Source organism: Xenopus tropicalis, chromosome 5 (assembly GCF_000004195.4).
Source record: "Xenopus tropicalis strain Nigerian chromosome 5, UCB_Xtro_10.0, whole genome shotgun sequence".
Classification (NCBI taxonomy): Eukaryota; Metazoa; Chordata; class Amphibia; order Anura; family Pipidae; genus Xenopus; species Xenopus tropicalis.
Window position 1 is genome coordinate 92,666,985 of NC_030681.2, and position 72,089 is coordinate 92,739,073.

General features: G+C 42.2%; 1 long non-coding RNA gene across 1 annotated transcript; it reads left to right on the forward strand.

The window, feature by feature from the left end:
- Positions 1 to 14,808: 14,808 nt before the first annotated feature.
- Positions 14,809 to 21,764, forward strand: LOC101734007. Its single transcript, XR_004222775.1, has 2 exons — positions 14,809 to 14,997; positions 21,620 to 21,764. It is a non-coding gene; the product is annotated as an uncharacterized LOC101734007 (long non-coding RNA).
- Positions 21,765 to 72,089: the final 50,325 nt, after the last annotated feature.

A 72,089-nucleotide genomic window follows, 5' to 3' on the forward strand; every position in this document is an offset into this window, starting at 1 on the left:
CGGGCAACGCAAAATCGTTCCGCAAGGTGTAACTTCTCCCACTGGTGCTCTGTCAGGTACGGAAGCCTGCTGAGGCCAGAAGAATAGAGCGTTCCGGGTGGGACTCAGCAGTTGCTGATCACGAAGGGGAACCAGGTAGGGAAAGGAAAGAGCAGGCATGGGCGTCTGCAGAAAATTTTCCAAGGGGGGGCAAGTAAGCTAGCATCATCCTGCAACAGACAAATATATATATATATATATAAATATATATATATATATATATTTTTTTGCAGGATGATACTAGGGGAGGCTAAAGATGGCCCATACACAGACTGACCTACAGCTAATGTGACACTTAGTGGATTCGCTGCTGGCGTAAAAAGTTAACCTCCCAACTACCTCTTGCCGTTCCCACTGACTCCCAGGGATACTGTACAAAAGTGCGGGTGGGGGTGCTTTTTTTTTTACCCTAAAATGTTTAGTATGTAAAAGTATTCATACGCGCACTTCTGTTAGGGGATCTGCAAACATTTGTGTTTGTGATCAGTTAGCTTAAAGGGGTAGTTCGCATTCGAATTCACTTTTATTTTTAATGGTTTTTCAGTTATTTAGCTTTTTGTTCAGCAGCTCTCCATTTGGTATTTCAGCAGCTATCTGGTTGCTAGGGTCTTATTTACCCTAGCAACCAGGTAGTGGTTTAAACCAGTGTTTTTCAACCTTTTTTGGGCAAAGGCACACTTGTTTCATGAAAAAAATCACGAGGCACACCACCATTAGAGAATGTTAAAAAATTTAACTCTGTGCCCAGCAGCAGTGCCCCCCTAGTACACTGGTGCCCAGCAGCAGTGCCCCCCTAGTACATTGGTGCCCAGCAGCAGTGCCCCCCTAGTACATTGGTGCCAAGAGCAGTGCCCCCCTAGTACATTGGTGCCCAGCAGCAGTGCCCCCCTAGTACATTGGTGCCCAGCAGCAGTGCCCCCCTAGTACACTGGTGCCCAGCAGCAGTGCCCCCCTAGTACATTGGTGCCAAGAGCAGTGGCCCCCTAGAACATTGGTGCCCAGCAGCAGTGCCTCCCTAGTACATTGGTGCCAAGAGCAGTGCCCCCCTAGTACATTGGTGCCCAGCAGCAGTGCCCCCCAGTACATTGGTGCCAAGAGCAGTGCCCCCCTAGTACACTGGTGCCCAGCAGCAGTGCCCCCCTAGTACACTGGTGCCCAGCAGCAGTGCCCCCCCAGTACATTGGTGCCAAGAGCAGTGCCCCCCTAGTACATTGGTGCCCAGCAGCAGTGCCCCCCTAGTACTTTGGTGCCCAGCAGCAGTGCCCCCCTAGTACTTTGGTGCCAAGAGCAGTGCCCCCCTAGTACATTGGTGCCCAGCAGCAGTGCCCCCCAGTACATTGGTGCCCAGCAGCAGTGCCCCCCAGTACATTGGTGCCAAGAGCCAGCCCCCCTAGTACATTGGTGCCCAGCAGCAGTGCCCCCATAAGTCAGTGTGCCCCGTGGCCCCCCCTAATACATTGGTGCCCAGCAGCATTTTACTTCTGCTCTTCGGCGGCTTCAGCAGCATCTTCCCCTCACGCGCGCCGCCTCCGCACTTCTGCCTACACGCGACCGCACACAGGCCCTTTTATAACGTTGCGCCCCGTGCGTACTGACGTCACCCGTACACACGGGGCGCAACCAATGACAGGGCCCGGATTTTATTAAAGGGGGCCCGAGCTACTAAGAAAAACTGTAGCATCGCCGGGCCCCCTTTGAAAGTAAAAATTGCGGCCCTGCCTACGGCACACCAGGCAACATCTCGCGGCACACAAAACGCTGGTTTAAACAAGAGATGGGAATATGAATAGTTAAGGGGCCTACTTGGAAAAATAAGTAATACAAAATTATAATAATAATAAAATTGTAGCCTCACAGAGCAATATTTTTTGGCCCCCATTTGAAATCTGTATAGAGGCAGAAGAGAAAGGCAAATTATTAAAAAAAATTAATTAGGAAGACCAATTGCAAAGTTGGTAGGAATAGGCCATTTTATAACATACTAAAGGTTAACTTAAAAGTAAACCACCCCTTTAGATGTGTTTATGTTAGTTTTATAGCAAGAAAGGCAGTGGGTACTGACTCCGCATTATATACAGTGAGACACAGTCCGTATTTACAAAACCAGCACATTATATGCCATGAGGAGCAGTGGGTACAGATGGCAGATATTCAGGCCCTGGCACTATAACACTGGCACGGATACACAACATTGGCCCCACTGTAACTTACTATAAATCAGGGGGCTCAAACTCAATTTACCTGGGGGCCGCAGGAGGCAAAGTCAGGATGAGGCTGGGCCGCATAAGGGATTTCACAAAAAATTGGCTTTCAAGAGATAATGCAAGGCACGACGGGCGGGAGCTGCTGATTGCGGAAATGACGTTATGCCATCATAACAGTTATTATGGGAAGACGTTCTGTGTGCAGAAATTAGCTCCTTAGCAGCTAATTGTGCACACAGAACGTCTTCCCATAATAACTGTTATGATGGCATAACGTCATTTCCGCAATCAGCAGCTCTCGCCCGCCGTGCCTTGCATTATCCCTTGAATCGCAATAAAAATAGCGATCCATTCATTGCTTTTGAGAAGGCGTTGGTGCGGGCCACAAAATACTGTACCGAGGGCCGCAAATGGCCCGCGGGCCGCGAGTTTGAGACCCCTGCTATAAATGAACAAAACAATGACAAAAAAAAAAAAAATAGTAAGTGCAAAAAACAACAACAAATATATAAACACACAATGAGCTTTTTCAGAGGGAAAGAGTTAACTTACCCTCCATGTGTTAGGGTAGGGGATAGATTATAAATTATTATAGATGTCAGGTCAGGCAAAAAACAATTTAATGTCAGCTAGTGATTCTTTAGAACTGTATAGTACCTGGGTATACTACCTGTGGGATGAAAACTGCAGCAAAAGTTGAGAGTTGGTTCTTAGGTAAAGTTACAGCTGCAGATTCTTCTTTTCAGTCTTCATCTCTGTTTCCAGTTTGCAAAATCTCCCGATCCCTGTGTGCATCTGTGCTCTGATTGGTCAATTTTACTGTCTGTCAAGGAAGCTGTGCTCTGATTGGAGAATCCACAAGAAGAAAGATCCAATTCGGAGCACAGCAAAACGGGCTTGAGGGGACAGAAACGGAGTAAGGTAAGGACTGCACAAACCCACCTTATCCACAGGGAACCCCCGTGACTTCATATTTATTTGCACAACGAACTCCTAGATGCAGCACACGCCGCGTTGAGGTGCAGGATCGTGTGGCAGCATCTGGGTGACGTCACCTTTTGCACATGTAGGGGGCACTACAATTTGCTATTTTAGGACACAGGTATACTAGAGTATAAGCCGAGGGTTACTTTTTGAGCACATTTTTAGTGCTGAAAAAAACTCAGCTTATACTCGAGTATATACGGTAATTTTCTCTAAAATAGCAGACATTTTCTTAAAGCCATACATATTTTATTAAAATGACCTAATCTGCTAAAATAGCTTCATTTATGTAAAGGCGAACCACCCTTTAAAGCTCAGGGCTTTTGAACCACTTCTTTATTTAGCTCACACTTATGTATTTTCTGGGCTGCTAGTTCTCATGCTCTTTTCCCCCAGTACATGTCTGGATATGGCCATATGAACTGCTAACTTGTACCTTGGGGCATTTAACTTTAAAAAAAACATCTTGAAACTGGACAATTTACATGACTTAAGTTGGCAGTACACTGATTAATATTCCACGGCATACAGAAAACAGATACCCAATTAGTACATGACAGAAGATGCCACAAAAATATTAAAATTCACTTTTTCATTATGTCACATATTTACTACTTTAACTCTATTAAATGGCCTACTTCCAGAACTGACAAGTAGCTAGGGCAAATCATTTCTGATCTGGCAAGATCGCAGTATGGGCTGTCGAAACCAACTCTCGTGTTTTTCGTACATGCCAAAATGGTTGGGTGGCATTGTTCAAACTGGCCAAACTGCTTGAACAAATTTGGCCATGTATGGCCAGCTTTAAATATAAACCATTTAGAATGCAATAGATTATAATAAGATTCCTTGGATCCCTTGGATTTAGTGGGTTTATTGTCTAAAATATATCTTCATGACATTTTTTACCTTAATAAATTTCATGTTGCCAAAGATGTTAGAGACATCCTTATGACTGTGGCACATTGCTTGTGTGTTGTATCATATCTGCTTCAGTACAGACATAAACTATCTCTGGTTGGCAAACAGTCTACCTTGGATGGGAGCAATTTAAATAACAAGTCTCTTTCATTTAACACGGCTGCAGGCAGACACCTAATAAAATAAATTGCTTTGCATCAAAACTACTTCTTTCTGCCATGATTAATAGACCAGTGAGTAGGCCTGAATGCTTGCAAAAAAGAAGAGAAAACACTAAATTGAAGGAAATGAAACATGAATTGTACTTTGCTGTGACAGCTATTACTGTTGTAGAAACAAATTGTCTTTGTTTCCAAAAATATTCCATTGGTGGCTTTCTGTTTTAATACTAGATATCAGAGGTGTTTTATAGTATAAACTCACTTAACACCTGACACAGTTCTAGCACTTATAACCCACTGAAACCTGCAGCACTTATTTGTGTTACCCACCCACTTAGATTGTAAGCTCTATGGTGCAGGGACCTACTTCCTCTTGTCTCTTTGATACTTGATATTTAATGTAACTTTGCTTTAGTAGCACTATATAAATAAATAAAACTACAGCAAAAAAAATAAAGTAAAATAATGTATGCCAGGGTCTGATATTTGCACAAGGTCCCCCAAAAGGGGGAATAAGTACTGCAAGTGCAACACTGCATAAAAATTAACAAAAATATGGTTTAAAAAAGTATCCTGTCGTTCATTTTTGCGGTCCCCACAAAGCAGTCAAACTCCATGTACTAGGGCAGAGGAAGTAAAAGGACAGGAAAAGCTATACAGCCTAGTAACTAATTATTCACATACCTCATTCCAATTCTCAATAATACCACTATCATAAAGAGGTAATTGGCATTAACAGATAAAAAGATGCATAGTATAGCTTATAAATACAGTACTTATTCATCCTTGGATCCTAAAGTTCTAATGAATAGTCACCGACCAACAGTGTTATGTTTTAATATAGCTCAAATACTTTCTCAATCTTCCCAAACATCCACAGCTAGAAGACAGTGGAGGGTAATTTATCAACACTGGGAAGATTTGCCCACAGGCAGTAACCCATGGCAACTAATTAAACTGTTTCTTTTATTGTTCTACCTGCAGCTGGCTAAAAAAGTTAGTAACTGATTGGTTGCTATGGGTTACTGCCCACGGGAATATTTGCCCAGTGTTGATAAATGAGCCTCAATGTGGTTTATTTATTAAAACTGCCCAGATTTGCACCTGGGCAGTAACTGATGATAACCAGGCAGTAATTAACTTTGTTCAGCTAGCTGCATCAGTTAATATAGTCTCTTTTCTAAACTTGGTTCCGCCAAGCTGTTTGGACTATACGTGGGATAAATATGTGTTCTGCAGCAGACCTTGATATTGATATCATGCCTGAAACCTTTTACTTGGACCGAGGCGTGATTGGATGTCGTATCTATTTTTTGTTATTTAGTGCCACATTTCTCGATGGGAACCTGTTCCTTTCTTTATATAAATCCATTGTAGTAACTAATCACTTATTAAGGGTATATCTGGTCGCCGTGGAAACCTACATTACATATACAAATAATTGCACCACATCAGCAGTGCAAAATATTAGAATAACTACTACACTGCAACATAGTATAAGTCTTATGACACACAAGTGTAGACTGCTGGTGCTCATTGCAGGAGAAGGCCACACAGGGGACGCAGGGCGAAACACCTGTGTGTACGAGCCCCTAGAGAACAGAAGTAGTCAAAACACCCTGTTAACCTGTCTTGTAATATTAATCAATGAAAAGTGCCCTGTCTGCTACACATGGAGTGATGACAGGCAGGTGCTTGGTCAGAATTTTTGCATGGAGGTCTATCTGTCACTACTATGTGAGCATTGCACAGTGCGCATTTCATAACCTTGGAGACCCTAATTCATCTAATATGCACCTAGATCTGTAAAAAAAAACACAAAACAAATAAAAGAGACAACAGGAGAGTGAGGGGTTTGGAAGAAGCTAAAGGGTATGACTGGCTCAAACCACCCCAAGAAGGTATATTGTGGGAAGATAGGTAAAACCTTTAGTGCTGTCATGAAATATGTCAGGAACCTGAAAGTTATTTCTCAGAGGATAAAACAGAGCTCACAACTAGCAAGAGGAAATTTACAGATCTTAATTCCCTTGTACAGTACTTGCAGGGGAATATTTTTAATGGGTGAAAGTGAAAGATCACCCTTAGATAAAGATGCCTCTACATTTAGTGGTTGTCAGGAAAACAATACCACAGTGGTGAATACAGGAAGGCCTTGATCTTTTTCAGAAAAATCTGTTTCATGCTTTTCTAATGAAATAGATAGAGGCCTCTTTACAAAAGGAAACATACAAAATGGTAAAGTTATATTGATGCCTTGCCATTACATATTAAAACCCAAATCCACAATTGGATCGAATGGTGTTGAAAGATTCACCTAGCCATCTGGTTATAGATACGTGCATCCATTGTACAAGTTGATCCAGGGACTGGTCCGATTGCCATCTTGGAGTCAGGAAGGAATTTTTTCCCCTCTGAGGCAAATTAGAGAGGTTTCAGATGGGGTTTTTTGCCTTCCTCTGGATCAACTTGTAGTTAGGCAGGTTAGGTATAGGCATTATGGTTGAACTTGATGGACGTATGTCTTTTTTCAACCCAACTTACTATGTTACTATGTTACTATGTTACTCCACCATACATGTGACCCTATGAGGGAGCCTTGCTTTATTATTATTAGAAATATCATGAGAGATTCTCCAGAACAGAAGATACAGTATATATACAGGCAGCAAAGAGCCTTTTCCTAGGTCAGCAACTAAGGGTCTGCAGCCTATGGGTGCCTATATCTCCATTTTTAAGCACCCAGCCTGCTACTGGGTGTTTTTTTGCCAAATCCAACCATGGGGAATGAAGTACCCCTCTCTTATCTGACATATGGTGAGCTCTCTTTCAGTGTGTAAGAGAAATGCCCCCTCGTCATACTTGTGCAGATGGATCAGACCATGTGCTGTTTTTCCACACAAACTACCAGATTGCATGGTCTGATAGCTAGGCCCATGAACTTACTGCTTAGATAACAAAAGAAGAAAGATGTAGGTGCTGACCCTGTCACTACATGTGGACAGAGGCCCTTCCCTCAAGAGCCAATAGGTTGCATCAGCCATCCAGATTATTAGTTTGGAGGGAAAAATGATAGAGTGTTAGTCCATTTTAATTCAGGTCTAGGAAATTACTTATGTGTGGCAGTTTTATTAACAAATAACAGACTTTTACTCTTAATAACTAAATTGAACACCAAATAATTATTATTTTTAGCTACAGGGGGCTGCAAAAAAACAGTAACAACCAAAATGCATGTTTAAAGGCCTAGGTAAATTTAACCTTAAACAGAAAGCCTGTACAACTATATAGATACATACATATATAAGAATTAAAAAGTTTTATTGAAAAAATCAAAATCTTTATCTTTTAAGGACTAAATAAAGCACCAATCAATATCAGCTACAGGGGTCTGCAAACAACCTGTAACAATCAAAATGCATATTTAAAGGCCTAGGAAAATTTAACCTTAAACACAAAGTCAGTAAACACAAAGTATACACATACACAAAGTATACACATACATATGAAATAAATATAAAATATATTAAAATAAAAATTATTTAAAATTATTTTTATTAAAAAATAACAGATGTTATCTATTAATGACTAAATAGAGCACCAAACAATCAAAATCAGCTACAAGGGGCTAGTTAAATTTAACCTTAAACAGAAAGCCTGTACAACTCTATATATACATACATACATATAAAATAAACAGTTTTATTAACAAATAAAAAAAACTTTATCAATTAATGACTAAATAGAGCACTAAACAATCAATATCAGCTACAGGGGGCTGGAAATAAACTGTAATAATCAAAACGCATGTTTTATGGCCTAGGTAAATTTAATCTTAAACAGAAAGCCAAGACAATAAAGGGAACACTAAAACAACACAATGTAACTCCAAGTCAATCACACTTCTGTGAAATCAAACTGTCCACTTAGGTAGCAACACTGATTGACAATCAATTTCACATGCTGTTGTGCAAATGGAATAGACAACAGGTGGAAATTATAGGCAATTAGCAAGAAATCCCCAATAAAGGTATGGCTCTGCAGGTGGTGGCCACAGACCTCTTCTCAGTTGCTATGCTTTCTGGCTGATGTTTTGGTCACTTTCGAATGCTGGTGGTGCTTTCACTCTAATGGTAGCATGAGACGGAGTCTACAATCCACACAAATGCCTCAGGTAGTGCAGCTCATCCAGAATGGCACATCAGTGCAAGCTGTGGCAAGAAGGTTTGCTGTGTCTGTCAGCGTAGTGTCCAGAGCATGGAGATGCTACCAGTAGACCAGGCCAGTGCATCAGGAGACGTGGAGGAGGCTGTAGGAGGGCAACAACCCAGCAGCATGACCACTACCTACACCTTTGCGCAAGGAGGAACAGGAGGAGCACTGCCAGAGCCCTGCAAAATGACGTCCAGCGGGCCACAAATGTGCATGTGTCTGCTCAAATGGTCAGAAACAGACTCCATGAGGGTGGTATGAAATTGCACTATATTTAATCTGAAATATGTTCTGTATTTATAATGCTGTGTAGCTCACATGTATTGTCACCCAAGGGCCACAAACATTTCTATTCGGGCATACATTTTTAAAGGGTTAACATGGTAAAACCTTGGAAGTAATTTTAATGTGTGTTAAAAAGCTATGAATTTTTTTCTCTGTCCCTTTATTTTTATTACAATGCCTACATAACTCCCATAGGAATAGCTACTGATGAAGAGAAATACTAGTATTTTATTTAAACCATAAGTAACACATGAATATATCTCCAATCATTCATTTCAGCTAACACTTATCCTCTGTAATATCATTCTCCAAAGTATTTTTTTTTTCTCAAAACCCAATTAGTATGTAAGTCATTCTGTAAGACATAACCTATAGTGTTCTTTAGATCTATGAATAAATGCAATGCCCCATCTAGTGGTTACATATATTATTTCTAGTAAAACATTAGTCTACAACTAGTCCAATGTGATGCAAAGGAGTACATATTCACGCACCTGGGTTTATTATATTGTGGCATGTTTTTTTATTGCATAAAAAAACATTTATAGTATTTGAACCAAAGATCAAAGAGATCCAGTCAAGTTTAAGTTCTACTGGTGCCCAAGGCCATGTACACAGTCATCTCGTGCTTCCACACCCTGCTCCCCTTTCTTCCCTCTCCATGCTGCCTTTTACCTGATTGTTTGCAACCCACTGCTCTCCCACTGGTAGTGCCCTTTATCACATTCTGATGACAAACTTTTCACCTCTTTCAAGTTGTGGCCCCATCTCAATGCTTCCTAGCCACTTACTCTGCCTATCCCTTGTTCTGGCCCTTGCTCAGCATTTAGCCTATTTTAGGCCCTAGTATTATTATAGTGTCTGGGTTAATTAGTGAAGAAATAGTAATTGTATAGTGCTTAAAATACTGTATCTCTGACATTTGCATTTGGTTGCTACGTGTACTGTCCAAATGGGTTTTACATTGGTAAAATATATTTACTGGACTTAAAATGCATCTGACATTTCTACAATATAGTAACTACAGCCCCACCTTTGGGGAGGTTTTCAAAGGGTTCTTGTGTAATATATGTAGCTTTGGGTGTTTTGTATATCACAAAAAATGATCATAATCACAGTGGCTATGAACTGCGTTCTTCAAGTCCGTTCAGGACTGGGCATGCTTCAAAATAGATTTATGTGTAAAATTCCCACTTTGATCTGTTCTATACAACTTCCTTTGTCTATCAGTAAATAGTTTCCAATTTACACTTTATTCATATCAATTTTTTTTATCTCTCTTAAACTTAGTTATTTACCTGTCCATGATCTCTTTTTCTGCTGAATGTCCCCTTAGATCAACATGACCTTCTTTTAAGCTCAAAATATCTAGTTTATGTTTCTCATATACCTGTTGCTTTTTTTCAACTAAGAAAGTCATCAGTCGTAGGGAGCATTCAGATAATATTTTGTTCCACTGTTCCATAAAATCCAGGTCATAGGTAAGTAATCCTAAGACCCCTAGGTCTGTGTGTAATGTTATGTACTTTTCAAAGGTTGCTATTTCCCACCGTAATCATAATTCTTTTCGAGACAATTTTTCTAAAGAGTTAAAGGAGAAGGAAAGGTAAAAACTAAGTACTGTATATACTCGAGTATAAGCCGATCTGAATATAAGCCGACGTACCTAATTTTACCTAAGAAAACTGGAAAAACTTATTGACTCGAGTATAAGCCTAGGGTGGGAAATGCAGCAGCTACTTCTAAGTTTCAATAATCAAATAAATAACAGATAAATAAATAGATAACTTTAGGGAAAGAAAAATGCTACAGCAGCAGATAAAAGCAAGTTTAGGAAGGCTAAGGAAGCTGCCATACTAATTATCAAGTACTTGGACCCCAGTGTACAAGTCCCACCACAGTACTACAAAGTAGTTACAAGGTGTCAGGAACTGCAGGGAATCGAACCCTGGACTTGGTGCTGGACTGCTGGTGCACTAACTTAATGAGCCATAGGAGGCTCTTACTACGTGGGGTCTGTTGCCTTCATTTGCTTTTGACGTTGCTGTCCGTTTTCCTCCAGTTTCAGCCAATCCTCTTTATCCCATGTGTTGCTGTTTTACTGATTACCTGCCTTTATAAACCCTCTCCGGGCAACACCCACTGCTTGAACATCTTCGCTACAGAGCCTGGTCTTGCCATCTTGGATTCCGTATTTCCTGTCCTTGCCCTGCCTGATCCCTGTTTTGTTTCCTTGACTTCTGCCTGGACTGACCCCTGCCTGATCATCATATTGCTTGAACTCTGCCTGGACTGACCCCTGCCTGATCATCATATTGCTTGAACTCTGCCTGGACTGACCCCTGCCTGATCATCATATTGCTTGAACTCTGCCTGGACTGACCCCTGCCTGATCATCATATTGCTTGAACTCTGCCTGGACCGACCCCTGCCTGATTATCGTATTGCTCGAACTCTGCCTGGACCGACCCCTGCCTGATTATCGTATTGCTAGAACTCTGCCTGGACTGACCCTTGCCTGTCTCTCGGATTTGCCCATTGCCGGACTCCACCTCACCCTATCACAGGCTTGTACTTATTCTTGTTTGGTTTGGTTTTCATTAAATTACCTTTTTGCATTGCATCTTGGCTATCTGGCCCTTAAAGGGAGTTCGGAGGGGGGTATTTGCATACAGGCTCCTACCTGTTGGTCTCTCGCCTGAGGCCAGGCGTGACACAAGGGCAAAATAATTCTTGATGTTGGACTTATTTTTGCTATTTTCTCACCCCCAGTGGATTTCATTACAGAAGGCTGGATGTTCATCTTTTCTCCAATAAATCTTTATGAACCAGTAGGGAGTTAATATCAAGACACAGAATAGTGAAAAGAGCGGTGAGAATGTCAATTACCCAGAGTTGGAAATATTGCCCAAAGCAAAGTGTGCTGTTTACCAAACCTTGGGGTAATGTGAATGTGAATGATATCACATACTGTAGTTATGGGTAATACATTCTTGCCCCAGGTACTGCCTTGCAAAGCCCTCTCCTGCTGCATCTTCTGCTATGTCATCCTAACCACTTTCAAGGGTAACATCTCCAATAATAAAATGCCTAAGTAATATTTATTTGCATTACTTGTGTAACGCGCTCGGCACACCCATCTCCCCCTGTGGACGGACGTGTGTCCTTCCTCCCTCCCTCCACTTGTTTCTGTCCTGCCCAAGCACGACAACGAACTGCCTCCTCTTAAATGTTGCTCATCCATTCAGTGTAGCTGAATGTAAGCCCAGTCTGCGATATACGTAAGGGCCTGTGTGTCCTTAAGCGTGTGCGCATGCTTGTGCGTCCGTGCGCGCGCCCCCATATCCCCAGTGTCTGTGAATGTCTGTAAGCGCACGGACGCACGGGCGCATGTCCGCCCCCGGGGGGGGTGGGGGGCGCGCGAGTTACATCTTCGGGGATCAAGAGGCGACAGGACGGCCACAAGTGGAGGGAGGTAGGTAGTGGGGAGGTATACTCGAGTATAAGTCGAGGGTTACTTTATGAGCACATTTTTTGTGCTAAAAAAACTCGGCTTATACTCGAGTATATACGGTAAGCTTTATCAGAAAGGTCTGAATAAGCACACTGAGTCCTCTATCAAAAGAAACAAGGGATTTCTTGTCTCCTTTTTTGTAAACATGTTCTTGGGTAATCTGACTTCCTCTCTCAGAAAAATCCTTCATTCCTGGGGCCAGAGTCTGCACAGCTCTCTCCCCTCTTCTGCTCCCCCTCCCATAAGAATTCATAAAACTCACTCCCCCCACCCTTAGGAATGTGTAATCTGAGCTACTAATGGCTAGAGCTGCAAGCAGGAAGCTACTTAAAATGGCAGCTGCAATCTTAAACAAACAAGACAAAAGCTTCTAGGGCTCTTTACTATGGTAATGCTTTCTACAGGATAAATATAGTGTTCAAGGGGCACTAATGTGGAGTAGCTATTGGCAGTAAAATTACAAAATGACTTTCCTTTTTCTTTAAAGTATTCTTTTACAGAAGATAATGACTCATTGTTCTCTTGTGAGAACATTCTCACAAATTTTTGTTTTCTAGTATCCAAGCATCCATCGTTTTGTACTCTAAATGACAGGAAAACAAATAAGAAAATTGTTTTAGATCCCTGGGTAAGGGAGTTTCTCGGGCACTGATTTTGACAGTTTTGAACGTTACAGATACTGGTGGCTGCTCCTCCTTTCCTCTGTCTTCTCAGGCTATAAGGGAAACTTATATTAAAGATGTTTTCTCTTAGAAAGAAAATCAATAAACATTGTTTTCCTCTGCAAAAAATGAGAAAAGCAGTTGGCCAGTCAAGTGAATCCAGCCAGTATTTCAGCGAGGCTTTACATTCTGTCCATTAAAGAACTTTGTTCTACACACAATTATTAACATAAATCGGTTTGTGCATAAGTTATTGTTAAGAAAACATTTTTTGAACAAGTAAGGCAATGAGAAAATAGCAGAGGGTAATAAGGTAACGCCTGTGTTTTTACACATATTTCCAATTTTAAAGAAATGAACATGGTATTGCAATTAGAACAATTACAGAGGTAAACTGCTCCAAATATAGGAAAAGTATGTGTTCATAATGATAAAATCAAAAATACATTTTAATTAAAATCAAATTTTTACCCAGTTCATCTTAGAGACCATTTTGATGAAATCTGATTGGCTGGTAGTGGCCCAACCCACAGTGAACCCCCAGCAACCTATTCTGTAAAGTTTGGGCGCAAAAATTGTGGGACTGACAGCATGACAAAAATTGATGACCCAAAAATTGCCGTTTTTCACCATCTGCCCACAAAAGTTCACAAAGTAGATAGACCTCCTCTAGGGCATCCTAGATTTGCATTTGAAGTGAATCCCAATTCTGTTAATTATCTTGATATTACTTTATATATTAAAAATGCCACAATAGTTACTACTATTTTTCGGAAAGATTGCTCGGCTAACACTATAGTAAATGCCAGAACTTAGCAAACTCAAAGAAAGAATTAGAGAACATATTTTGAATATTACAGAGGAGGAGTCTTAATTAGGGTACCGGAAGGACTGAATTATGAGTATGATGTTTCCTGTTATGTGTAGCATTTAATACAGGAGATTGCCAAATATCCAGGATATTAACTTTATTTGCTTTGTATTTCTTACACAATTATTGTTGCTGTTGATTGTAAACTGTGTGATAAAAGTACCTATCAGTCGAGTTTACTTGAGTTCTGATCGGTTAATTCTTGCTTAAAAGTGATTGGTTGATATTCATTTAAATAGTAAGGGGCAGATTTACTAAGACACGAACGCTCGGATCGTTCATTCGAACGCTCCGTGCGTATTTTTGCCGAATTTTCCGTCGCTTGCGTGACTTTTTCATATGCTTGCACAACTTTTTCGTACACTTGCGCAAAAGAATTGGAAAGGTTTTCCCGCTGTTTACAATAGTTCGGTACGAAAATTTTGTGACTTTTGCATCGCCAATACGATATTATTGTAATTAATAAGATTTTTTTGTAAGCATATTCGTGATATTTGTGATCTTCATAAATTATCGTATCCAATCTGAATTTATCCCATTCGGGATTCGAACTTGTGTTTTCATGAATGTGCCCCTTAGTGTCCAAGTTTAGCTATTTATGTATAATTTATTGTATAAATGTAATAAATCATGGAATGGTTTTAACATATAAATAAGTAATCTTTAACATCAATTATTTGGTAGTCTGGATGTGTGCTAGCTGAAATTCTGTGTGGCTGTTCTGGTTGCTATGGGTAACATCACCAGTGATGTTGGCTTACAAGCTATAATAAATATGCACTTAGCCTGCATTCTCCTTCAGAAGCAAGCTACTGTTCCTAACTACACACTGCCAGAGTGGCTGCTATACTTTCTCTTCTTCCATTCAGATATACTTTCCTTGAAGAAGCTTACATGAAATATGAAGCAATACATTTAAATTCAACTATTAATCCACTCCTGTACACATTTTTTGTCACCTTCGGATGCATTGTGATTTTTTAAGCCAGAGTTTTAGTCAGAATGTTTTAGCATTCAGTTTAGCCAGTGCACTAAAAATATTAATCAGGTTGTGTTACAAACAGGGTTTCAGTGTCTTGGTGCAGAGAATATTTGGAGTGCTGTGTGTGTGGCAGTGATCAAGGAAGGAGTAAAAGAACTAAAGGTATGTAGAGAGCTTATATCTTTATTTTTGATTGCCTAATTGAATGGGATGTGGTCTTCCTTTTGTTCTCCTTTGAATGCATGGGTAAAATATTGTGAAAAAAAGACAATTTAATACAAACATTGATAATTCATGAGTAGCAGAACAGGATAAATATATAGAGTTCTAAACAGTAATGTAATTTAGTTGTATTGTATAATGGAGCTGAAATAAAGGCCTACAGGATCATTCCAGCCTCAAGGGTAATTATCACAAAGTGATTAACCTACATTTTAATTGCAACAACGACATGCAGAGAAGTGTAACACTTGTAGCATGCAGGATTTGTCATTACAGATGCACCCAATGCAGGATTTAGTTTTGAACTGGGAACTCTGCAGCTTTCTCAGGGTACAGTGTGGGACTGGCCCGACCAGGGATGACTTTAACGTAGTTGGCCAGCTTAACTATATTGCAATATATGGACAGGGTATTGCTTGGTAGCTTAATGCACAGAATGTCTTAATCTCCTATATATACAGTATATATTGATAATGGGTGAGTGCAGGACCTCTTGTTTCTGTCTGTATGAATTTTGTAGTTACAGCCTTATTGCCCCCCCCCCCCCACCTAATGGTTAAAAATTTAGTGGGGAGCACAACTTTTCCTTGTTTGCTATAGTTTATACAGGAGCAGTGGCCAGCTTCATGTTGTAGCTCCCACCCTTCCCAACTACAGTCAGGTGATCCCAGTGGAGCAAATAAAAGGGCAACCATTTGGGGGTTTCACCTTGTATGCAAGTAAGTTGCAGGTAAAACTCGGTCCCTTTGTTAAATGTATATTAAAGCAGTAGAATTTTTAATGAATCAGATAAATTTGAGTGTACTGTAGGACTGACCAGACCAGGGATGATTGTGACATAGATAGCCAGCTTGAAATATATTGCAATATATGGACAAACAATCCCTGTTTGGTTAAAGGGGAGGGTATTGCTTGGTAGCTTAATGCACAGAATGTCTTAATGTTCTATATATATTGATAATGGGTGAGTGCAGAGGATCTCTTGTTGTCTGTATACATTTTGGGGTTACAGCCTCATTGCACCCCACCTAATAGTTCAAAATTTAGTGGTGAGCACAATTTTCTCTTGTTTGCTATAATATATATATAGATAGATATACATACAGACCTGTCAATACACTCACATAAATGTATACACACATATTTATACCAAACTAACTGTAAATCTTAAGATCACAATAGCTTTTGGGTATTATGCATGTCCAAGAAGTCATGCAAACCTCTCTTACTAACAGAATCTGCATCAGAACTTCATCCACCAATGTATTCCACAACCCCACCACCATCTCTGGAAAAAAAGTTCAGTTCCACAAGTATTAAGGGTGGTCTCTAGTTCTTTGTTCTTTTTATGTTTAAAAAGATCTCCTGCCAACTGTCTACAGTCCCCTCTAATGTAATTGAAAAGAATAATCATGTCCCTTTGCAAAGCGCTCTTTATCCAGGAATCAAGGAAAAGTCTTTCCTCATAGTAACTCTTCACCTCCTTGTACTGGTATGGGACCTGTTATCCAGAATGCTCGGGACCTGGGGTTTTCCGGATAAGGGATCTTTCTTTAATTTGGATCTCCATAACTTAAGTCTGCTAAAAATCATTTAAATATTGAATAAACCCAATAGGCTTGTTTTGCATCCAATAAGGAATAATTATATGTTAGTTGGGATCAAGTGTAATGTACTGTTTTATTATTACAGAAAAAAAGAGAGAAATTATTTTCAAAAATTAGAATTATTTGCTTATAATGGAGTCTAGGGGAGATGGCCTTTCCGTAATTTGGAACTTTCTGGATAACAGGTTTCCGGATAAGGGATCCCATACCTGTACTAGTATAGTTGCACCTCTCTGCACTCTCTCCATCTCATTAATATACCATTAATATGTTGGGGCCCAAACTGACACAGCATTCTCAAGGTGAGGCCTTACAAGGGATCTTTTTTAGAAGCAAAATTATGTGTTCACCCCTGGGTTTTTATGCAAAACACTACTTTATTTGCTTTAGCAGCCATTGGCAGACACTGCCTAAAGTTAAGCTGGCCATACATGCACCGATAATAATATCGCACGAAACCTTGTTCCGAAAGTCACGTAATTTTCGTACCGAATGATTGTAAACAGTGGCAGAACCTTTCCGAATTTTTCACGCAAATAACTTGTAATTGATCTCAACTAAGATATAAATAATCCTTATTGGATGCAAAACAATCGTATTGGGTTAAATTAATGTTTTATTGATTTTTTATAGATTTATAGACTTAGGGGCTGATTTACTAAGACACGAATTCCGACCGAATTGGAAAAATTCCGATTGGAAAACGAACATTTTGCGACTTTTTCGTATTTTTTGCGATTTTTTCGGCGCCTTTACGACTTTTCAGAAATTATCGCGACTTTTTCATTACCAATACGATTTGCGCGAAAAAACGCGAGTTTTTCGTAGCCATTCCGAAAGTTGCGATTTTTTCGTAGCGTTAAAACTTGCGCAAAAAGTTGCGATTTTTTCGTAGTGTTAAAACTTGCGCAAAACGTCGCGCCTTTTAAGTTTTAACGCTACGAAAAAATCGCAACTTTTCGCGCAAGTTTTAACGCTACGAAAAAATCGCAACTTTCGGAATGGCTACGAAAAACTCGCGTTTTTCTGCAAAAATCGTATTGGTAACGAAAAAGTCGCGATAATTTTCCGAAAAAATCGCAAAATACCGATCATTACGAAAAAAACGCAATCGGACGCATTCGGCCCGTTCGTGAGTAAGTAAATGGGCCCCTTAATGTATGGAGATCCAAATTACGGAAAGACCCCTTATTCAGAATACCCTTGGTCCCGAGCGTTCTGGATAATGGGTCCTATACCTGTACTGTAACATCTGCACATAATGTGAAAGGAGAATATGTTATGATCTTCAATCCCTATATGCTCACCCATGTTAGTAAGTAGAGATAAATGTGGTTATATTAGTTATTATCAGATCCGTAAGATCATCTTTTATAGTAGGTTCCTGAATTATCTGAAATAAACAATTGACATTGAGCATATTAACAAAACTGTTAGAGATTTCTGACTTGGCTAACTTGTAAACAATCAATGTCAGGCTGATTGAAGTCACCCATAATAACAACCTGACCTAGTTGCGAAGCTTTTTATGCTTGTAATATTAGTTGTTATAGGTTATTAGATTGGGTGCCCTTTTTTAGATTACGCTTAGAAGAAAGTTATTTGCCTTTCATTTTTCATTTTTGCCTTTTACATCAGCCTTAAAAGTTATTTGCCTTGTTTAAATGAAACATATTTTTAATATAATACAACAATAAGGAACACATTGCTCAAATGTGTTCTCTCTATTATTCCAATATTTAAACATTTTACATATCTCCAGAGAGACAGTGGATAATCTTTGGTCTGCAAATTAAATGAAACAAAAAGTAAATCTTTGTTTTCTAAACCTAAAAAACAAAAGCTGCAAAATACAATGCCCAGCATGCACTGGGACTGAAAAAAACACTCTTTGTGTGATGTTGCTATTGTATTTAAGGGCTCAGCTCTTATCTAAAACAAGAAAATGAATTAGAGACAATTCTGATAATAATAACAAGTAAATTATAAAACAAAACAGAAATGCTTCCGCACAAAACCCTTGAAGCTTGATCTGAGAAAACATTCTATTGTTACCTACAGTTCCAAGAATAGAGATGCACAAATACTGGCTTGTTTCTTTGTCTGAACCTGCAGAACAGCAGTGAAATTGATTAGCAAAGCCCCATGTTGTGCAAAAATAGAATGCCATTTGGTAATAAGCCTAATTAAATATGAAATACCAACAATGTGAATAACCAATATGTAAGCCTTCACAATGTTTGCACAATATCAAGCCAACAGAGCACAACAAAGAATTGCTCTTTTTTCTTAAATGCTAGCACAGTACTGTGTCTAGTGATAAGGGTGATGGCACATGGGGAGGATTTCTTCTAATGTTATTTAGCCAGCACAAAAATCATTCCAAAAGTGCCTTCCTGTCATCTCCTATTGTGTTGAATGAGATATGCCTGAAAGGGCTAACACTGTTGCTTTTCAACCTCAAAACGTGTATTAGAGCACTTTCAGGTATATCTAGTGATTTTTCATGCAAATGACTGTGGCAAAATGTAATTGTCCTTGTGTTCATAAATGACCCCATTGGATTTTAACAGGCTCAGTTCAAAGCATTTTATTTACTTACAATAAATAATGCCTAAAAGTCAGCGGTTTACTGGGGTTGAGGGCATGAAAGCGAGCACTGGGCCTCCCTGCAAAAAATCTACATTGGACCCAGTGCCCCTTTGCATGCTCTTAACCCCGTTAACCCCGTTGTTGTGTCCATGGTTATATCGATGCATGTCTTTTCCAATGCACAAGCTAGGCTGCATGTAAACATGCCAAAACAGTAACTTGCTAGGTTAACATTGTTGTCCCTTTCTGTGATTTGGTTGACTCTACTTGTCCTTGACTCTGAAATATATAGTGTATATTATACTCAGCGCTATTGGTGGTCTATCCTCAACGTGGATCTTCTGTCAGGTGCTAAAATTATTGCTTGCAGCTTTCTCTTGAAACCCCCCTCCTTTTGAATGGGCTCCAAACGTGTTCATAGGAAATTTAGTGGAAGCACATAAAAGTGAATTAAAAACAAAATATAGTGTACAATACAATAGTATTTAAAACCATTGGTGCAAAGTGTAAAACGCCAACGATAACAGAATAAAGTGAAAAATGGTGTTGACCACCGGCTCTATTTGGGAAGCATGCATACTCACCAGAGCCAAATGTAAATGTGCCAAAACAACAAGATTCAGATTTGATTGTAATGCTGGGCAGATCCTAAAATCATTTTAGAGTCAAGAGAAAACAAAGATAGCATAATAATGTTTATTAAGAAAAAATCCTGCGCATTACAAGCTACTCACAGTGATATGAAGTAAAGACAATCATGTAAAATAGCTCAACGCATTTTGCATGGTTACCATCACGCTTCCTCAGGAGAAATTCCTTGACTCTGTTTGTGAACTCTGCCTGTCCCAACTTCGGCCTGAATCTTTATTTTGGCTCTGTGCTGCCAGCCTTGACCCAGAACTGGTTGACTACGGTTAGCACTGTACGGCAGTTCTGTCACAACCTCGGGAACTTCCTGTGCTAGTGTAAGCTGCATGTAAGCCCTTATTCCTCCCTTGATCTAGGTAAAACATTACAATAATATTCATTACTATCTAGAAGATTTGGGAGGGACTTTGAGTGTATGTCCCCTTTAAGGCAGAACATATTTTAACATCACAAATATAGAAATCATGTCAACAACTTTTATTAGGGCCAGCTAAATTGAAAAGTGTCTGACATTTTTAGAAATTCTCTGCAATATCAATCAACACCTTCTGTTGTAAAATATGTTATGTTCATTAGCAGTGAGAACATTTCAATTAACACAGGGACTGGTGAGAGGTTTCTCATGAATTTAACAGCAAATTAAACTGAATTAAAAAAACCTATTCTGAGCCAATTTCAGTAAATTACAGGGAGTGTACTAGTGATTAAATAACAAATTCTGAACTGATCTTTCTTTATTGCATTGGCTGATTTTTAGGAGATGAAACGGAAGCAGTAAAGGCATGTGCCTTTAGTTTATTTTAGGGCTTTTAAAGAGCTGGTTTACCTTTAAGTTACCTTATAGTATGTTATAGAATGGCCAATTCTAAGCAACTTTTCAATTGGTCTATGTATTATTTATAGTTATTGGATTATTTGCCTTTTTCTTCTAACTCTTTGCAGCTTTCAAATGGGTCACTGAAAAAAGAAACATTGTTCTGTGAAACGACAGTTAAATTGTTATTGCTATTTAACTTATTTTTCTATTCAGGTCCTTTCTAATTCATATATCAGTCTATCATTCAAACCACACCCTGGTTGCTAAGGTAATCCTAGCAACCAGCTGCTGAAATTTTAACGGGGAGAGTTGCTGAAAAAAAAACTAAAAATATTTTAAAAACTACATATAATAAAAAATGAAGACCAATTGCAAATTGTTTCAGAATATTACTCCCTACATCATGGGTGTTTTGTCATGAGTTCCCCTGAGGTGGATTTCTCCTACATTCTACTGCAGGGAAATGCAGGACAAACGTAGCATTTTCTTGCAGACTGGGTTGTACTCATTTAGATGCAAGCAAGTACCAAACGCATCAAGTTGTGTTGAAGCTTGCATGAATCTGAGTGAGTACAACCCAGTCTAGAAGAATGGGCTGCATTTCCCTTGATTATACAATGCTGTATTGTCATCTCTACTCTTGTAAGTAAACTTTTAGGCACGATTTGTTTTAAATAAATACATGACCACTATATTTATATCATATGGTCTGTTTCATTTGCTACATCTGGTGGCTAGTTACACTTACTGGGTATGCATGCATAAACTGTTTAGCACCTAGTTAAAGCTCTCACTACATCTGATATTTGAAGCACCTTTTAGCTGCACTGGATAATATTGTTGAATAATTCACAGCACATATTACACTATGCTAGTTAATATATGTTTTTCCTTGTAGTTCGCTCTCTGGAATCCTTGTGATACACCCACCAAGAGGGGGTAGAAGGAAAGAGAAGTGCAATGAAGTTGTATGAAGATTAACACACTTTAGAACCACACAGAGTGCTGGCTGGCTTTCTTGTTTTTCCTTACAAATATAATAAAACCGTAATACATTAGAAATGGCATATTATTTTATATTTTACGTTTTAAAAATGGATTTATTGGGCAATCCACTACATTGTAACATATCCATAAACACTGTATAAAAAGCAGCACCTGCCAGATACAATAAATGACACCTGTCGAACATAAAACTTAACCAGAGGAAACACAATATTTTTCATTGTCAGACTTGCTGGGTCATAATCCAGAACCAGAGGTGTTAATATTACATGACAGCACAAGACAAATGACAGCAGCCTTTGGGGAAAAATTACTTTTCTTCTATAACTGACAAGTGCTTTTCTTGCCATTGTTTCATATTTTGGCACTGGCAGTACGCAATGCTCCACTAAGGGAGACTTGCACTTCTCTCTGTTAAATGGCATAGTGAATTTATGTGTTTTATTCTGCTAATTTTGTTGTGTACCTTTACTTTCTCAGTTTGCCAAAATAAACGCTTTTGAATTCATATTTGCAGTATAGATGCTGTGTATTTTCTGCCCAGTATGCGGCATACACTGATTAGAGCACAACCCCAGGACATATCTAAAATCAGATGCATAGTCATAGTTTTATCACTGCCACAGATCAGGCATCAAGTGTCCATACCACTTAGTACGCACTTGACCAGCAAATAATTCAGCATGAGTTAAAAAAGATTAAACTGGGTAAGGTGTCTAGACTTTAGCTAAGCTTATCTAAACAGGTTCCCTATACTGTATTAACACTTTCCTGAGTAATAGGAACATTTGATTGACAGTCAGGAAAGTGGTTTTGGCACATTTATAAAAGCAGTGTTCTACCTGTAATAGGACTGGCTTGTGTAATCTATTTGTGAATATGGAGAAAGTGTTTTACACCAGTTTTACTGCCACTTTTACTCCAAAAAAGGACTGTCTCCACTTCTGTGAAAATTCTATTGTTTCAGGAGTGTAAAACATTCAGACCGATAGTGCTTCAACAAATAACTTTAAAACCCCTGTAAATGTGTAACTAATGGATATTGGAAAGTTGCTTGATATCATATTCTTATCATTTCTAGTTTTTGGGTGGAGGACCCCTTTAAATTTTGTTTAAGCCTATTATAGAGCAAATCCTTTGTGATAGATGCTGTGAAAGCTCCATGTCAGAGAGCATTCTAAGTAGGGGCTGGCACGTCAACTACTGAGAAATATATTAACTACTAATTTGGATCGTAACTTCTTTGAGAGTCATAAACTCTTAAATCCACCTTCTTTGTATTGTAATACCTGTACCTTTAATTAATAGTTAATTGTGGTTTTGGTGAAATTGGTATGTGATGGCAGCAGTCTTTTTGCTTAAAAAAATTACACAGAATGCACAATACATTTTATGGTGAAATGCAAATGATTTAGTGTTTCTTTATCTTGGGTTGCCAGATAATGCTGGATTACAACTGCCAGTCTTGTTCATGATATAATCAAGAGTTAATATAAGAGAGGGAAAACTGACACAGGCATTACAAAATCCAGCACTGTTATCATTCTGATAGTGGTAGGTGGAAGCTGGAGGAATAACATCTCAATTCAGTATATTTGACATTTTTTGAAAAACATTTCAGCTTTATTAAGCAATAACATGCAGGGATTTTCAGCCAACTGACAAACGCTTGTGACAGCCTCCCATAGCTCCCATTGACTTGCACTGGAAGTGTAGGTGAAACTGCTTTTTAGCCAGAAAATAAGCATTTTCAGGACAAAATGTGCTCAAATGTTCACAGTGTTTCCCATCAATAGATGGCAGAGTAAAAGGCTCTCACGTGTGCTTCTTAGTGAGTTAATGACCCCCTCTACCCCCAACACAACTGTTTGTACTTCAAAGAAATCCTATGTTTCCTGTTCAAATTTAAACACATTATTCTGTTATGTTTATTATTTAATCCTATAATGCTGAGCATGTAACAACAGGTTGGGTAGAATTTTCTTTGTTTATATTTTATATCCCCAACTTTTGACATTTTAGTAATATATACGATCTATATGAATAAATAATAATTATTCCCCTTGGCATATATTAACCAGAATAAACTATAGAAATATCCTCAAAAGCAGATTTAGTTGCATTAATTTTATAAACATGCCTGAAAAATGCTCTAATTAGCATTACCATTCATTTTCGGTAGCTGACATATGAAAACAAATAAAAATGACATTAAATATTAATTAACTCTCAGCTCATTTAATTTGTTTGGGTGTTCCCAAGCAATTAAGAAAATTGGTTATAATGAAACACTTCAGTTATGCATAATACATGTTATATTTGTTTTCTGTAAAATTAACATAAAACCATGCTGTTTTTCATTTTATATTTTCTCCAATTGTTTCACACAGAAGAGGACCCAAGACGTCAAATTAATGGATAGGGGGTCATTTACTATGTAGCACTCAAAGGGAAAATTGTGGCTATGAATAAGTGGCCCAAGAGGCATGAAATGTGTTAGGCTTTTTCTTGTCCTAAATAAATGTACTTTTAGCTTTGCCTTTATTATTTTTTGATTTCTTGGGGGACCCACATTTTTTACTATGTTCAGGCAGAGTTCAAAGTACAAAAAAACAGAACAATCCACTACATTTTTCGTACCTTACACCCTGCCCTGCAAGTAGAAGAATTGCTGCTGGTTCTGCATTCTGTGTTCCCTTGCTGCATACAGTGCTGCCTGCCTTCAGCATTGCTGTATTCAGATGCACAAGTTAGGAAGCGCCAGCAAGTGAAGTCTGTAACAGCACCCTGTACTCATCACCTGTCCTATGGCACATGCTAAGGACAAGTCTGCATGGAACGCTGGATGTGTGCTCTGCACCAACATTTTTATCCACCACAAGGTGCAGAGTACAACCAGGCCAGACAGCAGTGCTCCTTAAATGAACACTAAGGAGCTTGGTTTTTCACCTCTAAGTGCTCTTGAACTTCTGTCAGATGTTTAGGTTAGTGACCCCCAGGGCAGTGGTATAACTATAGAGAAAGCAGACCCTGCGGCTGCAGCACATCTGTTTCTTTTGTAACACGTAAAATTGTAGCCACCTGCATTTTATGTATGTCCCAGGTGACTTTGCCAGGGGGGTAGGGGGCCCTGAACTTTGCAGGAGTACGATGCCTTTGCCCACAAATTTACTCCACTGACAGGGTGTAGCAGAAATCATATATTTGAGGGATTAAAGGCATTAAAGCAAACACTAATAAATGTAATTTGCATTGCACAATAGAACACCAACTAACAAGTATGTATGGAGAGGATTTGTTTAGAGATAGCCAACATAAAACATAGTCAATTAAATACTAAATGGACACTCCTTATCTGTCTTAAACAGGTTGCAAGTGCTTATTTTTCCCCTAAATTCTGTGTAATATCAGACAATGACACAGGTTACAAAACATATATGGCTTGACACAAATTAAAGAGTCACATAAAATAGCAAAAGGTAAAAAATACTGTACTTTTTATGGAAAGCAAACATTATTAATTTTTTTATCTGTAATTTTAGATGGTGATGTATGGTAAAAGCCTTACTCTAGTCTTACATGATCCAAAGCTATAAATAACTAGAATTCTTTTTACAAATTTAGCACTAGTAAAATAGACCACTAGATGGCAGTACAAATCCTTTTTTAGTCTGTAGTTTTAAATGAGTAAAACAACAGTATGGAGAAACCTGCAGCAAATATACTTATGCTTTGTCTTCTTATATTCACAGCTCATTTGCTCCCTAGTAGCCTGTACAATTGCTTCACCCATCATGCCAATTTGGTACACAGTGTGATTGCTGCAAAATCTGTTTTTCAATTTTGAGCAAATATTGTAATCATTGTTGTAGTGGCAATGAATGCTCTGCAGATATATTGTTGCCTTTACACATTATGCTCTGTATAATAACTGAGCAATATGTGAATTCCTGATAATCTTACATAGTGCTGCAAAAATAGATTGTCATGACTAAATTATATACACATTTAGGCAAAGAATATACTCCTTATCCGAAAGTTGTACTGGTCTTGCGCCATTTGCTATGTGCCTGCTTATTTCTTAACCTGTAAAACAAATGGTGCAGATCTATTCACAAACCTCCTAAAAGTTTGATCATTATTGTCAATATTTCCTTTGTAGTAACACTGTTTATTATATTCCCTCCAAGAGTTATGGGTGCCATGAGAAAAAGCACATCCCCGGAAAGGCATTCTCAGTCTATGGTTTGTCAAGGAAATGACTGGCAATTCGTCTTTAGAGCATGGCATACACCTACATTAATATGTACAGTATTACTGTCATAAAACCGTGTGCCAGTATAGGATACAAATATAGAGACCATAAAGCAGATGTAAAGTGGTGAGCAACACAAGCATTAAAAAATTTTCTTGGGGATGCCAAATAAGGACTGTGATTGGCTATTTGGTAGCCTCATGTGGACTGCTGGCCTGCAGGAGGCTCTGCTTGGAGTGAAACTGTGTCTCTGTGCTTCGAAAAACTTGCCTCCAAGCCAGGGATGTAAAAATAGGCACCTGCTTTGAGGTCACTGGGAGCAACATCATAGGGGGTGGTGAGCAACATATTACTCATGAGCTACTGGTTGGGGATCACTGCCATAAAGGATTGTGTTTGCACTGTAATTGCAGAGCATATTCTAGTTGAACATGGGGGCAGATATGGATTGTGCTACATTCCAGGGTGTAGAAGTATTGAAGAAGAGGAAAAAGAAGGGGTGATAATACATTTTTGTCAAAAAGAGAAATAAGGTGATGTCTATGCTAAATACAGTTTTGCCAAATGGCTTAAATCATGAGTTTGATGTTTAGAGCTTTATTGACCTTTATTTAAAAGAAATTATTTTATAAATGTAAGGGTTGAGAATTAATAAAATTAATAGTCAAAGGGTGAAAATTAAAATATCTGTTTGTAGCAAAAAGACATGCAGAAGAATATCAAGTAGTCATATAATCAGAATAACTGTATAGCTATATAATTAATATCCCTTCACCGCTGTATATTTATACAAAGTTTATACTTTTTCACAGTAAGATTTGGTAGAAGCAAATATTTTGAAATGATTTCTTTTAATACACATAAGGTTTAAGGTAAGGTCATTTTATACACATTTGATTTTATTAATAAGCCCAAGAGCATATTGTTTTGAAACAAACAAGCTTCTTTTTGGATGGCTATGATATATTTGTACACTTTACCTTTAAGATGTTTAAGTGAAAGGGAAATGATCCTACTTAAATGCTGTACCATATGATTTTCAAAGAGCTCTGAGAAAGTGCCAAAGCTTTAGCACTTTGTTGTTAACAGCTGACAATTGCACTGGAATAAAGCCAAGCTTTTACAGTAACATTGTGGGAATGGTCTTTGGGCATGCGCAGCAGAAGGTATTATTGTGAGTTTGATATTCCTTTTACCAGCCTAGATGTATAACGCTCCCACTCATTAATATCCTTCTCAAGGACTGGAGCCCAAAACTGCACTGCATACTCAAGGTGAGGCCTTACCAGGGACCTATAAAGGGGCAAAATTATGTTTCGATCCCTTGAGTCAATGCCATTTTTTATACAACACAGCACTTTATTTGTTTTTGCAGCCACAGAATGACATTGCCTGGAGTTACACTGTGTGTTATGCACAAAAATCCCCAAATTCTTTTCAATTTAGGATCCCCCCAAAACACTACCATTTAGTGTATAATTAGCATTTGTTATTTCTACCAAAGTACATAACTTTAACTTATAAATACTGAACTTCATTTAACATTTTGCTGGCCCGTTTTCCAATTTAGTCAATTCTCTCTGCAAAGTAGCAGTATCCTGAACGGAAGGCACAGGCCTCCTGCAACCTCCTAGGTTTTACTGAACTGCAACCCCATGTCAGAAGGATGGTGTGCTTTGAAAAAGGAACCTTTATATTACCAAAGTGTCAGCAAAGATATGTCAAATAATTGATTTTTATACTCAAGTGCCCTGGCAGTTAAATTTGGATTAGATTTGAAGTATAACAGGTTGTACTATTTATCATTTATTTTAGTTGATATCCAACACCTCCCTTTCAGTATTGCCAGTGCAGTCTCACAGGTCCTTTTAGTTGTACAGGTAAAAATTCCCATATATTTTAATGCTATTATTCCACAAAGTTTTACTTAAGTAAACAATTCATATTTTTTTACAAACCAAACTAGCATAAATTCATGATGGTGGGCAAACACAACTATCACTTTATGTTAATGTTTAAATGTTTTTACAGGTATGGTGATCTAAATAATTGAAAACCCCTTATGCTTATCCAGAAAGTATTCCCGATAATATACCCCATACCTGTAATATGTTTTCTGCGAAATGAATGGAAAGTGTGTAAGTGAAACATTTAGCTTCAGTTATTTCTCCAGTAGCAAAGAGTTCCCTGTTTGGAAAAACAAAACAAGTTTTGGCAACCATGTAGCTTTGTCATTAAAAGAACCTATTTTTCCTTCAATGTAAAGTCAATCAAGCCTTTCTTTTATAGCAGTTAATGTACTCAGTTTGCCAAATGACTCAATTTGCTGTATTCATTGAGTTCCTAAAGAACATTCATTAAAATTGACTTTCATTTGCCAAGACCATGCTGGCAAGTTTCAGAAAATAGGTATGTGACTTTACTTAGTTTTTTGTTTAATACTCTATTTGACTGAATGCTTAGCCGTTTATTTAAAACTGCATATTCCGCAGGCCATCATAAAGCCCGAAGGAACAAGCACAGAATTAGGATGATTCTAAGTCTAAGAGAGAGAATGAGATTAAATAAAACATAAAAGTAATACATTTTATAGAATACCAATGTTATATTTGTTCTTCAGGAAAGAATTATATGTAAAATTAGCTATATGCAAGTATGGGACCTTTTATCCAGAATACTCGAGACCTGGGGTTTTCCAGATAAGAGATCTTTTCACAAATTGGATGTCCATACCTTATTTATGCTAAAAATAATTCATACTTTAAATAAAACCAATGATATTGTTTTGCCTCTAATAAGGATTTTTTACATCTTAATTGGGATCAAGTACAAGGTACTGTTTTATTATTACAGAGAAATCATTTTTAAACATTTTAAGCATCTGATTAAAGGAACAGAAACGGTGGAGTCAGAGGGGGGTTCCAAAAAATGTTAGACACCCCACAAGTGATTGTATTGGCTTACCTGCAAGCGATCCTCATCCGTCTTCTGCCTTTGTGCCAAAAAAGTCAGCTTTTTTACTCTACTGCACATGCATGGGTCCTGGGATTGCAACAAAACATAGAAAGGAAGAGGAATGATCGCCTGCGTGTACCAGAGGTCGGTACGATTTTCTGCTAATAGCAGCACCAGCCTGGGGTATCAGGTTAGTGGGGGGTTCCTAACATTTGGCAGCCCCAGTGATTTTAACTTTCCTTCTCCTTTAAAATATAGTCTATGGGAAATAGCCTTCCCGTAATTTGGAGCTTTCTAGATAAAGGGTTTCCGGATAACTGAATCTATACCTGTATACTGAACAAACATATGTTTTTTTTAGCCAGTAATTGTAATTAGCAAGGTTTCCCATTATGATGGCACTAGCGTTGTGTATTGGAAATACGCTACTCTATTGCTTATAGCATTTTGTATTGAAAAATATTTGTATGCTGAGTAGTCCTTCTGTTCAATGGAATGCCACTATGTCTTGCCAAGGACTGCTTGGGAAATAAATCAGGTTGCAGGCAAATGGGCTCCGGAACTAAGCTTAGCACACTTTTAAAATCCTTAGTTACATGTTTCCTCCCTTGTCCAATGTGCTGCTGAGTAGTTTTCAGTGTTAACAGTATGGCACAGTCTTCTTGTTCAGATGGGCAGACCTGTGATTTGGGGTATATGCTGTAGATTTCAGCACAGCCCCTTTAAAAAGCTATAGGTGCATGTTTTGTCTTTTGCAACAATGCACATTTAATTAGTCCTCTAACTATTTCTGGGAGTAAAAGTATGTAAAATTGAAGTCTAGCTCTAGAAACCCCCAGAAAGATGTTTAGCTGCAATTTATTGTACCCTATGGAATGCTCAGATCTGACTGATCAGATAGATTGATGGGCCATTGTAGGCAGGACCAATATATTGTGAGTAAATGAATCGTATATGTGGGACCATTGCAAGTGGTGACAAATGTGCCAAGAGATAATAATTGAGTTATATAAGTTGTATAGTAATGAGTCTGCATCCTTGGTACTCTTCCAATAAGTACCCTGTTTATGGTTTTATGCAAATAAATCTACAGATAAACAACATACAGTATCTATACAGTAAACATACAGAGATAAATAAACTATACATAACAAGAGCTACTTAGCAGTTGACATTGAAAAAAAAAGATTTTCATTAGAAGCTGTTCTTCATTTGACTGAAAAGGGAAACATACATTTGTACATTAACCTTTACAAATGGGAAAAGGCTTAATGGTCTTTCAAGAAAACACTGCAAATGTATTTTTTACTTGCCTTTTTCTTTGGTTGTCTGACTTCAGTGCGCTCCCCGTCTGCTGCACGTTCTGCTACTATTGATTGAATGCTGCTGCATATTACAGGTCCTTTATCAAGTTCCACCACATAACTCTCTCCAGTAAGCAGATCCTCACATTGCAGAGGGATTATTCTGCTTTCTCCTTCACTAATGTATTACAGCTTTATTTGACCTGTCTGGGATCAGTTTTCAGTGCAAATTTGGGTTTTTATTGAATTTAAATATTGTCATGGGGGAAAAAATATCTATCTGTTGCAAGTTTGCCTACAATTCTAACCGATGCCAATGTTATTGCTTCAGATGATGCTTCTTATAATCAGCAGGTATGGCAAAATTTTGTATCCTTGAAAATATTGTTTTTCCAGGAATAGATTATTGCAAGTAAGAGTAGTAGTCTAGTCAGGATAGGATGAGAGCATGCCTGGATGTTTTAGTTGTTGCAGGTGAAAGAAAAGGGTGGATTTGGCAATATTGCATAAGAAAAAGTAAAGATAGGTTTTTACAGTGGTGTTAATATGGTCAGAGAATGAGAGAGAGGAGTCAAAGATCATCCCCAGACAATGTGTTTACAGGGTTAATGAGTGTGCAGCACAAATAAAAATACATATTAAAACCAAAAAAATCTAATTCAAATAGTAATTAAATGGGCCCCTGATCACACAGTAGTAGGCCAGGTACATGTATACCCGATGCAACTGGATCCAGACAGCAGCACAAATAAAGATAACTATTCAAAACAAAAAAGAAAATTTAAATAATAATTGAATGGGCCCCTATCACTGGACCCCTAGTGTGTCTCCCCTGTAGGTGCACAATCTGACTGGCCATGCCGCCTGCCTGTTGTTCTGAAAGGTGCAAATAAAAATTTAAAGCTTTGCAAATAAAATAATAATATAATAAAGAACTAGATGGCCAATAGGACCCCTTAGCAGTGAAGCCCGGACTCCTAGGCTGGATATGTGCGCCCCTGACAGTTTGCTTAAAATTGAATCAGGAGGCCAATTCTGACTGTATCTTTATGGCACTCTTTTTATTCCCTGTTTTCTGATTTTACTCCTTGAAAAGTGTCTATATCACCTTTCAAAGATTAAGCTCTGCAAGGAAGGTCCATGTTGGTGTTGAGGGAATATAAAATGGCAAATCTGTAGTCAGGAACTCCTGACTGGAGAATTGTGGTGGCCCTGTAAGTTAATATGATACCAGAATAACAGGGCACTTTTTTTTTCTTGGGTGAAAAGTCATGAAAATATGAGGATACTACCTCTATGTAAGAATGGGGTGTATTATGGTACAGGTATGGGATCCATTATCTAGAAACCCTCAGAATTGCGTGAAGGCCATCTCCCATAGGCTCCATTATAATAAAATAATTCAGTTTAAATTGATTACCTTTTTCTCTGTAGTAATAAAACAGTACCTTGTACCTTGCCAAACTAAGATATAATGATTCCTTGTTGGAGTCAAAACAATCTTATCGGGCGTATTTAATGTTTACATGATTTTTAGTAGACAAAGTATAGAGATCCAGAATTTACAGAAAGATCCCTTATTCAGAAAACCCCAGGTCCTGATACCTGTGGGGTATTTAAACTCTTTTTATCTTTATTTCTTTAAGACATTAAAATACACCGAAAGATAATACAATACAGAGATATAACTTAATAGAGTTTTCATGTTATAAATAATGACATAAGTTTATTTTCACTGAATTGCACCTGCATATGTTAAAATCTGCAATGAAATTAGAAAATGAGCTTTTCTCATCAAACTGAATCTGGCCCAAAGTTACAAAATTCCAAGTGGAAGAATGGCACACACTTTATAATAAAATATTATAGGCTGATCTACAAACATAGGGTTTAAATTGCACCAATGCAGTTACCCATAGGAACAAATCTTGTTGTAGACTTCTTAAACCTAACTGCTAATTTGACAACTATACTATTCTAATTAGGCACCAGAACTCCTCTGCCCAGTGGTTTATATTCAAATATATATAGTTCTCTAGCAGTGTCTGAGAGAACTGCTGGTTATTATCAATTCTAGAAAAAAAATGGTGTAATTATTTTTTGGTTAATTTACTTTAAGGGGGTGCCTTACCATTCAATTAACCTTTAAAATGAGGTAGAATGGCCAATTCTATTATTTGCCTTCTTCTGATTCTTTCAAGCTTTTAGAAGTCACTGACTCTAGCAGCCAAAAACTTTTGCTCTGTGATGCTACAATTTTAACTTCCAGTCTCTTATTCAAACCACCGCTTAGTTGCCAGGTAATTTAGACCCTAGTCATTACAAAATAACAAATTCAACAGTATAAAACAAAGTAAAATTTAAACTTCTGACTACATTCAAACAAAAGGCCAGATTCAGTTCTAGTAACCATATAACTACTGAAAAAGGAGAGCTGCTGAATGAAGAGTTACAAATGAAGACCAAGTGCAAATTGTCTCAGAATATCTATTCATTATACTAAAATGTTAATTAAAAGGTGAACAACTCTTTTAACTGCAGCTGCTAAATGGGAAATGCACTTCCCTGCTGCTGCAAAATGATAATAGTTAGATGGTTTATTCACTGGATCAGGTTCAGCTTTGACCGTGCATCTCTATAACTGCTTTGCCTGACTGGATGTACTTCCACTTATTAGCACTTATAAAGGCACACAGCTGCACAGAGCACTTTTATCTGCTGGGAAAAGCATCTACAAAGGTGCAACAGATGCAGTTGTGCTGTACATTCTGCGAGGCAAAGCACTTAGAGAGCAGCAAAGCCTCGATTAATTCCCCCAGCAATGTACTTTCCCTCTCTGCAGGAGCACATACCACATCTATTTACTCTTCCTATCCTAGTTTCTTCTGTAGCCACAACAAAATCATCATCTCTCTCAAAGTAATACAGATGCAGCTAGATACCAAGCTGTTTGCTGGAGAATTTTACAAGTTATTTCTTCAGTTTGGTTTTATGCCTTAACCAGCAATGTATTTAAGACCATAAATGTCATTGTTTCATACTTTTTTATGCTCCTGTAATATATAAGGGGAGTTCTGTGACCATAGAAAAGTACAATGTTCAATGTCAGTCATTCTTTAGGCTGATGGAACAAGTGGCGTTTTTACTCTGCGTATTTTCTCCGCCTAAAAACGCCGCACAAGCCACACAGCCCCTGACTATGGCGTTTTTCAGCCTAGTACTGGTGACGTAGCAAATCACGTTTCCCATGGCGCTAATAGTGCGAAATAGTAAAAAACGCTGCGTATTTCCGCTAGGTCTGGCAGCTGCCTTTGTGTATACAGGAATAGGTTGCTGTACAAATAACGGCGCATTTTGGCAAACGCTTGATAAATCCGTGGTAAGGCGTTTTCTAGCATATTTAGCATTGTGTGGTTTCCTTTGAGTCTTTTCAAGTTATTTCTATGGATGATGATATTGTGCGTTTTTCATCCACGTGTGGCATCAGCCTTAAAGATAAGATAAGTACGGAAAAGCTAGGGCATAGCTTGACTTCAATAGAGCTTCGTAATTACGCCACACTAATATCATGTTTTCTTCATTCATTCCAACTTTGTTTTAAAATTAGCTCACATCTACTAATAGTCCAGCCCCCAAACTTTACAGCATCTCAGGTTTTCCCTCATTTAAAATCACTAATCTTGTAATAGGCCATTGGATCTCAAAGATTATTTTGATTACTTGGTTACTGACAGTTACTTAGAAACTAAACAGTGGTCCATACTCTTGGACATTATTGGAGGTTACTTATTTGCTACCTTTGTATAAAAGCACTTAAAAAGACACAACACACACATCACTTTTAACACCATGTTCTATACCATGTAAAACAATACGAATTGTGTATTGTGTAATAAATGTATATATAATTTGGGTACCTTTTCCTTTTATCACCTGTGCTAGGGTGTATGACAGCTTACACAGTAGTAGTTCTGAAGGATTAATAAAAAAATTATTTCTGTTGGTTACATTTGACATTTGCCAAAATATTTAGACAAAATCATAGTGTATCAGATAACCCACAAACATTTAGCAAAACTTTTTAGGAGTGAAAGTATTGGTTTATTATAAAATGTTTTCCCAGTATATGGTTTAATAACAAATTTTGAATTGCTGCTTAGTTTTAGTGGTAAAGGTTTAGCTTCACAAGCATTTCCATCATCAAGAAATGACACAAAGGTATTCATATTAATCAAAATAAATATGAGTATTCTGCTCACTGAAATACTTTGAGTTTAGTCTTGTTTTAATCAGGCTTTTATTTTGAACATTCTTTTGAACATATTCCCTGATATTCTGCCAAGCTTTAAAAACAGGGAAAACTTGGATGATAAACTGGAGAAATGATTTGACACAGTCTGGCTGTTGTGCGAATTTTCATAATGTGCATGCAAAAATGTGTGCATGCACATATTGAGGGAGCAGCGACACTTGCTTAGTAAGCTTATGTGTGTGCTGAGAATTGCCGCAAGTGGGCTTACTGCTTAAGTGACATATACAGAAGAAAAAGAAATAACTTAAATTTGAATTATTTGATTTGATTCCCGTAATAGTTGTTTACTATGTGACAATGACAATAAAGATATATTCTATTCTATTCTTCCCGTAATTTGGAGCTTTCTGGATAATGGATTTGTATATATATATATATATATATATATATCTCAAACTCAACAGTAGAAAGCACTCACAGCTATAGAATCAATCAAGTCAGTAATTTATTTCAGCATACCATCTATATATATATATATATAATAAAACTTCTAGTCAGTATTACAGGTATGGGGATCCCATTATACAGAAAGATCCAGATTAAAAAGGCCATCTCCCATAAAGTCAAATTTAAGCAAATATTTATAATATTTAAAACATTAACCCAACTAAGGGGCAGAAGTATTAAAATGCATATTCATGAAAAAAACACAAGTTTTCTCATTAAATGCTAGTTTATTTAAGAAAAACTGCACAGAATTTTCTCAGTAAAATGTCACAATGGCAAGAATCACATTGTTATGTTCATTTTCAATGAGGCTAAAGAACTCTAATGTTTTAATAAACTAGGGAAATAAATGAAGTTGTTAGAGACAATTCTCATTTACTTCCATTGAACTTTGCCAGCTTTTAGTTTAGAGTTTTTTATGGCACCTTTTTGCAGATTGTTTTCCAATTATTTGTGATTCTTAAGAATATTCCCGAGTTTATGCACATTCACGTTTTTTTCCTCAAATCAAATTTTGATAAATCAGCCGTTAAGTAGCCCTATCTGGAGATGTTAGTAGGAGCTGCACTAGGTACAGTATTACTCAGTTAATTGGCAAAAATGAATCACTGCCTGATCTCATCTCAACAGACACATAGAAATACAAACATAACCAATAAACAGACGCTGCTTAATACCACACCACAGGGGAAATTAGATAGGCATTGCTTTACAGTTATTTGCAGGCCCCTTACTTAGCTAGAAATCTATATATAGAGGTGCTTGTGCATGGCATTTTGTTGCTGTTCATAGTGGAGTTTTTAGTTGGCTCTGCTAAACTTTGAATTGGCAGTGTTTTAATCCTTTGTTGACACTTAACTGCTCCGGGTGGGTAATGGTCTGTTTTAGTTCTGCGCTTCAAACTTGTGAGCAAACGGATGAATAACCATTTACTTACACCCCAGTGAAGTCAACTCTTAAAATGAAGCCTATTTTCTTAAAAAACCTCACAGAGAGTATAATCACTTTGAAAACAAGCTGGTTTGATAGGAGGTTTATGTGAAGTATAGATGCATTGAATATTTGATATTTATACAAATTTGAAAAATGAAACAATGTTTTTAAAATAAAAATGTAAAAAAATGTTCATATTCTCTATATTACTATAAAACTAGTTGCTGTTTTTTGAAAATGTGGGGCATTTACATAATATGACTACAAATTAGGCGACGACAGATTTGATGTATTGAATGTAACAGAACCAAATTATTTATTGTACAAGTAGTCATTGTATTGATTTTTATCATTTCTTTTACAGTGAAGCATGTTTAAATGTATTATTGCGCATGCCACAAATGCATTTCATGGATTTTTCACCGGTTTGCGAATTTTCCTGACGTTTCGCCAAAGCGAGACAGGCCAGATTCGCTCATCACTATACATTAAATTACATGGAATGGCAGCATCGGAAGCACTAGGCACTGGGTGCAGCAGTATATTAGGACACGTTGTGACCCTCACACAATTTATTGTGTTTGCCTTTGTGTGCCCGCCTGTTTTGTGATGTCAGAGAATGGTGGGTCTAGCACAGGTCTATAAATACAGAGGCTCTGCTGGTTAGGGCTGGTGCTAGTAGGAAGTGACTGAGTTAGGGTTGAGTGTGGGTTGACCCAACACTCCTCATCTGAAGGGGTTTTCATACCTGCCCAATTACCAACTAGATATTGGTTGGGCAGGGATAATTATTTATGGGCCCTATGCAAGGGCCAATAATCTGCTGAATATACAAATGATAGGAGGAGTCCAAGGAACACCCATTTAAAGATTTCTTAAATAGATTCTTAAATAGATTCCTATGACTATTTTTACAACAATTTAATCCCTCACATCTAAGCCTAAGAACTCATACTGCCATCACAATTTTAAATGGATTGATTCCTTTATTGCAAATTATTGATAACATTAACCATAAACACATGAACAACATCTCTTAAACTTTAAATAAACAATTAAAGTGTGTTTATTGTCCATATCAAGCTGGGTATAGCATAACAATAATTTAACCTAAATTAACATCAGTATCTTATATGTACCTAATTCAAAGCCTGGCTTTAGCCTCAAGCTCCTGTCTCCATCACACACCAACATCCTGAGACTTGTTTGCAAAACCTAGGCCCAGATTTGCCCACGCCTCTTAAATGATTATTTCACCTTAATGTTAACTTTCATTATGTTATAGAAGGTCATATTGCTAGCAACTTTGTATTTGGCCTTCATTATTCTTTTTTTCAGTTTTTTTTAATTATTTGCTGTTCTCAACTTGTCTCAAAATATCAATGTATCATACTAAAAGTTTGTATAAAAAATTTCCCATTACATTGCTACCCCTTTACCCTTGCTAAAAATTAGAATCTACCCACTCCCCCTCTATTAGACAGCACCTATCCCATTCCCCCTGGTGTACTCCTGCTGAACCACAAGGCCCGTAATTCCCCAACCCTATATTTAAGGGTTGGCCCTTTTCTTCCCCAAGTCAAATTCCTTTTGCTCCACCTGCCTAGGAGCCTCTTAGAAATAAAGTCTATTAGTCCATTGTTGATTTGTCCTTATAGGTTTTTGATACAGCTTAGTCAATTTAAAAATGTATTGCTTTTTTAATAGGGGAATTAGTACATTTTAAATATGCCCCAGTGTCATTTTGTGGTCTGAAAGTGACTGATTTATTTTATCAGTCACACTGTTACTCCAAGGCATAAAAACTGCCAGTTACAGTATATTAGTAGGTTGAGCATTATCCATCACAGAAGCATTTTTCAAATATTCCACAAAAATGATTCTCTTTTCTAGTCATATAGATCTTCAATAATAGCCCAGATAAAAAGCACCAGTCTTGCCTCCATTTTACAAATGTATCTAGCATTTTTTCCCTAGAAAAAACTGCTAGAATAACTGGCATTTCTTACAGTGCAATAGCTACACCACATTACTTGCTATGAATCCACATATTTCCATTACAACAGTTTAGCTTTGTTTTTATAAAGATATATAAAAACTGATAACAATAGTAAAGTGGTATACAATAAGCTCGAAGACATGGCATTTAACTAAAGTAATTAGCACAGCACCTTTTCTTCCCTGCATAATAGCAAACTGCTCTAAAATAGACTTTAAGAGAAAGGAAACATATCTAAGCAATAAGTACCGAAATAAATACAATATATGTATTCATAACAGCTGTTGCTAGGCTCAGCAGCAGAACAACTCAAATTCACATAACCAAGGACAGGCCCTTCTAATGCTTGAACAGTTACTAAATGACATCCTCCTGCATATTGAGCATCTATAACGTCTAGTCCAGAGAATGATATCTACATATGGGGATATCGCTTCAGCACAACAATAAATGTTATTTCATTACTTTGTATGATTGTATGTAGCTTGCAAAAAACATGCTGCACACTTTGGTACAGTAAGTAAATAATCCCTCAGAGGTCTAAATACATTAGTCTCTAAAAGGGAAAGATCAGATAGACTTCATAAAACTTTTACTTTTTACATTTATTTTCCAGTTTAAAGGGATGTCCAATACACTTCACAAAGCATGCTTCTCCAGAAAGACTTCTTGGCTTATGGACACACTGTTCCAGGGGTTCAAGAAATACAAACTACTACAAAATAACAGTCCTACATTCTCACAGACCTTTCAAGACGCTTAGGGGCCGATTCACTAAAGGTCGATAACAGTTATCGCATTTTTTTTTCGTTAAAATTGACGCGATAAATAACAGGCGATCGTCAAAGTAATTTTGCATGTGTTTTAATTTGTGCGGTACTGCAATGCGTTAATTTTAACGCATGCGTTAATTCGTGCGTAGAAATAATACTAAAGCATGATTCACAAACAAATATGAAGCGTTAAATGAGCTAAATAACGCATTAGTCTGTGCGAAGATTAACACCTACTTGGGGCAGGCGGTACTTAAAGAAAATTGTGGTTGGTGTGCTTTTGGCATCCTCCAGTTTTCAGGGAAATTTTCAGAAAAGTAGTTTTACGAACGTAATGGTTACGTGAGTTAAATCATGCATTAAATTGTGCGCTAATAGAGCAAGCAGCGAAATATATTGCGCTCAGCGAGAATTAACGTACGCACGGAATATAACACAAGAAAAACGCTCATCGCGACTTAAATAACGCAAAGAACATTGCATCTAAATTTTGACACCTGTCCTTTTAGTGAATCAGTGTTAATTCACAAAAAATAAAAGCGATAAAATTTTTACCGCATGCTATAAATAGCGCTCGTTTTAACGCACTTTAGTGAATAAACCCCTTAGTCTCTTGATAGGATGCTAAAGGAATTAAGGCTGGGTACCTTGACTCTGTATGGGAACCCACCCTCCCTACCACACATCTCTGACTAATACCGCCTAGTGCAATATTTTAGAGCTTCCCTACATTTAGCAAGAGCTCATAAATCATGTTTATGACATTGTCAATAGCTCTCTAATATAATATATAAGGGCTGATTCACTAAAGTGCGTTAATTTTTATTGCACGCTTTTTTGCATTAAAATAGACGTGAAAATTAACGCACAATTCACTACAGTATTACCACGTTGCGTTAATTTTAATACATGCGTTAATTTGCGCACCGAAATAACACGCATGATTCACAAACACTTTAAAAAATTAACACCTACTTGGGGCAGGCGGTAATTATAGAAAAGTACAGTTCATGAGCTTTTGGCAACACAATATGGACTTTACAGTGTGATATATTCAAGTCTGTGTTGGCTCTAGAGTGATGCAGCCTCCAGTTTGCAGGGAAATGGTCATTTTCAGTGCAGTAATTTTCCTTAAGTATTGGCATGTATGGCTAACATGGCGTGCATTTCTTCGCACGACTATTTATATGCGGCTACTATTTATATGCTACTATTTATATGCGGCGACTATTTATACGCGGTGACTATTTATACGCGGGCCGTTGATTAGCGCCTGTACCATCAAATACCGCACGAAAATAGTCTTCACAACTAAAATAACGCATGCAGTATCGCGCGTAAATTAACGCAAGTATGCTTTTAGTGAATCGTGCGTTGTCGCAAAAAATTAGACGTGCTAAAAATTTTACTGCATGCTATAAATAGCGCACATTTTAACGCACTTTAGTGAATCGGCCCTATAATGTATTAGCTGCTACTTCAGTTGCAGCTTGTTTCCAGCAGGCATTCCTGTAAACATTTGCATTCATTCTAGGCATTTGTGTCCAAGTTGGCTCCTTGCACTTCTGTAAGTTTGTGCTCAGAATCACTGCCTTCATCCTGCCTCCTGTTACGAATTTTGCACAGTTGACCAAAGACCAAAGAGAACCCTGGCATTACTGCCACCTCTGTAGGGCTCTCTCAGTGGCTTGTGTCCATTGACGCGGCAAACCAAGAATTGGACACACATGTAATTTTGATGGCAATTGGGATGCCATCAGTGACTTACAACATTTTCATTTCAGTTGCATCCTATTCACATTAAAGCACACATATAAGTGCATGAAAATGGATGCATCAGTCACAGTTATGTCAGGCGCATCCCTACAGTGTACCATTGCAGCCTAGAGACAGTTACATATCTCAGCCTGGGCAGAGGCTGGAAGATACCATTGCAGCACAGGGACAGTTACTTATCTCAGCCAAGGCAAAGGCTGGAAGATACCTTGCAGCCTAGAGACAGTTACATATCTCAGCCTGAGCAAAGGCTGGAAGATACCATTGCAGCCTAGAGACAATTACATATCTCAGCCTGGGCAAAGGCTGGAAAGATACCATTGCAGCCTAGAGACAGTTACATATCTCAGCCTGGGCAAAGGCTGGAAGATACCATTGAAGTGCAGGGACAGTTACATATGTCAGCCTAGGCAAAGGCTGGAAGATACCATTGCAGCCTAGAGACAGTTACATATCTCAGCGTGGGCAAAGGCTGGAAGATACCATTGCAGCGCAGGGACAGTTACATATCTCAGCCTGGGCAAAGGCTGGAAGATACCATTGCAGACTAGAGACAGTTACATATCTCAGCCTGGGTAAAGGCTGGAAGATACCATTGCAGCCTAGAGACAGTTACATATCTCAGCCTGGGCAGAGGCTGGAAGATACCATTGCAGCGCAGGGACAGTTACATGTTTCAGCCTAGGCAAAGGCTGGAAGATACCATTGCAGCCTAGAGACAGTTACATATCTCAGCCTGGGCAAAGGCTGGAAGATACCATTGCAGCGCAGGGACAGTTACATATCTAAGCCTAGGCAAAGGCAGGAAGATACCATTGCAGCCTAGAGACAGTTACATATCTCAGCCTGGGCAAAGTCTAGAAGATACCATTGCAGCCTAGAGACAGTTACATATCTTAGAATGGACAAAGGCGGGAAGATACCATTGCAGCGCAGGCACAGTTACATACAGTGGCTTGCAAAAGTATTCGGCCCCCTTGAACTTTTCCACATTTTGTCACATTACAGCCTCAAACATTAATCAATTTTATTGGAATTCCACGTGAAAGACCAATACAAAGTGGGGTACACATGAGAAGTGGAACGAAAATCATACATGATTCCAAACATTTTTTACAAATAAATAACTGCAAAGTGGCGTGTGCGTAATTATTCAGCCCCTTGAGTTAATACTTTGTAGAACCACCTTTTGCTGCAATTACAGCTGCCAGGCTTTTAGGGTATGTCTCTACCAGCTTTGCACATCTACAGACTGAAATCCTTGCCCATTCTTCTTTGCAAAACAGCTCCAGCTCAGTCAGATTAGATGGACAGCGTTTGGGAACAGCAGTTTTCAGATCTTGCCACAGATTCTCGATTGGATTTAGATCTGGACTTTGACTGGGCCATTCTAACACATGGATATGTTTTGTTTTAAACCATTCCATTGATGCCCTGGCTTTATGTTTAGGGTCGTTGTCCTGCTGGAAGGTGAACCTCCGCCCCAGTCTCAAGTCTTTTGCAGACTCCAAGAGGTTTTCTTCCAAGATTGCCCTGTATTTGGCTCCATCCATCTTCCCATCAACTCTGACCAGCTTCCCTGTCCCTGCTGAAAAGAAGCACCCTCAGAGCATGATGCTGCAACCACCATATTTGACAGTGGGGATGGTGTGTTCAGAGTGATGTGCAGTGTTAGTTTTCCGCCACACATAGCGTTTTGCATTTTGGCCAAAAAGTTCCATTTTGGTCTCATCTGACCAGAGCACCTTCTTCCACATGTTTGCTGTGTCCCCCACATGGCTTGTGACAAACTGCAAACGGAACTTCTTATGGTTTTCTGTTAACAATGGCTTTCTTCTTGCCACTCTTCCATAAAGGCCAACTTTGTGCAGTGCACGACTAATAGTTGTCCTATGGACAGATTCCCCCACCTGAGCTGTAGATCTCTGCAGCTCGTCCAGAGTCACCATGGGCCTCTTGGCTGCATTTCTGATCAGCGCTCTCCTTGTTCAGCCTGTGAGTTTAGGTAGACGGCCTTGTCTTGGTAGGTTTACAGTTGTGCCATACTCCTTCCATTTCTGAATGATCGCTTGAACAGTGCTCCGTGGGATGTTCAAGGCTTTGGAAATCTTTTTGTAGCCTAAGCCCGCTTTAAATTTCTCAATAACTTTATCTCTGACCTGTCTGGTGTGTTCTTTGGACTTCATGGTGTTGTTGCTCCCAATATTCTCTAAGACAACCTCTGAGGCCGTCACAGAGCAGCTGTGTTTGTACTGACATTAGATTACACACAGGTGCACTCTATTTAGTCATTAGCACTCATCAGGCAATGTCTATGGGCAACTGACTGCACTCAGACCAAAGGGGGCTGAATAATTACGCACACCCCACTTTGCAGTTATTTATTTGTAAAAAATGTTTGGAATCATGTATGATTTTTGATCCACTTCTCACGTGTACACCACTTTGTATTGGTCTTTCACGTGGAATTCCAATAAAATTGATTCATGTTTGTGGCTGTAATTTGACAAAATGTGGAAAAGTTCAAGGGGGCCGAATTCTTTTGCAAGCCACTGTATCTCAGACCGGACAAAGGCAGGAAGATACCATTGCAGCCTAGAGACAGTTACATATCTCAGCCTTGGCAAAGGCTGGAAGATACCATTGCAGTGTAGGGACAGTTACATATCTCAGCCTGGGCAAAGGCTGGAAGATAGCAATGCAGCCTAGAGACAATTACTTATCACAGCCTGGGCAAAGGCTGGAAGATACCATTGCAGCCTAGAGACAGTTACATATCTCAGCCTGGACAAAGGCTGGAAGATACCATTGCAGCGCAGGGACAGTATAATATCTCAACCTGGGCAGAGGCTGGAAGATACCATTGCAGACTAGAGACAGTTACATATCTCAGCCTGGGTAAAGGCTGGAAGATACCATTGCAGCGCAGGGACAGTTACATATCTCAGCCTGGAAGAGGCTGGAAGATACAATTGCAGTGCAGGGACAGTTACATGTCATAGCCTAGGCAAAGGCTGGAAGATACCATTGCAGCCTAGAGACAGTTACATATCAAAGCCTGGGCAAAGGCTGGAAGATACCATTGCAGCGCAAAGACAGTTACATATCTCAGCCTAGGCAAAGGCTGGAAGATACCATTGCAGCGCAGGGACAGTTACATATCTCAGCCTAGGCAAAGGCTGGAAGATACCATTGCAGCCTAGAGACAGTTACATATTTCAGCCTGGGCAAAGGCTGGAAGATACCATTGCAGCCTAGAGACAGTTATATATCTCAGCCTGGGCAAAGGCTGGAAGATACCATTGCAGCGCAGGGACAGTTACATATCTCAGCCTAGGCAAAGGCTGGAAGATACCATTGCAGCCTAGAGACAGTTACATATTTCAGCCTGGGCAAAGGCTGGAAGATACATTGCAGCTAGAGACAGTTAATATATCTCAGCCTGGGCAAAGGCTGGAAGATACCATTGCAGCCTAGAGACAGTTACATATCTCAGCCTGAGCAAAGGCTGGAAGATACCATTGCAGCCTAGAGACAGTTACATATCTCAGCCTGGGTAAACGCTGGAAGATACCATTGCAGCGCAGGGACAGTTACATGTCATAGCCTAGGCAAAGGCTGGAAGATACCATTGCAGCCTAGAGACAGTTACATATTTCAGCCTGGGCAAAGGCTGGAAGATACCATTGCAGCGCAGGGACAGTTACATATCTCAGCCTAGGCAAAGGCTGGAAGATACCATTGCAGCCTAGAGACAGTTACATATTTCAGCCTGGGCAAAGGCTGGAAGATACCATTGCAGCCTAGAGACAGTTATATATCTCAGCCTGGGCAAAGGCTGGAAGATACATTGCAGCCTAGAGACAGTTACATATCTCAGCCTGAGCAAAGGCTGGAAGATACCATTGCAGATTAGAGACAGTTACATATCTCAGCCTGGGTAAACGCTGGAAGATACCATTGCAGCGCAGGGACAGTTACATGTCATAGCCTAGGCAAAGGCTGGAAGATACCATTGCAGCCTAGAGACAGTTACATATCTCAGCCTGGGCAAAGGCTGGAAGATACCATTGCGGCGCAGAGAAAGTTACATATCTCAGCCTAGGCAAAGGCTGGAAGATACCACTGCAGCCTAGAGACAGTTATATATCTCAGCCTGGGCAAAGGCTGGAAGATACCATTGCAGCCTAGAGACAGTTACATATCTCAGCCTGGGCAAAGGCTGGAAGATACCATTGCAGCGCAGGGACAGTTACATATCTCAGCCTAGGCAAAGGCTGGAAGATACCATTGCAGCCTAGAGACAGTTACATATTTCAGCCTGGGCAAAGGCTGGAAGATACCATTGCAGCCTAGAGACAGTTATATATCTCAGCCTGGGCAAAGGCTGAAGATACCATTGCAGCCTAGAGACAGTTACATATTTCAGCCTGAGCAAAGGCGGGAAGATACCATTACAGATTAGAGACAGTTACATATCTCAGCCTGGGCAAACGCTGGAAGATACCATTGCAGCGCAGGGACAGTTACATGTCATAGCCTAGGCAAAGGCTGGAAGATACCATTGCAGCCTAGAGACAGTTACATATTTCAGCCTGGGCAAAGGCTGGAAGATACCATTGCAGCCTAGAGACAGTTATATATCTCAGCCTGGGCAAAGGCTGGAAGATACCATTGCAGCCTAGAGACAGTTACATATCTCAGCCTGAGCAAAGGCGGGAAGATACCATTGCAGATTAGAGACAGTTACATATCTCAGCCTGGGTAAACGCTGGAAGATACCATTGCAGCGCAGGGACAGTTTACATGTCATAGCCTAGGCAAAGGCTGGAAGATACCATTACAGCCTAGAGACAGTTACATATCTCAGCCTGAGCAAAGGCGGGAAGATACCATTGCAGATTAGAGACAGTTACATATCTCAGCCTGGGTAAACACTGGAAGATACCATTGCAGCGCAGGGACAGTTACATGTCATAGCCTAGGCAAAGGCTGGAAGATACCATTGCAGCCTAGAGACAGTAACATATCTCAGCCGGGGCAAAGGCTGGAAGATACCATTGCGGCGCAGAGAAAGTTACATATCTCAGCCTAGGCAAAGGCGGGAAGATACCACTGCAGCCTAGAGACAGTTACATATCTCAGCCTGGGCAAAGTCCGGAAGATACCATTGCAGGCTAGAGACAGTTATATATCTAAGCCTGGGCAAAGGCTGGAAGATACCATTGCAGCCTAGAGACAATTACTTATCACAGCCTGGGCAAAGGCTGGAAGATACCATTGCAGCGCAGGGACAGTTACATATCTCAGCCTAGGCAAAGACTGAAAGACACCATTGCGACGCAAAGACAGTTACGTATCTCAGGCTGGGCAAAGGCTGGAAGATACCATTGCAGCCTAGAGACAGTTACATATCTCAGCCTGAGCATAGGCTGGAAGATACCATTGCAGCGCAGGGACAGTTACATATCTCAGCCTAGGCAAAGGCTGAAAGATACCATTGCAGCCTTGAGACAGTTACATATCTCAGCCTGGGTAAAGGCTGGAAGATACCATTGCAGTGCAGGGACAGTTACATATCTCAGCCTAGGCAAAGGCTGTAAGATACCATTGAAGCCTAGAGAGAGTTACATATCCCAGCTTGGGGACAGGCTGGAAGATACCATTGCAGCGCAGGGATAGTTACATATCTCAGCCTAGGCAAAAGCTGGAAGATACCATTGCAGCCTAGAGACAGTTACATATCTCAGCCTGGGAAAAGGCTGGAAGATACCATTGCAGCGGCAGGGACAGTTACATATCTCAGCCTAGGCAAAGGCTGGAAGATACCATTGCAGCCTAGAGACAGTTACATATCAAAGCCTGGGGCAAAGGCTGGAAGATACCATTGCAGTGCAGGGACAGTTACATATCTCAGCCTGGGCAAAGGCTAGAAGATACCATTGCAGCCTAGAGACAGTTATCTCCCAGGCTTAGATATGGAACTGTCCCTGCACTGCAATGGTATCTTCCAGCCTTTGCCCAGGCTGAGATATGTTACTGTCTCTAGGCTGCAATGGTATCTTCCAGCCTTTGCCTAGGCTGAGATATGTACCATTCTTATGGTTTTCTGTTAACAATGGCTTCTTCTTGCCACTCTTCCATAAAGGCCAACTTTGTGCAGTGCACGACTAATAGTTGTCCTATGGACAGATTCCCCCACCTGAGCTGTAGATCTCTGCAGCTCGTCCAGAGTCACCATGGGCCTCTTGGCTGCATTTCTGATCAGCGCTCTCCTTGTTCAGCCTGTGAGTTTAGGTAGACGGCCTTGTCTTGGTAGGTTTACAGTTGTGCCATACTCCTTCCATTTCTGAATGATCGCTTGAACAGTGCTCCGTGGGATGTTCAAGGCTTTGGAAATCTTTTTGTAGCCTAAGCCCGCTTTAAATTTCTCAATAACTTTATCTCTGACCTGTCTGTGTGTTCTTTGGACTTCATGGTGTTTGTTGCTCCCAATATTCTCTAAGACAACCTCTGAGGCCGTCACAGAGCAGCTGTGTTTGTACTGACATTAGATTACACACAGGTGCACTCTATTTAGTCATTAGCACTCATCAGGCAATGTCTATGGGCAACTGACTGCACTCAGACCAAAGGGGGCTGAATAATTACGCACACCCCACTTTGCAGTTATTTATTTGTAAAAAATGTTTGGAATCATGTATGATTTTTGATCCACTTCTCACGTGTACACCACTTTGTATTGGTCTTTCACGTGGAATTCCAATAAAATTGATTCATGTTTGTGGCTGTAATTTGACAAAATGTGGAAAAGTTCAAGGGGCCGAATTCTTTTGCAAGCCACTGTATCTCAGACCGGACAAAGGCAGGAAGATACCATTGCAGCCTAGAGACAGTTACATATCTCAGCCTTGGCAAAGGCTGGAAGATACCATTGCAGTGTAGGACAGTTACATATCTCAGCCTGGGGCAAAGGCTGGAAGATAGCAATGCAGCCTAGAGACAATTACTTATCACAGCCTGGGCAAAGGCTGGAAGATACCATTGCAGCCTAGAGACAGTTACATATCTCAGCCTGGACAAAGGCTGGAAGATACCATTGCAGCGCAGGGACAGTATAATATCTCAACCTGGGCAGAGGCTGGAAGATACCATTGCAGACTAGAGACAGTTACATATCTCAGCCTGGGTAAAGGCTGGAAGATACCATTGCAGCGCAGGGACAGTTACATATCTCAGCCTGGGAAGAGGCTGGAAGATACAATTGCAGTGCAGGGACAGTTACATGTCATAGCCTAGGCAAAGGCTGGAAGATACCATTGCAGCCTAGAGACAGTTACATATCAAAGCCTGGGCAAAGGCTGGAAGATACCATTGCAGCGCAAAGACAGTTACATATCTCAGCCTAGGCAAAGGCTGGAAGATACCATTGCAGCGCAGGGACAGTTACATATCTCAGCCTAGGCAAAGGCTGGAAGATACCATTGCAGCCTAGAGACAGTTACATATTTCAGCCTGGGCAAAGGCTGGAAGATACCATTGCAGCCTAGAGACAGTTATATATCTCAGCCTGGGCAAAGGCTGGAAGATACCATTGCAGCGCAGGGACAGTTACATATCTCAGCCTAGGCAAAGGCTGGAAGATACCATTGCAGCCTAGAGACAGTTACATATTTCAGCCTGGGCAAAGGCTGGAAGATACCATTGCAGCCTAGAGACAGTTATATATCTCAGCCTGGGCAAAGGCTGGAAGATACCATTGCAGCCTAGAGACAGTTACATATCTCAGCCTGAGCAAAGGCTGGAAGATACCATTGCAGCCTAGAGACAGTTACATATCTCAGCCTGGGTAAACGCTGGAAGATACCATTGCAGCGCAGGGACAGTTACATGTCATAGCCTAGGCAAAGGCTGGAAGATACCATTGCAGCCTAGAGACAGTTACATATTTCAGCCTGGGCAAAGGCTGGAAGATACCATTGCAGCGCAGGGACAGTTACATATCTCAGCCTAGGCAAAGGCTGGAAGATACCATTGCAGCCTAGAGACAGTTACATATTTCAGCCTGGGCAAAGGCTGGAAGATACCATTGCAGCCTAGAGACAGTTATATATCTCAGCCTGGGCAAAGGCTGGAAGATACCATTGCAGCCTAGAGACAGTTACATATCTCAGCCTGAGCAAAGGCTGGAAGATACCATTGCAGATTAGAGACAGTTACATATCTCAGCCTGGGTAAACGCTGGAAGATACCATTGCAGCGCAGGGACAGTTACATGTCATAGCCTAGGCAAAGGCTGGAAGATACATTGCAGCCTAGAGACAGTTACATATCTCAGCCTGGGCAAAGGCTGGAAGATACCATTGCGGCGCAGAGAAAGTTACATATCTCAGCCTAGGCAAAGGCTGGAAGATACCACTGCAGCCTAGAGACAGTTATATATCTCAGCCTGGGCAAAGGCTGGAAGATACCATTGCAGCCTAGAGACAGTTACATATCTCAGCCTGGGCAAAGGCTGGAAGATACCATTGCAGCGCAGGGACAGTTACATATCTCAGCCTAGGCAAAGGCTGGAAGATACCATTGCAGCCTAGAGACAGTTACATATTTCAGCCTGGGCAAAGGCTGGAAGATACCATTGCAGCCTAGAGACAGTTATATATCTCAGCCTGGGCAAAGGCTGGAAGATACCATTGCAGCCTAGAGACAGTTACATATTTCAGCCTGAGCAAAGGCGGGAAGATACCATTACAGATTAGAGACAGTTACATATCTCAGCCTGGGCAAACGCTGGAAGATACCATTGCAGCGCAGGGACAGTTACATGTCATAGCCTAGGCAAAGGCTGGAAGATACCATTGCAGCCTAGAGACAGTTACATATTTCAGCCTGGGCAAAGGCTGGAAGATACCATTGCAGCCTAGAGACAGTTATATATCTCAGCCTGGGCAAAGGCTGGAAGATACCATTGCAGCCTAGAGACAGTTACATATCTCAGCCTGAGCAAAGGCGGGAAGATACCATTGCAGATTAGAGACAGTTACATATCTCAGCCTGGGTAAACGCTGGAAGATACCATTGCAGCGCAGGGACAGTTACATGTCATAGCCTAGGCAAAGGCTGGAAGATACCATTACAGCCTAGAGACAGTTACATATCTCAGCCTGAGCAAAGGCGGGAAGATACCATTGCAGATTAGAGACAGTTACATATCTCAGCCTGGGTAAACACTGGAAGATACCATTGCAGCGCAGGGACAGTTACATGTCATAGCCTAGGCAAAGGCTGGAAGATACCATTGCAGCCTAGAGACAGTAACATATCTCAGCCGGGGCAAAGGCTGGAAGATACCATTGCGGCGCAGAGAAAGTTACATATCTCAGCCTAGGCAAAGGCGGGAAGATACCACTGCAGCCTAGAGACAGTTACATATCTCAGCCTGGGCAAAGTCCGGAAGATACCATTGCAGGCTAGAGACAGTTATATATCTAAGCCTGGGCAAAGGCTGGAAGATACCATTGCAGCCTAGAGACAATTACTTATCACAGCCTGGGCAAAGGCTGGAAGATACCATTGCAGCGCAGGGACAGTTACATATCTCAGCCTAGGCAAAGACTGAAAGACACCATTGCGACGCAAAGACAGTTACGTATCTCAGGCTGGGCAAAGGCTGGAAGATACCATTGCAGCCTAGAGACAGTTACATATCTCAGCCTGAGCATAGGCTGGAAGATACCATTGCAGCGCAGGGACAGTTACATATCTCAGCCTAGGCAAAGGCTGAAAGATACCATTGCAGCCTTGAGACAGTTACATATCTCAGCCTGGGTAAAGGCTGGAAGATACCATTGCAGTGCAGGGACAGTTACATATCTCAGCCTAGGCAAAGGCTGTAAGATACCATTGAAGCCTAGAGAGAGTTACATATCCCAGCTTGGGGACAGGCTGGAAGATACCATTGCAGCGCAGGGATAGTTACATATCTCAGCCTAGGCAAAAGCTGGAAGATACCATTGCAGCCTAGAGACAGTTACATATCTCAGCCTGGGAAAAGGCTGGAAGATACCATTGCAGCGCAGGGACAGTTACATATCTCAGCCTAGGCAAAGGCTGGAAGATACCATTGCAGCCTAGAGACAGTTACATATCAAAGCCTGGGCAAAGGCTGGAAGATACCATTGCAGTGCAGGGACAGTTACATATCTCAGCCTGGGCAAAGGCTAGAAGATACCATTGCAGCCTAGAGACAGTTATCTCCCAGGCTTAGATATGGAACTGTCCCTGCACTGCAATGGTATCTTCCAGCCTTTGCCCAGGCTGAGATATGTTACTGTCTCTAGGCTGCAATGGTATCTTCCAGCCTTTGCCTAGGCTGAGATATGTACCATTGCAGCCTGGAGACAGTTACATATCTCAGCGTGGGCAAAGGCTGGAAGATACCATTGAAGTGCAGGGACAGTTACATATCTCAGCCTAGGCAAAGGCTGGAAGATACCATTGCAGCCTGGAGACAGTTACATATTTCAGCCTGTGCAAAGGCTGGAAGATACCATTGCAGCACAGGGACAGTTACATATCTCAGCCTGGGTATAGGCTGGAAGATACCATTGCAGCACAGGGATAGTTACATATCTCAGCCTAGGCAAAGGCTGGAAGATACCATTGCAGCCTAGAGACAGTTACATATTTCAGCCTGGGCAAAGGCTGGAAGATACCATTGCAGCCTAGAGACAGTTAAATATTTCAGCCTGGGCAAAGGCAAGGCATTTCAACCAGACCAAGTCAGGAATTGAACTCTTGACCCCACGCTCGCAAGGCAGCCACCTTAAGCCCTAGGCCACTGGAGAAACACAGCAAGCCTTCAAAATTTGTTTTGGAACATGCAATCATATGCCGCCAAGCCAAGCTAGTTTTTGACAACAGCATCTGATGCTTCCTGGCCACTTCTTGAAAAGCTGCCCCTCAAGCCACCACTACGCTGTTGAAGACTCAGGCTTGGCTGGGCAAGTGGTCCTTCTTGAAGAACCAGGACAACTGTAACCTAACCATCCTAAAAAGACAGAAGTGGGAAGAATCTATAATTTAATTCTCAACCTTCTTCTTCTTATATTGCAGCTTCCCTTACCACCACATCGCTGAAGCTCTACACTAAGGATGCAGGCATCCTAACCCTGAACTGGCTGCTGACGCACGCCCGTTTTGGCAAATTTGTTGGCGAAAGCAAAGTCACGCCGCTGACAGTAGCATCCCAAAAACACTGAGGAATCTGGGATCGCCCTCAGTAGCAAGGCCATAGGCCAGGTTCAGCAATGTACAGGCAGACAGCCCTTCACAATGAGTCAAAGCATCTCAACGTGTCTAAGGTGGTACTTGAACTTTCTGTTGGCAAGGGAGCCAACTTAACCGCTAGGCTGTTGAAGGCATTGTCCAGGTTGGGTATATTTAATGGCTAGTGGTCCATCACGATGGTAAAGCAAATTCACTCTAACAAAAAGATCCCAAAAAGCACCTCGCAAGCAAAAGCACAGACCAAAAGCACAATGTACCAAAAGTATATAGTAACTAGAGATGAAGCAAGTATTGAACTTGCAACCTTCTTCTTATAACACAGCGGCTCTTCCCACAACACCGCTTAAACCGTACGGTGATTTTACAAATTAGGCAGAAAGGCCGCCATTCTTTCCAATTAAGAAGGCACCCGGCAAACAGAGCGCAAGGTCCTGAGTTCAATTCCCACCAGAGCACCAGAAGAGCCACTGGTTGAGAAGAGTACCCCAAGGAAGGTCTAAGAGTGGAAGCATGGAGTTGAGCCACCATCATCAAGAAGCAACCAATCACAGAAGCACCACCCCAGGCAGTCTCAGCTCCCCCCAGCCACACACAAGCACACTGGACCCTCATCCATAAAGACAAGCAAGGCTCCTCCAGCAGCAGCAGCAGCAGTAGTAGCCCAGAGTGAAGAGGACCATGGGAGGTGCTAACACACCCTCATAGAGCCCCTCATAGATGCCTGTGTTTGAAAGAAAAGGGGTTTTGGAACATGCAATCATATGCCGCCAAGCCAAGCTACTTTTTGCCAACAGCATCTGATGCTTCCTGGCCACTTCTGGAAAAGCTGCCCCTCAAGCCACCACTACGCTGTTGAAGACTCAGGCTTGGCTGGGCAAGTGGTCCTTCTTGAAGAACCAAGACAATTGTAACCTAACCATCCTAAAAAGACAGAAGTGGGAAGAATCTGTAATTTAATTCTCAACCTTCTTCTTCTTATATTGCAGCTTCCCTTACCACCACATCGCTGAAGCTCTACACTAAGGATGCAGGAATCCTAACCCTGAACTGGCTGCTGACGCACGCCCGTTTTGGCAAATTTGTTGGCGAAAGCAAAGTCATGCCGCTGACAGTAGCATCCCAAAAACACTGAGGAATCTGGGATCGCCCACAGAAGCAAGGTCATAGGCCAGGTTCAGCAATGTACAGGCAGACAGCCCTTCACAATGAGTAAAAGCATCTCAACGTGTCTGAGGTGGTACTTGAACTTTCTGTTGGCAAGGGAGCCAACTTAACTGCTAGGCTGCTGAAGGCATTGTCCAGGTTGGGTATATTTGTTGATGATGCAAAGTTAATGTACCTAAAGCAACTAGAGAGGAAGCAGTTATTGAGCTTGCAAGTTTCTTCTAACACAGACGGAGAGACCTTTCTCAGAGAGCCAAGGCATTTAAACCAGACCAAGTCAGGAATTGAACTCTCGACCCCACACTCGCCAGGCAGCTGCCTTAAGCCCTAGGCCACTGGAGAAACACAGCAAGCCTTCAAAATTTGTTGGCTGGTGGTTCTTCATGATGATGATGATGATGAAGAAGCAAAGTCAATGTACCAAAAGCATATAGTAACTAGAGATGAAACAAGTATTGAACTTTCAACATTCTTCTTATAACACAGCGGCTCTTCCCACTACACCGCTTAAGCCGTACAGTGATTTTGCAAATTAGGCAGAAAGGGTGCCATTCTTTCCAATTAAGAAGGCACCCGGCAAACAGAGCGCAAGGTCCTGAGTTCAATTCCCACCAGAGCACCAGAAGAACCACTGGTTGAGAAGAGTACCCCAAGGAAGGTCTAAGAGTGGAAGCATGGAGTTGAGCCACAAACATCAAGAAGCAACCAATCACAGAAGCACCACCCCAGGCAATCTCAGCTCCCCCCACCCACACACAAGCACACTGGACCCTCATCCATGAAGACAAGCAAGGCTCCTCCAACCACAGTTGTGCAGCAGCAGAAGTAGTAGCCCAGAGTGAAGAGGACCATGGGAGGTGCTAACACAAGTGAATAATCAGGGAGCCCCTCATAGATGCCTGTGTTGGAATGAAAGAGGGTTTTGGAACATGCAATCATATGCCGCCAAGCTAGTTTTTGCCAACAGCATCTGATGCTTCCTGGCCACTTCTGGAAAAGCTGCCCCTCAAGCAACACTACGCTGTTGAAGACTCCCGGCAAACAGAGCGCAAGGTCCTGAGTTCAATTCCCACCAGAGCACCAGAAGAGCCACTGGTTGAGAAGAGTACCCCAAGGTAGGTCTAAGAGTGGAAGCATGGAGGTGAGCCAACAACATCAAGAAGCAACCAATCACAGAAGCACCCCCCACACACAAGCACACTGGACCCTCATCCATGAAGACAAGCAAGGCTCCTCCAACCACAGTTGTGCAGCAGCAGCAGTAGTAGCCCAGAGTGAAGAGGACCATGGGAGGTGCTAACACAAGTGAATAATCAGGGAGCCCCTCATAGATGCCTGTGTTTGAAAGAAAGGGGGTTTTGGAACATGCAATCATATGCCGCCAAGCCAAGCTAGTTTTTGCCAACAGCATCTGATGCTTCCTTGCCACTTCTGGAAAAGCTGCCAATCAAGCCACCACTACGCTGTTGAAGACTCAGGCTTGGCTGGGCAAGGGGTCCTTCTTGAAGAACCAAGACAATTGTAACCTAACCATCCTAAAAAGACAGAAGTGGGAAGAATCTGTAATTTAATTCTCAACCTTCTTCTTCTTATATTGCAGCTTCCCTTACCACCACATCGCTGAAGCTCTACACTAAGGATGCAGGCATCCTAACCCTGAACTGGCTGCTGACGCACGCCCGTTTTGGCAAATTTGTTGGCGAAAGCAAAGTTACGCCGCTGACAGTAGCATCCCAAAAACACTGAGGAATCTGGGATCGCCCTCAGAAGCAAGGCCATAGGCCAGGTTCAGCAATGTACAGACAGACAGCCCTTCACAATGAGTCAAAGCATCTCAACGTGTCTGAGGTGGTACTTGAACTTTCTGTTGGCAAGGGAGCCAACTTAACCGCTAGGCTGCTGAAGGCATTGTCCAGGTTGGGTATATTTGTTGGCTAGTGGTCCATCACGATGGTAAAGCAAATTCACTCTAACAAAAACATCCCAAAAAGCACCTCGCAAGCAAAAGCACAGACCTAGCAACTTATGAAGCAAATGGGCTTGCAGGAAAGGACAACACATTTCAATCTCACCTAGGCAGGAGTTGAACTCTCAACCCTATACTTGCCAGGCGGCACCTTAAGCCCTAGCCCACAGGAGAAACACTGCAAGCCTTGGAAATTTGTTGACTGGTGGTTCTTCATGATGATGAAAAGTTAATGTACCTAAAGCAACTAGAGAGGAAGCAGTTATTGAGCTTGCAAGTTTCCTCTAACACAGATGGAGAGACCTTTCTCAGAGAGCCAAGGCATTTCAACCAGACCAAATCAAGAACTGAACTCTTGACCCCACGCTCGCCAGGCAGCCGCCTTAAGCCCTAGGCCACTGGAGAAACACAGCAAGCCTTTAAAATTTGTTGGCTGGTGGTTCTTCATGATGATGATGAAGCAAAGTCAATGTACCAAAAGCATATAGTAACTAGAGATGAAGCAAGTATTGAACTTGCAACCTTCTTCTTATAACACAGCGGCTCTTCCCACTACACCGCTGAAGCCGTACGGTGATTTTGCAAATTAGGCAGAAAGGGCGCCATTCTTTCCAACTAAGAAGGCACCCGGCAAACAGAGCAGCGGTTAAGGCACCCGTCCATGGAGCGCAAGGTCCTGAGTTCAATTCCCACCAGAGCAACAGAAGAGCCACTGGCTGAGAAGAGTACCCCAAGGAAAGTGTAAGAGTGGAAGCATGGAGTTGAGCCACCAACATCAAGAAGCAACCAATCACAGAAGCACCACCCCAGGCAATCTCAGCTCCACACACAAGCACACTGGACCCTCATCCATGAAGACAAGCAAGGCTCCTCCAACCACAGTTGTGCAGCAGCAGCAGTAGTAGCCCAGAGTGAAGACTACCATGGGAGGTGCTAACACAAGTGAATAATCAGGGAGCCCCTCATAGATGCCTGTGTTGGAAAGCAAGGGGGTTTTGGAACATGCAATCATATGCCGCCAAGCAAAGCTAGTTTTTGCCAACAGCATCTGATGCTTCCTTGCCACTTCTGGAAAAGCTGCCAATCAAGCCACCACTACGCTGTTGAAGACTCAGGCTTGGCTGGGCAAGGGGTCCTTCTTGAAGAACCAAGACAATTGTAACCTAACCATCCTAAAAAGACAGAAGTGGGAAGAATCTGTAATTTAATTCTCAACCTTCTTCTTCTTATATTGCAGCTTCCCTTACCACCACATCGCTGAAGCTCTACACTAAGGATGCAGGCATCCTAACCCTGAACTGGCTGCTGACGCACGCCCGTTTTGGCAAATTTGTTGGCGAAAGCAAAGTCACGCCGCTGACAGTAGCATCCCAAAAACACTGAGGAATCTGGGATCGCCCTCAGAAGCAAGGCCATAGGCCAGGTTCAGCAATGTACAGGCAGACAGCCCTTCACAATGAGTCAAAGCATCTCAACGTGTCTGAGGTGGTACTTGAACTTTCTGTTGGCAAGGGAGCCAACTTAACCGCTAGGCTGCTGAAGGCATTGTCCAGGTTGGGTATATTTGTTGGCTAGTGGTCCATCACGATGGTAAAGCAAATTCACTCTAACAAAAACATCCCAAAAAGCACCTCGCAAGCAAAAGCACAGACCTAGCAACTTATGAAGCAAATGGGCTTGCAGGAAGGGACAACACATTTCAATCTCACCTAGGCAGGAGTTGAACTCTCAACCCTATACTTGCCAGGCGGCACCTTAAGCCCTAGGCCACAGGAGAAACACTGCAAGCCTTGGAAATTTGTTGACTGGTGGTTCTTCATGATGATGCAAAGTTAATGTACCTAAAGCAACTAGAGAGGAAGCAGTTATTGAGCTTGCAAGTTTCCTCTAACACAGATGGAGAGACCTTTCTCAGAGAGCCAAGGCATTTCAACCAGACCAAATCAAGAACTGAACTCTTGACCCCACGCTCGCCAGGCAGCCGCCTTAAGCCCTAGGCCACTGGAGAAACACAGCAAGCCTTCAAAATTTGTTGGCTGGTGGTTCTTCATGATGATGATGAAGCAAAGTCAATGTACCAAAAGCATATAGTAACTAGAGATGAAGCAAGTATTGAACTTGCAACCTTCTTCTTATAACACAGCGGCTCTTCCCACTACACCGCTGAAGCCGTACGGTGATTTTGCAAATTAGGCAGAAAGGGCGCCATTCTTTCCAACTAAGAAGGCACCCGGCAAACAGAGCAGCGGTTAAGGCACCCGTCCATGGAGCGCAAGGTCCTGAGTTCAATTCCCACCAGAAGAACCACTGGTTGAGAACAGTACCCCAAGGAAGGTCTAAGAGTGGAAGCATGGAGTTGAGCCACCAACATCAAGAAGCAACCAATCACAGAAGCACCACCCCAGGCAATCTCAGCTCCCCCCACACACACACACAAGCACACTGGACTCTCATCCATGAAGACAAGCAAGGCTCCTCCAACCACAGTTGTGCAGCAGCAGCAGAAGTAGCCCAGAGTGAAGAGGACCATGGGAGGTGCTAACACAAGTGAATAATCAGGGAGCCCCTCATAGATGCCTGTGTTGGAAAGAAAGGGGGTTTTGGAACATGCAATCATATGCCGCCAAGCTAGTTTTTGCCAACAGCATCTGATGCTTCCTTGCCACTTCTGGAAAAGCTGCCAATCAAGCCACCACTACGCTGTTGAAGACTCAGGCTTGGCTGGGCAAGGGGTCCTTCTTGAAGAACCAAGACAATTGTAACCTAACCATCCTAAAAAGACAGAAGTGGGAAGAATCTGTAATTTAATTCTCAACCTTCTTCTTCTTATATTGCAGCTTCCCTTACCACCACATCGCTGAAGCTCTACACTAAGGATGCAGGCATCCTAACCCTGAACTGGCTGCTGACGCACGCCCGTTTTGGCAAATTTGTTGGCGAAAGCAAAGTCACGCCGCTGACAGTAGCATCCCAAAAACACTGAGGAATCTGGGATCGCCCTCAGAAGCAAGGCCATAGGCCAGGTTCAGCAATGTACAGGCAGACAGCCCTTCACAATGAGTCAAAGCATCTCAACGTGTCTGAGGTGGTACTTGAACTTTCTGTTGGCAAGGGAGCCAACTTAACCGCTAGGCTGCTGAAGGCATTGTCCAGGTTGGGTATATTTGTTGGCTAGTGGTCCATCACGATGGTAAAGCAAATTCACTCTAACAAAAACATCCCAAAAAGCACCTCGCAAGCAAAAGCACAGACCTAGCAACTTATGAAGCAAATGGGCTTGCAGGAAGGGACAACACATTTCAATCTCACCTAGGCAGGAGTTGAACTCTCAACCCTATACTTGCCAGGCGGCACCTTAAGCCCTAGGCCACAGGAGAAACACTGCAAGCCTTGGAAATTTGTTGACTGGTGGTTCTTCATGATGATGCAAAGTTAATGTACCTAAAGCAACTAGAGAGGAAGCAGTTATTGAGCTTGCAAGTTTCCTCTAACACAGATGGAGAGACCTTTCTCAGAGAGCCAAGGCATTTCAACCAGACCAAATCAAGAACTGAACTCTTGACCCCACGCTCACCAGGCAGCCGCCTTAAGCCCTAGGCCACTGGAGAAACACAGCAAGCCTTCAAAATTTGTTGGCTGGTGGTTCTTCATGATGATGATGAAGCAAAGTCAATGTACCAAAAGCATATAGTAACTAGAGATGAAGCAAGTATTGAACTTGCAACCTTCTTCTTATAACACAGCGGCTCTTCCCACTACACCGCTGAAGCCGTACGGTGATTTTGCAAATTAGGCAGAAAGGGCGCCATTCTTTCCAACTAAGAAGGCACCCGGCAAACAGAGCAGCGGTTAAGGCACCCGTCCATGGAGCGCAAGGTCCTGAGTTCAATTCCCACCAGAGCACCAGAAGAGCCACTGGTTGAGAAGAGTACCCCAAGGAAGGTCTAAGAGTGGAAGCATGGAGTTGAGCCACCAACATCAAGAAACAACCAATCACAGAAGCACCACCCCAGGCAATCTCAGCTCCCCCCACCCACACACAAGCACACTGGACCCTCATCCATGAAGACAAGCAAGGCTCCTCCAACCACAGTTGTGCAGCAGCAGCAGTAGTAGCCCAGAGTGAAGAGGACCATGGGAGGTGCTAACACAAGTGAATAATCAGGGAGCCCTTCATAGATGCCTGTGTTGGAAAGAAAGGCGGTTTTGGAACATGCAATCATATGCCGCCAAGCCAAGCTAGTTTTTGCCAACAGCATCTGATGCTTCCTTGCCACTTCTGGAAAAGCTGCCAATCAAGCCACCACTACGCTGTTGAAGACTCAGGCTTGGCTGGGCAAGGGGTCCTTCTTGAAGAACCAAGACAATTGTAACCTAACCATCCTAAAAAGACAGAAGTGGGAAGAATCTGTAATTTAATTCTCAACCTTCTTCTTCTTATATTGCAGCTTCCCTTACCACCACATCGCTGAAGCTCTACACTAAGGATGCAGGCATCCTAACCCTGAACTGGCTGCTGACGCACGCCCGTTTTGGCAAATTTGTTGGCGAAAGCAAAGTCACGCCGCTGACAGTAGCATCCCAAAAACACTGAGGAATCTGGGATCGCCCTCAGAAGCAAGGCCATAGGCCAGGTTCAGCAATGTACAGGCAGACAGCCCTTCACAATGAGTCAAAGCATCTCAACGTGTCTGAGGTGGTACTTGAACTTTCTGTTGGCAAGGGAGCCAACTTAACCGCTAGGCTGCTGAAGGCATTGTCCAGGTTGGGTATATTTGTTGGCTAGTGGTCCATCACGATGGTAAAGCAAATTCACTCTAACAAAAACATCCCAAAAAGCACCTCGCAAGCAAAAGCACAGACCTAGCAACTTATGAAGCAAATGGGCTTGCAGGAAGGGACAACACATTTCAATCTCACCTAGGCAGGAGTTGAACTCTCAACCCTATACTTGCCAGGCAGCACCTTAAGCCCTAGGCCACAGGAGAAAACTGCAAGCCTTTGGAAATTTGTTGACTGGTGGTTCTTCATGATGATGCAAAGTTAATGTACCTAAAGCAAACTAGAGAGGAAGCAGTTATTGAGCTTGCAAGTTTCCTCTAACACAGATGGAGAGACCTTTCTCAGAGAGCCAAGGCATTTCAACCAGACCAAATCAAGAACTGAACTCTTGACCCCACACTCGCCAGGCAGCCGCCTTAAGCCCTAGGCCACTGGAGAAACACAGCAAGCCTTCAAAATTTTGTTGGCTGGTGGTTCTTCATGATGATGATGAAGCAAAGTCAATGTACCAAAAGCATATAGTAACTAGAGATGAAGCAAGTATTGAACTTGCAACCTTCTTCTTATAACACAGCGGCTCTTCCCACTACACCGCTGAAGCCGTACGGTGATTTTGCAAATTAGGCAGAAAGGGCGCCATTCTTTCCAACTAAGAAGGCCACCGCTCGCAAACAGAGCAGCGGTTAAGGCACCCGTCCATGGAGCGCAAGGTCCTGAGTTCAATTCCCCCAGAGCACCAGAAGAGCCACTGGTTGAGAAGAGTACCCCAAGGAAGGTGTAAGAGTGGAAGCATGGAGTTGAGCCACCAACATCAGAAGCAACCAATCACAGAAGCACCACCCCAGGCAATCTCAGCTCCCCCCACCCACACACAAGCACACTGGACCTCATCCCATGAAGACAAGCAAGGCTCCTCCAACCACAGTTGTGCAGCACAGTAGTAGCCCAGAGTGAAGACCCATGGGAGGTGCTAACACAAGTGAATAATCAGGGAGCCCCCTCATAGATGCCTGTGTTGGAAAGAAAGGGGGTTTTGGAACATGCAATCATATGCCGCCAAGCAAGCTAGTTTTGCCAACAGCATCTGATGCTTCCTTGCCACTTCTGGAAAAGCTGCCAATCAAGCCACCACTACGCTGTTGAAGACTCAGGCTTGGCTGGGCAAGGGGTCCTTCTTGAAGAACCAAGACAATTGTAACCTAACCATCCTAAAAAGACAGAAGTGGGAAGAATCTGTAATTTAATTCTCAACCTTCTTCTTCTTATATTGCAGCTTCCCTTACCACCACATCGCTGAAGCTCTACACTAAGGATGCAGGCATCCTAACCCTGAACTGGCTGCTGACGCACGCCCGTTTTGGCAAATTTGTTGGCAAAAGCAAAGTCACGCCGCTGACAGTAGCATCCCAAAAAGACTGAGGAATCTGGGATGCCCTCAGAAGCAAGGCCATAGGCCAGGTTCAGCAATGTACAGGCAGACAGCCCTTCACAATGAGTCAAAGCATCTCAACGTGTCTGAGGTGGTACTTGAACTTTCTGTTGGCAAGGGAGCCAACTTAACCGCTAGGCTGCTGAAGGCATTGTCCAGGTTGGGTATATTTGTTGGCTAGTGGTCCATCATGATGGTAAAGCCAAATTCACTCTAACAAAAACATCCCAAAAAGCACCTCGCAAGCAAAGGCAGCACAGACCTAGCAACTTATGAAGCAAATGGGCTTGCAGGAAGGGACAACACATTTCAATCTCACCTAGGCAGGAGTTGAACTCTCAACCCTACACTTGCCAGGCGCACCTTAAGCCCTAGGCCACAGGAGAAACACTGCAAGCCTTGGAAATTTGTTGACTGGTGGTTCTTCATGATGATGCAAAGTTAATGTACCTAAAGCATAAACTAGAGAGGAAGCAGTTATTGAGCTTGCAAGTTCCTCTAACACAGATGGAGAGACCTTTCTCAGAGAGCCAAGGCATTTCACCAGACCAAATCAAGAACTGAACTCTTGACCCCACGCTCGCCAGGCAGCGCCTTAAGCCTAGGCCACTGGAAAACACAGCAAGCCTTCAAAATTTGTTGGCTGGTGGTTCTTCATGATGATGATGAAGCAAAGTCAATGTACCAAAAGCATATAGTAACTAGAGATGAAGCAAGTATTGAACTTGCAACCTTCTTCTTATAACACAGCGGCTCTTCCCACACACCGCTGAAGCCGTACGGTGATTTTGCAAATTAGGCAGAAAGGGCGCCATTCTTTCCAACTAAGAAGGCACCCGGCAAACAGAGCAGCGGTTAAGGCACCGTCCCATGGAGCGCAAGGTCCTGAGTTCAATTCCCCACCAGAGCACAGAAGGCCACTGGTTGAGAAGAGTAGCCCCAAGGAAGGTTCTAAGAGTGGAAGCATGGAGTTGAGCCACCAACATCAAGAAGCAACCAATCACAGAAGCACCACCCCAGGCAATCTCAGCTCCCCCCACCCACACACAAGCACACTGGACCCTCATCCATGGACAGACAAGCAAGGCTCATCCAACCACAGTTGTGCAGCACAAGCAGGAGTAGCCCAGAGTGAAGAGGACCATGGGAGGTGCTACCACAAGTGAATAATCAGGTAGCCCCTCATAGATGCCTGTGCTGGAAAGAAAGGTGGTTTTGGAACATGCAATCATATGCCAGCCAAGCTAGTTTTTGCCAACAGCATCTGATGCTTCCTGCCACTTCTTGGAAAAGCTGCCCCTCAAGCCACCACTACGCTGTTGAAGACTCAGGCTTGGCTGGGCAAGTGGTCCTTCTTGAAGAACCAGACAATTGTAACCTAACCATCCTAAAAAGACAGAAGTGGGAAGAATCTGTAATTTAATTCTCAACCTTCTTCTTCTTATAGTGCAGCTTCCCTTACCACCACATCGCTGAAGCTCTACACTAGGATGCAGGCATCCTAACCCTGAACTGGCTGCTGACGCACGCCCGTTTTGGCAAATTTGTTGGGCAAAAGCAAAGTCACGCCGCTGACAGTAGCATCCCAAAAACGACTGAGGAATCTGGGATTGCCCTCAGAAGCAAGGCCATAGGCCAGGTTCAGCAATGTACAGGCAGACAGCCCTTCACAATGAGTCAAAGCATCTCAACGTGTCTGAGGTGGTACTTGAACTTTCTGTTGGCAAGGGAGCCACCTTAACCGCGAGGCTGCTGAAGGCATTGTCCAGGTTGGGTATATTTGTTGGCTAGTGGTCCATCATGATGTAAAGCAAATTCACTCTAACAAAAACATCCCAAAAAGCACCTCGCAAGCAAAGGCAGCACAGACCTAGCAACTTATGAAGCAAATGGGCTTGCAGGAAGGGGACAACACATTTCAATCTCACCTAGGCCAGGAGTTGAACTCTCAACCCTACACTTGCAAGGCAGCTACCTTAAGCCCTAGGCCACAGGAGAAATGCTGCCAAGCCTTGGAAATTTGTTGACTGGTGGTTCTTCATGATGATGCAAAGTTAATGTACCTAAAGCATAAATAACTAGAGAGGAAGCAGTTATTGAGCTTGCAAGCTTTCTTCTAACACAGATTGGGAGGCCTTTCTCAGAGAGCAAAGGCATTTCATCCAGACCAAGTCAGGAATTGAACTCTGAGCCCACGCTCGCAAGGCAGTTGCCTTAAGCCCTAGGCCACTGGAAAAACCCAGCAAGCTTTAAAATTTGTTGGCTGGTGGTTCTTCATGATGGATGATGATGAAGCAAAGTCAATGTACCAAAAGCATATAGTAACTAGAGATGAAGCAAGTATTGAACTTGCAACCTTCTTCTTATAACACAGCGGCTCTTCCCACTACACCGCTGAAGCCGTACGGTGATTTTGCAAATTAGGCAGAAAGGGAGCCATTCTTTCCAACTAAGAAGGCACCCGGCAAACAGAGCAGCGGTTAAGGCAACTGCCCATGGAGCGCAAGGTCCTGAGTTCAATTCCCACCAGAGCACCAGAAGAGCCACTGGTTGAGAAGAGTGCCCCAAGAAGGTCTAAGAGTGGAAGCATGGAGTTGAGCCACCAACATCAAGAAGCAACCAATCACAGAAGCACCACCCCAGGCAATCTCAGCTCTCCCCCACCCACACACAAGCACACTGGACCTCATCCATGATGACAAGACAAGCAGCTGCTCCACCACAGTTGTAAGCAGGAGTAGCCCCAGAGTGAAGAGGACCATGGGAGGTGCTACCACAAGTGAATAATCAGGGAGCCCCTCATAGATGCCCTGTGCTGGAAAGAAAGGGGGTTTTGGAACATGCAATCATATGCCGCCAAGCTAGTTTTTGCCAACAGCATCTGATGCTTCCTGGCCACTTCTGAAAAGCTGCCCCTCAAGCCACCACTACGCTGTTGAAGACTCAGGCTTGGCTGGGCAAGTGGTCCTTCTTGAAGAACCAAGACAATTGTAAACCTAACCATCCTAAAAAGACAGAAGTGGGAAGAATCTGTAATTTAATTCTCAACCTTCTTCTTCTTATATTGCAGCTTCCCTTACCACCCACATCGCTGAAGCTCTACACTAAGGATGGCAGGCCATCCTAACCCTGAACTGGCTGCTGACGCAAGCCCGTTTTGGCAAATTTGTTGGCGAAAGCAAAGTCACGCCGCTGACAGTAGCATCCCAAAACACTGAGGAATCTGGGATCGCCCTCAGAAGCAAGGCCATAGGCCAGGTTCAGCAATGTACAGACAGACAGCCTTCACAATGAGTCAAGCATCTCAACGTGTTCTGAAGGGTGGTACTTGAACTTTCTGTTGGCAAGGGAGCACACTTAACCGCTAGGGGCTGCTGAAGGCATTGTCCAGGTTGGGTATATTTGTTTTGGTGTGTTAGAGGAAACTTGCAAGCTCAATAACTGCTTCCTCTCTAGTTGCTTTAGGTACATTAACTTTGCATCATCATGAAGAACCACCAGTCAACAAATTTCCAAGGCTTGCAGTGTTTCTCCTGTGGCCTAGGGCTTAAGGTGCCGCCTGGCAAGTATAGGGGTGAGAGTTCAACTCCTGCCTAGGTGAGATTGAAAGTGTTGTCCCTTCCTGCAAGCCCATTTGCTTCATAATTGCTAGGTCTGTGCTTTTGCTTGCGAGGTGCTTTTTGGGATGTTTTTGTTAGAGTGAATTGCTTTACCCATCGTGATGACCACTAGCCAACAAATATACCCAACCTGGACAATGCCTTCAGCAGCCTAGCGGTTAAGTTGGCTCCCTTGCCAACAGAAAGTTCAGTACCACCTCAGACACGTTGAGATGCTTTGACTCATTGTGAAGGGCTGTTCTGCCTGTACATTGCTGAACCTGGCCTATGCCTTGCTTCTGAGGGCGATCCCAGATTCCTCAGTGTTTTTGGGATGCTACTGTCAGCGGCGTGACTTTGCTTTCGCCAACAAATTTGCCAAAACGGGCGTGCGTCAGCAGCCAGTTCAGGGTTAGGATGCCTGCATCCTTAGTGTAGAGCTTCAGCGATGTGGTGGTAAGGGAAGCTGCAATATAAGAAGAAGAAGGTTGAGAATTAAATTACAGATTCTTCCCACTTCTGTCTTTTTAGGATGGTTAGGTTACAATGTCTTGGTTCTTCAAGAAGGACCCCTTGCCCAGCAAGCCTGAGTCTCAACAGCGTAGTGGTGGCTTGATTTGCAGCTTTTCCAGAAGTGGCAAGGAAGCATCAGATGCTGTTGGCAAAAACTAGCTTGGCTTGGCGGCATATGATTGCATGTTCCAAAACCCCCTTTCTTTCCAACACAGGCATCTATGAGGGGCTCCCTGATTATTCACTTGTGTTAGCACCTCCCATGGTCCTCTTCACTCTGGGCTACTTCTGCTGCTGCTGCACAACTGTGGTTGGAGGAGCCTTGCTTGTCTTCATGGATGAGGTCCAGTGTGCTTGTGTGTGGGTGGGGGAGAGCTGAGATTGCCTGGGGTGGTGCTTCTGTGATTGGTTGCTTCTTGATGTTGGTGGCTCAACTCCATGCTTCCACTCTTAGACCTTCCTTGGGGCACTTTCTCTCAACCAGTGGCTCTTCTGGTGCTCTGGTGGGAATTGAACTCAGGACCTTGCGCTCCCATGGGCAGTTGCCTTAACCGCTGCTTCTGTTTGCCGGGTGCCTTCTTAGTTGGAAAGAATGGCTCCCTTTCTGCCTAATTTGCAAAATCACCGTACGGCTTCAGCGGGTGTAGTGGGAAGAGCGCTGTGTTATAAGAAGAAGGTTGCAAGTTCAATACTTGCTTCATCTCTAGTTACTATATGCTTTTGGTACATTGACTTTGCTTCATCATCATCATCATCATGAAGAACCACCAGCCAACAAATTTTAAAGGCTTGCTGGGTTTTTGCAGTGGCCTAGGGCTTAAGGGCAACTGCCTTGCGAGCGTGGGCTCAAGAGTTCAATTCCTGATTGGTCTGGATGAAATGCCTTTTGCTCTCTGAGAAAGGCCTCCCAATCTGTGTTAGAAGAAGCTTGCAAGCTCAATAACTGCTTCCTCTCTAGTTACTTTATGCTTTAGGTACATTAACTTTGCATCATCATGAAGAACCACTAGTCAAAACAAATTCCAAGGCTTGCAGCATTTCTCCTGTGGCCTAGGGCTTAAGTAGCTGCCTTGCAAGTGTAGGGTTGAGAGTTCAACTCCGGCCTAGGTGAGATTGAAATGTGTTGTCCCTTCCTGCAAGCCCATTTGCTTCATAAGTTGCTAGGTCTGTGCTGCAGCTTTGCTTGCGAGGTGCTTTTTGGGATGTTTTTGTTAGAGTGAATTTGCTTACCATCATGATGGACCACTAGCCAACAAATATACCCAACCTGGACAATGCCTTCAGCAGCCTCGCGGTTAAGGTGGCTCCCTTGCCAACAGAAAGTTCAAGTACCACCTCAGACACGTTGAGATGCTTTGACTCATTGTGAAGGGCTGTCTGCCTGTACATTGCTGAACCTGGCCTATGGCCTTGCTTCTGAGGGCAATCCCAGATTCCTCAGTCTTTTTGGGATGCTACTGTCAGCGGCGTGACTTTTCTTTTGCCAACAAATTTGCCAAAACGGGCGTTGCGTCAGCAGCCAGTCAGGGTTAGGATGCTGCATCCTTAGTGTAGAGCTTCAGCGATGTGGTGGTAAGGGAAGCTGCACTATAAGAAGAAGAAGGTTGAGAATTAAAATTACAGATTCTTCCCACTTCTGTCTTTTTAGGATGGTTAGGTACAATTGTCTTGGTTCTTTCAAGAAGGACCACTTGCCCAGCCAAGCCTGAGTCATTCAACAGCGTAAGTGGTGGCTTGAGGGGCAGCTTTTCAAGAAGTGGCCAGGAAGCATCAGATGCTGTTGGCAAAAACTAGCTTGGCTTGGCGGCATATGATTGCATGTTCCAAAACCCCTTTCTTTCAACACAGGCATCTATGAGGGGCTCCCTGATTATTCACTTGTGTTTAGCACCTCCCATGGTCCTCTTCACTCTGGGCTACTACTGCTGCTGCTGCACAACTGTGGTTGGAGGAGCCTTGCTTGTCTTCATGGATGAGGGTCCAGTGTGCTTGTGTTGGGTGGGGGAGCTGAGATTGCCTGGGGTGGTGCTTCTGTGATTGGTTGCTTCTTGATGTTTGTGGCTCAACTCCATGCTTCCACTCTTAACCTTCCTTGGGGTACTCTTCTCACCAGTGCTCTTCTGGTGCTCTGGTGGGAATTGAACTCAGGACCTTGCGCTCCATGGACGGGTGCCTTAACCGCTGCTCTGTTTGCCGGGTGCCTTCTTAGTGGAAAGAATGGCGCCCTTTCTGCCTAATTTGCAAAATCACCTACGGCTTCAGCGGTGTAGTGGAAGAGCCGCTGTGTTATAAGAAGAAGGTTGCAAGTTCAATACTTGCTTCATCTCTAGTTACTATATGCTTTTGGTACATTGACTTTGCTTCATCATCATCATGAAGAACCACCAGCCAACAAATTTTGAAGGCTTGCTGTGTTTCTCCAGTGGCCTAGGGCTTAAGGCGGCTGCCTGGCGAGCGTGGGGTCAAGAGTCAGTTCTTGATTTGGTCTGGTTGAAATGCCTTGGCTCTCTGAGAAAGGTCTCTCCATCTTTGTTAGAGAAACTTGCAAGCTCAATAACTGCTTCCTCTCTAGTTGCTTTAGGTACATTAACTTTGCATCATCATGAAGAACCACCAGTCAACAAATTTCCAAGGCTTGCAGTGTTTCTCCTGTGGCCTAGGGCTTAAGGTGCCGCCTGGCAAGTATAGGGTTGAGAGTTCAACTCCTGCCTAGGTGAGATTGAAATTGTTGTCCCTTCCTGCAAAGCCCATTTGCTTCATAAGTTGCTAGGTCTGTGCTTTTTGCTTGCGAGGTGCTTTTTGGGATGTTTTTGTTAGAGTGAATTTGCTTTACCATCGTGATGGACCACTAGCCAACAAATATACCCAACCTGGACAATGCCTTCAGCAGCCTAGGCGTTAAGTTGGCTCCCTTGCCAACAGAAAGTTCAAGTACCACCTCAGGACACGTTAGATGCTTTGACTCATTGTGAAGGGCTGTCTGCCTGTACATTGCTGAACCTGGCCTATGGCCTTGCTTCTGAGGCGATCCCAGATTCCTCAGTGTTTTTGGGATGCTACTGTCAGCGGCGTGACTTTGCTTTCGCCAACAAATTTGCCAAAACGGGCGGCTGCGTCAGCAGCCAGTTCAGGGTTAGGATGCCTGCATCCTTAGTGTAGAGCTTCAGCGATGTGGTGGTAAGGAAGCTGCAATATAAGAAGAAGAAGGTTGAGAATTAAATTACAGATTCTTCCCACTTCTGTCTTTTTAGGATGGTTAGGTTACAATTGTCTTGGTTCTTCAAGAGAAGACCCCTTGCCCAGCCAAGCCTGAGTCTTCAACAGCGTAGTGGTGGCTTGATTGGCAGCTTTTCCAGAAGTGGCAAGGAAGCATCAGATGCTGTTGGCAAAAACTAGCTTGGCTTGGCGGCATATGATTGCATGTTCCAAAAGCCCCTTTCTTCCACACAGGCATCTATTGAAGGGCTCCTGATTATTCACTTGTGTTAGCACCTCCCATGGTCCTCTTCACTCTGGGCTACTACTGCTGCTGCTGCACAACTGTGGTTGGAGGAGCCTTGCTTGTCTTCATGGATGAGGGTCCAGTGTGCTCGTGTGTGGTGGGGGAGCTGAGATTGCCTGGGTGGTGCTTCTGTGATTGGTTGCTTTCTTGATGTTGGTGGCTCAACTCCATGCTTCCACTCTTAGACCTTCCTTGGGGTACTCTTCCTCAACCAGTGGCTCTTCTGGTGCTCTGGTGGGAATTGAACTCAAGACCTTGCGCTCCATGGACGGGTGCCTTAACCGCTGCTCTGTTTGCCGGGTGCCTTCTTAGTTGGAAAGAATGGCCCCTTTCTGCCTAATTTGCAAAATCACCGTACGGCTTCAGCGGTGTTAGGGAAAGAGCGCTGTGTTATAGAAGAAGGTTGCAAGTTCAATACTTGCTTCATCTCTAGTTACTATATGCTTTTGGTACATTGACTTTGCATTCATCATCATCATGAAGAACCACCAGCCAACAAATTTTGAAGGCTTGCTGTGTTTCTCCAGTGGCCTAGGGCTTAAGCGGCTGCCTGGCGAGCGTGTGGGGTCACAGAGTTCAGTTCTTGATTGGTGGTTTGTTAAATGCCTTGGCTCTCTGAGAAAGGTCTCTCCATCTGTGTTAGAGGAAACTTGCAAGCTCAATAACTGCTTCCTCTCTAGTTGCTTTAGGTACATTAACTTTGCATCATCATGAAGAAACCACCAGTCAACAAAATTTCCAAAGGCTTGCAGTGTTCTCCTGTGGCCTAGGGCTTAAGGTGCCGCCTGGCAAGTATAGGGTTGAGAGTTCAACTCCTGCCTAGGTGAGATTGAAATGTGTTGTCCCTTCCTGCAAGCCCATTTGCTTCATAAGTTGCTAGGTCTGTGCTTTTGCTTGCGAGGTGCTTTTTTGGGATGTTTTTGTTAGAGTGAATTTGCTTTACCATCGTGATGGACCATAGCCAACAAATATACCCAACCTGGACAATGCCTTTCAGCAGCCTAGCGGTTTAAGTTGGCTCCCTTGCCAACAGAAAGTTCAAGTACCACCTAGACACGTTGAGATGCTTTGACTCATTGTGAAGGGCTGTCTGCCTGTACATTGCTGAACCTGGCCTATGGCCTTGCTTCTGAGGGCGATCCCAGATTCCTCAGTGTTTTTGGGATGCTACTTCAGCGGCGTGACTTTGCTTTCGCCAACAAATTTGCCAAAACGGCGTGCGTCAGCAGCCAGTTCAGGGTTAGGATGCCTGCATCCTTAGTGGAGAGCTTCAGCGATGTGGTGGTAAGGGAAGCTGCAATTATAAGAAGAAGAAGGTGAGAATTAAATTACAGATTCTTCCCACTTCTGTCTTTTTAGGATGGTTAGGTACAATTGTCTTGGTTCTTCAAGAAGGACCCCTTGCCCAGCCAAGCCTGAGTCTTCAACAGCGTAGTGTGGCTTGATTGGCAGCTTTTCCAGAAGTGGCAAGGAAGCATCAATGCTGTTGGCAAAAAAACTAGCTTGGCTTGGCGGCATATGATTGCATGTTCCAAAACCCCCTTTCTTTCCAACACAGCATCTATGAGGGGCTCCCTGATTATTCACTTGTGTTAGCACCTCCCAGTGTCTCTTCATCTTGGCTACTACTGCTGCTGCTGCACAACTGGGTTGGAGGAGCCTTGCTTGTTCCATGGATGAGGGTCCAGTGTGCTGTGTGTGTGGGAGCTGAGATTGCCTGGGGTGGTGCTTCTGTGATTGGTTGCTTCTTGATGTTGGTGCTCAACTCCATGCTTCCACTCTTACACCTTCCTTGGGGTACTCTTCTCAACCAGTGGCTCTTCTGGTGCTCTGGTGGGAATTGAACTCAGGACCTTGCGCTCCATGGACGGGTGCCTTAACCGCTGCTCTGTTTGCGGGTGCCTTCTTGTTGGAAAGAATTGCGCCTTTCTGCCTACTTTGCAAAATCACCGTACGGCTTCAGCGGTGTAGTGGGAAGAGCCGCTGTGTTATAAGAAGAAGGTTGCAAGTTCAATACTTGCTTCATCTCTAGTTACTATATGCTTTTGGTACATTGACTTTGCTTCATCATCATCATGAAGAACCACCAGCAACAAATTTTGAAGGCTTGCTGTGTTCTCCAGTGGCCTAGGGCTAAGGCGGCTGCCTGGCGAGTGTGGGTCAAGAGTTCAGTTCTTGATTTGGTCTGGTTGAAATGCCTTGGCTCTCTGAGAAAGGTCTCTCCATCTGTGTTAGAGGAAACTTGCAAGCTCAATAACTGCTTCCCTCTAGTTGCTTTAGGTACATTAACTTTGCATCATCATGAAGAACCACCAGTCAACAAATTTCCAAGGCTTGCAGTGTTTTCTCCTGTGCCTAGGGCTTAAGGTGTGCCTGGCAAGTATAGGGTTGAGAGTTCAACTCCTGCCTAGGTGAGATTGAAATGTGTTGTCCCTTCCTGGCAAGCCCATTTGCTTCATAAGTTGCTAGGTCTGTGCTTTTGCTTGCGAGGTGCTTTTTGGGATGTTTTGTTAGAGTGAATTTGCTTTACCATCGTGATGGACCACTAGCCAAACAAAATATACCCAACCTGGACAATGCCTTCAGCAGCCTAGCGGTTAAGTTGGCTCCTTGCCAACAGAAAGTTCAAGTACCACCTCAGACACGTTGAGATGCTTTGACTCATTGTGAAGGGCTGTCTGCCTGTACATTGCTGAACCTGGCCTATGGCCTTGCTTCTGAGGGCGATCCCAGATTCCTCAGTGTTTTTGGGATGCTACTGTCAGCGGCGTGACTTTGCTTTCGCCAACAAATTTGCCAAAACGGGCGTGCGTCAGCAGCCAGTTCAGGGTTAGGATGCCTGCATCCTTAGTGTAGAGCTTCAGCGATGTGGTGGTAAGGGAAGCTGCAATATAAGAAGAAGAAGGTGAGAATTAAATTACAGATTCTTCCCACTTCTGTCTTTTTAGGATGGTTAGGTTACAATTGTCTTGGTTCTTCAAGAAAGGACCCCTTGCCCAGCCAAGCCGAGTCTTCAACAGCGTAGTGGTGGCTTGATTGCAGCTTTTCCAGAAGTGGCAAGGAAGCATCAGATGCTGTTGGCAAAAACTAGCTTGGCTTGGCGGCATATGATTGCATGTTCCAAAACCCCTTTCTTTCCAACACAGGCATCTATGAGAGGCTCCCTGATTATTCACTTGTGTTAGCACCTCCCATGGTCCTCTTCACTCTGGGCTACTACTGCTGCTGCACAACTGTGGTTGGAGGAGCCTTGCTTTGTCTTTCATGGATGAGGTCCAGTGTGCTTGTGTGTGGGTGGGGGGAGCTGAGATTGCCTGGGGTGGTGCTTCTGTGATTGGTTGTTCTTGATGTTGGTGGCTCAAACT